We start from the raw sequence: 60948 nt of genomic DNA on the forward strand, positions 1-60948 counted from the left end.
ATAAGAAAAATAGAGGAATGAATAAAAGAGCAAACAAAATAAAAAGCGGGGGATACACAAATACATAAATAATGAGTAAAATAATAAGTGTAAAAGCAACAAATTTGATCAGAGCCTGTAGGAGCATGAAAATAACTATTGCTAAGAGTGGCAAAAAAGTAATGATAATAACAGTAGTAGTAATAATAATAATAATGGAAGTCAATGATCAATGGCATCAGGGAGTGATGAGCGGAAGGGACGGTAAAGGGGGTTAACAAGGGAGGGGGGCACTCAAGTAATACCTTGGTCACATTTGCTCTATCGCCGCCGTACGGCAAGTCGAAAACAGCCGTTTTATTAATTTTAATTCAAACCACCTATATGTAAGAGTAGGTACCACCACATAATAGATTCACGTCCGATCAAGATGACAAAAGATCCCTGGGCCGGGGGGCATGACTTCCAAGGATATGACAACCCACGCGCAACAGAGATAAAGGAGCAATGAGAAAATAAAACATAAAATTAATTCAGGATAAACTAGTAGAGCGAATGAAATGAGGCTATAACTGATATATAGATACACAACTGTGTTCATACTAAGAATAGTCCTTGAGAAGATGTTTCAGCTTTCGTCGAAAGACATATATTGAGGGTGATATAAACATGCTTGCGCATGTTTTAGATTTAGACCTAAAAATCTGTGCATTCTAAATACATTTTTTATCATGGAAATCAATAATGCAAGCTGAAAATATTTCATACTCTGATCTGAAAAAGGATCAATTAGCACTATTTCAAGCACTGTGTAGGAAAAATCTGAAGTGGATATGGACCGCACTTTAAATGATGCAAGAGCGAAGCTTATATTTTTATAATTATCATCAGAAACGGGACAATCTAAGGATATTTTGTCATCATACAAAAATTATGACTAACACTTATCTTCCTACTCCTCTTCCTTAGCGCGAGATAAGACTTGTTGATATTCTTTTCTGAAAAGGGGACAATTTGATTATTAAGAATTCATGAAAATTTTATTATCTTATTCATTCATCTAATAACCCTAATGAGAGTGCAAAATTTGTTGATATTAAAGGTCAAGTCCACCTCAGAACAATGTTGATTTGAATTAATAGAGAAAAATCAGACAAGCACAATGCTGAAAATTTCATCAAAATCGAATGTAAAATAAGAAAGTTATGACATTTCAAAGTTTCGCTTATTTTCAACAAAATAGTTATATGAACGAGCCAGTTACATCCAAATGAGAGAGTCGATGATATCACTCACTCACTATTTCTTTTGTTTTTTATTGTTTGAATTATACAATATTTCAATTTTTACGAATTTGACGATTAGGACCTCCTTGCCTGAAACACAAAATGTTAAAATAATGGAATTCCACGAGTTCAGGGAGGAATGAAACTTCATTTCACATGACAATGACGAGAAAATAAAAATATTTCATATTTCATATAATAAAATACAAAAGAAATAGTGAGTGAGTGATGTCATCAACTCTCTCATTTGGATGTAACTGGCTCGTTCATATAACTATTTTGTTGAAAATAAGCGAAACTTTAAAATGCCATAACTTTTTTATTTTACATCCGATTTTGATGAAATTTTCACTGTTATGCTTGTTGAATTTTTCTCTTTTTATTCAAATCAAGTTTTTGTTGGGGTGGACTTGTCCTTAAAGGCCTGAAAACTGGACATTTTAGCACTTTCGTAATTATGAATAGGATGCCTGGGTTAATATATTTTTAACAATTAATGTGAGCACAAATCTCAAGCTGAAATTTTTGATAAAACGTAAGGAAAATGGGATTTTAAGTAGTTTGTTATAGAATTAAAATAGAGTTATATTATACATTACCCAACAATCAAAATGTATGTATGATATCATTGCTTACTTTCTTTCTAATGAGGAAAGGATTGTTCATGCCTTGATATAACAACTTGATTTGGGAATTATTCCAATACTCACACTGCCTCAAATTCAACTAATAGGGCATTATATGCCTGTGACAAATTTTAGAATGTTGCTATCACATGGTTTCCTACCTTCTCAACACAATCCTCATACATTATGTCCTTAAAGAACTGCACCAGTTATTTATGAGTGAAAACAACATATTAAAATCAAGATTTATCATCAATGAGTCCATTCACAGTATCAATTATTTGATAAATGTAATTGTCTCTTTTATACAATTAGTTGATATATATTATATATATATATACATGTATATACATACATATATATATGTAAAATATATATATATATATATAGTGTTATTTTCACCCGGGGGGGGGGGGGGGGACTTCCACTGACGGGTGGATACCATGCGCGACCATGGGGTCTCGATAAGCACCCTAAACACGTATTTTCCCTATTTTGAAAATGCACCCCTTAACAAGTATTGGTGTGTGAAACCCTACCTTAACAAGTATTGGTAGCAAAACGATACCCTTGGCAAGTATTCCCTGAATTGAACCCCTAAACAAGTACAGCGATATTTTATTGTTATTTCACGGAAGTCGGTCGTTGGTTTTACCTTTACTACATCATTGGGTATGGGGTAAACTGCCCAACCTCCTACACCTCGCGCAAATCGGACTCAACACGTAGTGTTGACTATAAAGGAAAAAGTACATCCCTAATTTTAGTCTTTTTTATACCCTCGCAAATCTGACCCTAAACACGTAGCTTTCCTAGTGAAATAGATACCTTTTTTAATTATTTTAGTGTTTTTGACACCCTTTACGTATGTAACATGCTCTATTTTGAAAAAGACATCCTTTTTACGAGGTTTTTTGGTCGCGCATGGTATCCACTTGTCAATGTAAGTGCCCCCCCCCACCCCCCCGGGATTTTCACATACAGCATTTTCCGTGAATGGGTGGAGTCCCAAAATTTTTGCATGTGAATTTACGACCATTCAGCAATTCAAGAAAATAAGAAAAGCATTCCAAGTACATGTTCTGCATCTCTTGCACCCATATTTCACATCAAGAGGTGTTCAGGCCTACAGCATGATGTGCAGAACCTTTCATGTGGAGTAACTACATCACTTGACAAATGTGTGACTGTAGTTCAACTAAACTATTAAAGATTAAACTTGAGCGCATCTTTTCAATTCATAGTGCATTACAATATCTAAATTATATCACTACTTTTATGATTCTCATCATCTCATCAAACATGATAATTTAAAAATTCCAACACTCTTTCCTATCCTTTATTCCTCTTTCTCCATATATTCTCCCATTTCTTTGCTTACTCTTTACAATTCTATCATTCTATTCAAATGTTATCAGTCATACTTTGCATCATCGATCCTTTTCCACTGTAAACTATCAAATTCATATTCACATATGGATCTCGAAAAATATGTTTCACTTTCTAAGGCTCACTGGATAAGTAATTGCTTGAAAATGCACTTAAAGGAAAAGTCCACCCCAATGAAAAATTAGGGGTGGACTTGTCATCAAAATCGGATGTAAAATAAGAAAGTTATGACATTTCAAAGTTTGGCTTAATTTCACAAAACAGTTATGCACATCCTGGTCAATATGCAAATGAGATGACTGATGACATCACTCACTCACTATTTCTTTTGTATTTCATTATATGAAATATGATTTATTTTCTCCTCATTGTCCTTGAAACAAAATTTTCATTCCTTGCTGAACACGTGGAATTACCATTGCCTTAACATTTAATGGTTCAGTTAAGTTGGTCCTTATTATCAAATCTGTAAAAATTGAAATATTCTTTATTGTTTGAATTATACACTATTTCATTTTTACAAATTTGACAACACGGACCAACTTGACTAAACCATATAAAATTGAACAATGCTAATTCCATGTGTTCAGGGAGGATTCAATCGTTGTTTCACTTGGCAATGAGGAGAAAATTATAATATTTCATATTTCACTTAATAAAATACAAAAGAAATAGTGAGTGGATGACATCATCAGCCACCTCATTTGCATACTGACCAGGATGTGCATATAACTGTTTTGTGAAATTAAGTGAAACTTTAAAATGTCATAACTTTCTTATTTTACATCCGATTTTGATGAAATTTTCAGTGCTATGCTTGTTGGATTTTTCTGTTTTTATTCAAATCAAGTTTTGGTTGGGGTGGTCTTGTCCTTTAAATTATGTTTATTAATATCTGAATAAGACACCTAGATGTCAGTGAGGGCAATAGCAATTAATTATAAAAAATCCTGATACATTGAAGCAATGTAAAAAGAACTCACAATGTTCTTTAAAGGTTAGACGGTTTATTTGATATAATATCAAATTTATCTTTTGAAAATAAACAAGATGACGCCTGTCTAGATGTTCTGTATGAAATTCCGAGTTCACATGTCATTATCCACAGGATAGAGTCTCACTTACTTTCTTAAGTTTTATTTTTCATCCCAATTGTTTATATATACACTATGTAAAAGTGTCAGGGAGATTCCCTAAAATGTGTACAAGCCATTCACATTTGTTATCATGTTAATTATATTCATGTACATGCTCCCCTTCATTTGACTATTTCTGACTTTGGTAGACTACAAGGTCAAGTACACAATAATTGTAAACATCTAGACAAATGGAATGTAAATTACTTTCTGGAGTTTACTGGTTGGTATAGCATAATGGATTGCACCATTAGTTCAACATGAATAGCTCCATGCATTAAAACAGATCATGTGCATGTATAGTGATTGTCTTTGTAGAAAAATCATGAATATTTTTCTTTTACAAAGTTCATAATTTTGAAAATTCTACAAATAGTTCCTTTCTCTAAAAAATATTGGATTTCATTCTAATTTCTATTCAGCATTATTAATTGAAGCTGATGGTGCATAACATCCAGGAAGTAGGACTGTGATTCATTTAGGGCACTAAATTAATATAGAATACAATATCTAATCATGGTTAACCTTAATAACCATCAGAGACAAGCACTACATGTAGTTTTGCAAACTGTTCATTGCAGCATTTGATACTGGGTAAATTTCCTTTTCTTTGCTAGACCTACAAATTTTGCTCCTAGTAGTTACCAAACAGAATTAATAAACTATTTGAAATTGATATTCAAATACCAGGGTAGTAAACTATCCTGTACTAACACTTCAATCCAATTAGCAGCCTGTCAATATCCACTATCCTATTTCAAACAAAATTTATTGAATGACCATTCATAAATTATTATATCGTATAAAGCAAAATAAATAAAGCAAACAAGCAAAACACACACACACACACAAACACCCATAACCAATGCAGTAACGTAGTAAGAGAACTCAATGTTAAGTCAGTAATATTTGGCATAATACACAGTGCTTCTGCTAGGTCACTGGATGAGATTGTTGACAAGTCTCATGTATTCAACACACAAACATATATCTTTCATTACACACATAAGATTTAAAATCAACACAACATTACAACTATTCATTTTTAATATAAATCTATTAATTATGAGTACTATAAAGCCATTGAGATATATATTCTACAGATATATGTCATCAGACACCAACTCACTAAACATAGGTTGAGCAGGACAAAAACATATTTATTGTCTTGCCAAAAGATATATGTAAAGTTGGTTGAAAAACATTAATTTGAAACTGATGTCAAGTTGAAAGGCAGGTATTTATCTTCTACAATATGTGAGTCAGCAAGGAAACAGTATGTTCATATTCATATCCATTTTCCATTCCAGCTTTTACCCTGCATACCATCTCAATCTAAACCACCTGGTCATTGTTCATTTAATCCTATTGTTATGTTCCATGTATACACTCAATGTAGCTCTCACTGTACTGTATACATTGTATGTATCATGGTCAATATCACTCTCATACACATACCACATGTACCTCTGATATTCAATGATCTACTTTCTCTCCCACCTTTTTGAAGCTGATATTTCTCTTTATATCTTCCATGTGTATTATCATATTAGAGATGACTAGGAAGAATCACATATGGATAAAGTTAAAAAGGTTTCCATGTTTCAACATCAATCATAACCAAACACTTGAAGATAGGACAAATTTGTCAATTACAGCATACTTGTGCATTAGAACCAAATTTGAAAAAGAAATCTCATCTAGTCTCCTTTATTTATAAACACTCTCAAACAATATTTCTAAGTAGCATAAAATATGTTCTTTAATGTATTTAACACAATAAAATTAGACAAACACTTTTTTACTATTCCAAGTTTTCCAAACATGATGTGAGAATAAAGTAGAGGCAGCCATACCTTCAAGGTTGAAGCCTTCTCATTCAGATGAGAACAAAAGTTCTCCTCGTCACAAACTCCTATCAGCATCAGGTTAGTCAGGTTATATAGGGAGCATAAAGCTTCTACTAGGTGATGTGAAGAGGCTGATGATAGAGGCGCTTCATTACAAATCTGAAGAGTATGGACCTACATGTGTACAAACATTGATCATTAAACATACATGTACATATCAGATGGTATGATCATGCTGTAATGCTTCAAGTTAAACTGGTTCAATAATGTGTTAAGGCTAATGTTTGCATCACAACATAAAATTTTAGCAGCCATAATTGTTTAGGCTTCACAGCTTTTCTGTTGAGGTGTATTTTGTTAAGACTATACATTTTAATACCTATGAATCGTGAAAGAAGGAATTATTACAGATAATCTCTGTACCCTTATTCTACATTATAACATCACTTTCAACAATTTCTGAGATATCATGAAAATGATTCATTTAAAAGATGATATATGTGAAGACCATAATAATCCCAGATACTCTATGATATGTTTGTTACTCCATATTTGTATTCTATTTTCAGTAACCTTTTACCCTGCATACCATCTCAATCTAAACCACCTGGTCATTGTTCATTTCATCCTATTATTATGTTCCATGTATACACTCAATGTAGCTCTCACTGTACTGTATACATTGTATGTATCATGGTCAATATCACTCTCATACACATACCACATGTACCTCTGAGGCTGTTCTCACTACGTTCCTAAAACTAGTTTACTGGGAACCGGTTCAGAAAGCCAGTTTGGAAGATCGCTTTGCTAGCGTTCTCACTTGATCACACGAAAGTGGTTTTCAAAATCACTTCACGTATAGCGCTCTTGTTGCTATGGAAACGCTCTCAGTGGGGAGACACGTTTCGCGCGAAATTCGAAACCGCAGCATAGGCATTCTACACCTGTCGTGTGGAGTAGCGCGCTCAAAATGTGCGAAGATCGCTTCCCGAAGAACGGTTGTGTCCTCACTTACGCTAAAACCACTTTTCCGATGCGAAGCGATCTTGAAAACTACATCGCGAGGTGGTCTTCCAAACTGGTTTGGAAGAGCGCTTCCAAGAGCGCTTCGACCGTTCTCACTTAGCGTTAAACTAGTTTCCACTAAACTAGTTTAAGGAACTGAGTGAGAACAGCCTCTTACATCGCGAGGTGGTTTTCCAAACTGGTTTGGAAGATCGCTTCCAAGACCGCTTCGACCGTTCTCACTTAGCGTTAAACTAGTTTCCACTAAACTAGTTTAAGGAACTGAGTGAGAACAGCCTCTCTGATATTCAATGATCTACTTTCTCTCCCACCTTTTTGAAGCTGATATTTCTCTTTATATCTTCCATGTGTAGTATCATATTAGAGATGACTAGGAAGAATCACATATGGATAAAGTTAAAAAGGATTCCCGGGGGGGCCACTTCCATTGACGAGTGCATACAATGCGCGACCACGGGGTCTTGAAAAGCACCCTAAACACGTATTTTCCATATTTTAAAAATGCACCCCTTAACAAGTATTGGCATGTGAAACCCTACCCTTAACAAGTATTGGAAACAAATACATGTACTATTGGCAAGTATTCCCAGAACTGAGCCCCTAAACAAGTACAGTGATGTATTTTCCATATTCTGATAATGCACCCCTTAACAAGTATTGGAAACAAAACGATACTCTTATTCCCTGAAATGAACCCCTTAGTACAGAGATATTTTATTGTTATGTCACGCGTCCGTCGATGGTCGATTTTACCTTGTAAACACAATTATTTTGGTTTAGTAAGGCCCCGCCTTCCACACCTCTTGCAAATCGGACTCTAAACACGTAGTGTTGGGGCAAAAAGGACATCCTTTATAAAACATTTTGATTTTGTTTTATCATTCCCGCTTATTTGACCCTAAACACGTATATTTTTCCAAGCGAAATAGACACCCTTTTTTCAATATTTTTGTGTTTTTGACACCCTTATCACGTTACGCACGTAACGTGCCCTATCTTGAAAAAGACATCCTTTTTACATGTTTTTTTGGTCGCGCATGGTATCCACTCGTCAATGTAAGTTGCCCCCCCCCCCCCCCCCCCGGGAAAGGATTCCATGTTTCAACATCAACCATAACCAAATACTTGAAGACAATGAATTGATAATTACTGCATATCTGTGCATTGGAGCCAAATTTCCAAAACATTTACTCATCTAGTCTCCTTTATTAATAAACACTCCCAAACAATACATCTAAATAGTACCAAAAAATATGTTCTCTAACGTATTTAACACTATAAAATCAAATACTAGTAAACACTTCAGCCAATAAAGATCAATGCAAACTAATCACAATTTCTGAACATGAAAATCAAGAAATTTCATGTGGAAAAGTTGACATTTTATAATGAGTCACATTCATTATCAGAGTATTTTTTTTTAATTCTTCTAGTTTGCAATCTCAAATTCCTTGTAACATTTTTAGATACATAGAATATACAAATAGAGAAATGAAAATGACACTCTCAATTCCCATACATAAAGGAGAATGCAAGAATTTTAAAATAAAGAATGTAAGTTTCAAAAGACTTGCACAATCTCTAAACAGCCATGCTCAAAACAGTTAATCAAAACATTGGCTGTTACCAAGTTATTGCAAATTTATCTTCTCTAATCAGGAGAATTCAGTGTAAACTGTCCTTTGTTTAATCAGTTTTCAAAAAGATTTTTTGTGAATTTTTTGCATTTCCTTTAGACCTCATAACCCAAATTACGGAAAAATAATTTCTTCAGTAAGCAATTTCTTACACCTCAGCCAATACAGATAAATAGAAGCTAATCACAGTTTCTGAACATGGAAATCAAGATATTTTGTCTATAGGAATCGACATGCAAATTTATCATGAGTCATATTGAGTAACAGCTTGCAGAAAAGGAAGAAAATACTTTCTCCTATAGTTTGTGAACTCTCACATTACTTTTATCATTTTTACATACATGAATACAGATTCATCATCAATCCATGATATAACGCCATGTTACAGGAAAATAAAAATGACAAACTCTAAATTTCCCTCAGCAATAAAGAGAATGGAAATAAAAATTGCAAATAAAGTTTCAAATGAATTGCACAATATTGAAATAAAGCCATGCTCAAAACATTGAATAAGAACACTGAATATAACTAAGTTATTGCAAATTTATCTTCTCTTATCAGGATGGCGCTAAGACAGGTTCAGATAGAGATGCTGCCCTAGCCTTCATCCTTGGTCTGCATAACCTTGTTATTGGTGATAAAGCAGCATTCGCACTCAACGAAGGGGCAAATAGGAAGAACAACGTCCACCACGCTCCGTCTCGGCATCCTCCTGCTTTAAACTTTGAGAAGAGGTGCAGCAGAGAGAAGGTTACGGTATGGGTTGGTATTTGTGGAAACGGCGTAGTGTTAGGCCCAATCTTCTTCGATGCATCTCTTTCCTACCTCCGCATGATCAATGAGCAAGCTGTCCCACAGTTGGAGAACAATTTCCCAAGGCAAGAAAATGGAATGTTCCGCTATCTCTGGTGGGCTCAAGATGGAGCTCCAGCTCCTCGACTTGAAGCAGTGACAGATCGACTCAGGGAGCTCTTCCATTGATCAGCGAGTGATTGCAATGCACCAAGCAGTGGAATATCCCCAAAGATCACCTTACTTGACACCCTGCGTCTTTTTCCTTTGGGGATACTTAAAGGACAGAATCTTCGTCACACTACCCGGTACCCTTCAAGAACTACGGGAGAGAATTCAAGTTGAGGTGGACAGATTGAGGGCAAACCCTGAACAAGTGAGACAAGCCATGAATGGGATCCAGCGCAGGTGTCAGCTTTGTTTGGAGAGAGGAGGGGGACACATCGAGGGACTTGGAGCATAAGCAAAAAAAAATCTGCTTTCATCTCACTCACCTTTTCTTTCTCATTTCTTCAGCATTAGCTTGAAGAGTTCAGAGACTTATTCTTATTTGTTACACACATTTAAAGAAAGAATTGATCAAGAAGTGAAGAAAAATAAACAAAGTTTGAAAATGAATAATTGTTGATATGTGTCATCATTTTGTCTCCATCCTAAATAAGTGTAATTTTGAAACTGAAAGATGCGTGAGAGTGAACCACTTGAAATTTTGTAACACTTTTTCAGAACAATGGTGTTCAGTGATGCATGAGTGTGACGAGCTAAGAGTGCTATCATAAGAAAGGTAATGAGTTGATCTATCTGTTGATATAAACACCACTATTGCCAAGTTATATTTTTGAAATTATTATTGATCAAATTTGGGTTTCCTTTTTTTCGATACACCCTGTGTTTATCACACAGCTAACCTTACATTGGCAAATCCCTTCTAGGATTTGACAAAGTTTCATGCGGCGAACATTCCCCAACCACTTGAGGCACATATGACTAGAGAGCGAGAATAAGCTGGGGTGCCAGCATGCACGTACGCTGAAGGACGTTATATTTTTTACCCTCTCCTGCCATTTAATGCGCAGTATACGTCCGAGGCAGCTGACATGAAAGGTGTTTAGCCGCTTTTCTTGATCTGCGTACGTTTCCATTTAAGAGCTAGGCCATGGCTGAGACAGATTTTCCTATCCTGGTACTTATCTCCTTGTCTAGGAAAAGGGAACTAGAGACAGATAGGAATCCACCACAACCAGACGAGTGCGTGCTGTTGATAGAAATATCTGGAGGACAGTCAGTGTCTTGAGTCTTATACCCTTTTTACACAGGATTTTCTTAACCCCGGACTATCGCTAACCCCGTACTATCCTTAACCCCGTACTATTTTTTTTCCTTTTTACACATGCCAAATTGTTATTGCTAACCCCGGATAAGGAATGCTTGCTTTTTACACACGAAACTCGCTAACCCCGGACTAGTGGTTTTTGTCGATTATTTGTAGTACAAGTACTTCACTCGTACCATTTTACACACGCTACAATTTCCTTAACCCCGTACTATAGGTGGGGCCAAATTGCCATTTAGCCCCACCTATAGTACGGGGTTAAGCTTAGCCCACTTTCGTTTTACACTAGCGATCTTAACCCCGTACTATCGCTCTTAGCACCGCAATTGCTGGGATAACCCTGCTTTTTTGCAGGGCCAAATAATCCCGTACTAAAGGTGGGGTTAGCCCACTTTGCAAAAATGCTGTGTAAAAAGAAAGTGGGCTAAGCTTAACCCCGTACTATAGGTGGGGCTAAATTGCCATTTAGCCCCACCTATAGTACGGGGTTAAGGAAATTTTAGCCTGTGTAAAAAGGGTATTAGAGGCTGATTCAAACTCCTTAAATGCACAGGACAGGCGGCTGAATGGCTAGGTCTTGTTGACCTTCTCCCGCTTCTTTATGAAAGGCAGGGGCGATGTCGTTAGTCTACAAATGTAGACCCACATCTGCAGTGTGTGTACCTCAGCTGATTCAATGAGTCTGCATAGCAGACTAGGTCTACTGAGGCTGTAAAAGTGGAATGGCTCGCTTCGCTTGCCCTTTCAGGCTGGTTTGCTTCGCAAAACAGAAGATCCCACCTCACGAGCCATTCAGAGTCTGCATAGCAGACTAGTATCTATCCATGTATGTATAGCAAGCCCAGAAAGTGAAAGAGAATGGCCCTATTTGTTTACATTCCACAAGATAAGAAATGGTCAGAACAGCTGGACCCTAATCCCTCCATAGCCCCCACTTCCAAAAATCTGCTGTCAATTATGGTATCTACTGGCAACGGTGGGTTTCAGCAAGCTGCGCCTTATGTACACGTTTCGTATACATTCGTCAAAGAAGTTGTCTACCCACTTCTGCAGCCTCAGTAGACCTAGTCTGCTATGCAGACTCATTGAATCAGCTGAGGTACACACACTGCAGATGTGGGTCTACATTTGTAGACTACGATGTCGTTGTCGTACTACATCTCACGAATGAGAGCCATCCTGACCATTGTTTTGGCCCGTAGACGGTCGATGTTGAGGATTTACCCATTTGCTCTGGTACGGATGTAGACCTATGCCTTCTGTGCATTCGCCAAATGTACAGAAGCATGGAGAAGATGTTCCAGCGCTGGAGAAGATGTTCCAACGCTGGAGCAAACTGTGCTCATGGAATGATATGACCATGGATCAGTCTTGGAGAGCCTATCTTTTAAAAGAGGCTAAAAAGTGCACTCGTCCTGACCAAGTTTAAGGCTTTTGTCAGGACGAAAAGACAATTATAAAGGAAGGTAATAAGTTCACAAATTTTCTGAAATTACGGGTAAATCACTTTTTAATTAAAAGATAATACCTTGAAGTCCTTTCACTAGAAAAGTATGGCTGGACATAAGACCTGACTTGACCACTAAAAATGGAGAGATTAAAAGAAATGTATAATTCTTACTAAAATACCCTCCCATTAGCTTCTACACATAATAGTAATGCTCTTTTGGAAAGCGTGTACGCTTTTGGAAGAGTACTGGGTAGAGAGTGGCAAATTATGGATTGACGCCTTGCCAAAGGACGCTAGGCCATGGTGGGATTCATAAAACATGACCCTCTGATTACAAGGCGAGAGTAAGAACTGCTACACTACTGCCCATTAATGTCCATGCACAGTGTCTTTGTCCATCTTAACTATCTGTTGTAATCTATTTAATGTTTCTTTCTCTTTTTACCAAGAGCCTCATAAAAGCAGCTAGATTGGCCCTAGTTTTTATAAACATTATTTAGAGATTGGTGCTAATCGCATTAGTAACTACACTATACCTCATTTGATATGTCTGGTCCGAGCAAAGCTCCATCACAAACCATCAATGTGATTATATGCTACATTTGCTTTGTTTTAGCTTTCTTTTAGGAATAATAGATTGTTAAAGGAAACCAAAATCCAAGAAGAGAAGTAATCTTATTGGAAAGAGTAAAATGAGAGGAACAATTTAAAAAAAGTTTTATCAAAATCGGTTATGAAATAAGCAAGTTATGGGAGTTTGAAAACTCTTGTTGTACTTTCTATGGGCATCCTCAAATTGGCAAACGTGCTTCAAAATAGCTGATTTTGTGGATAACTCTCCATTTGTTTTGTACACAAATTTTCAGATTTTCCTCATTATCTTTCAAATTGCATCTTGCCTCCTTCTGAGCACAACATATGTCATGGGAAAATATAATCCACACCATATATGTCAAGGTCAGGAGGAGATAATGTGAAATATGTAAAATAATGGGGAAAATCTGAAAATATGTGTACAAAACAAATGGAGAGTTGTCCACAAAATCAGTCATTTTGAAGCACGTTTGCCAATTTGAGGATCCACATAGTAAGTACAACAAGACTTTTTAATCGTCCATAACTTGCTTATTTTATAACCGATTTTGATGAAACTTTTTTAAATTGTTCCTCTCATTTTACTCTTTCCAATAAGATTGCTTCTCTTCTGGGGTTTTGGTTTCCTTTAATATGCCTGGCATTATTACGCTGTTAAGGTTATTAGGGCATAAGGACTGATTTCTCATCCATTCTCTTTGCCCTCTCCCCTCTCTTTCTCCCTTTGTCTCTCTCTTTCTCTTCTTTATCTTTATTCCCCTCAACCTTTTTTCTCTTTTCTATCTTACTATGTTCAATACCCTTTCTTCCCATCAGTCATTGTTTCCTCAATCTCCCCATTGTGATCTCTCTTCAAGCTCCCATTTGCCCCTAAGTTTCTTCTTTAAGATATGAATACTCAATTCAAACCATTCTTGCTTTTTTCGTATACTTGTATTTGCATAATTCATATATTTTTGACATACCAATATGTTAGTACAATTGTAGGGAACTAGTTTGTACATTATTCAAGTTTATTCAAGTTCATTACCTTAAGCCAGAGTTCACAGAGTTCTTTAACCCCTCTCTCATTTTCAGGACATTGCTCTACTCCAAAATAACCCTAATTTACTCTCCCCTTTTCTTCAGTCTCCATCAGCATTCTTGCCTTTTATCCTCATTTATCTTTGTTATCCCCATCTCCTTTGTTATCCTCATCCATCCTTCATCCCTTGCACCCCACACTTGATCATTCCTTTTGTTACCAAATTCCTTTATCTCTTGGTCCTCTCAGCTATGTAATTACTCCCCTCCTCTCTCTTGGTTGACTGAATCATGAATATTCATGTTGTAAGACTCCTTTAATATGTTTGATTGGTTCGTATTCATGATGATGCGTTACTTCTGTTATTGTCATCTTCCAAGTTAATTTGAATATGTATTAAAATCTAGTACCTTGTGCAAAGAAAGCCTAGAGAGGAAATGAAGAATAAATTATGCCCTGCCAAGCTCAGGCAGTTGAGCACAGACCTTCAAACCAGTAACATCTACCTCTTCATCTGTTTCTTGTTCTGTGTTGGAAGAACCCGCGTATACTAGAGCTAATAAAATATAAAATACAGCTCATACAACTGGTGGCAGCGGTGCTCCAACTCAACAGACAAGTTTTGCAGACAGAATTATTCTTCGAGCAAGAAATTGTGAATCTCCCTTCTTCGAGGAAAGCTAGTAAAGCTAAGCAAAGCATCCTTCTTCTAGTGATTCGCCCTTCTTCTTGATCAGCTTGGTAAGCCTTAGATATAATTCTCCCTTCATCTACTTCAGTGAGCAATTTATCAAACCTAGGCTGATAGTCTGCATAACACCCTCCTTCAAAATTGGTATGTCGATATTAGCTGATACATGTTATAGTCCGTTTATGTGCTCATTGATACAGCAAATTTTAAATTGCATGTCTACAGGTTTATGCCAGCCTGTTTCATTTTGCAGTTTACTATACATTACTGCATATAGAAGGTAGCTACACCCTACTTCATTTTGCAGTTAGTTGTATGACAGTTACATAAGCTATCTGCTTAAATTTGTCAGCTGTATCTGCACTATTTGAATCAGCTTACCCCACCTTTTTTCAACATGGTTGCTGTGTACTAGACAATTCTCCCTACATCTTAAGATATTTATAGCCACATTAACCTACCACTGTTTTGAATATTATAATTAATTTATAGGAGTCAAAACATTGTGCTCATTTGCAATGAGTACGTTTAGAATGGATTTACCCGAGATTTTCTCTGGTGAAGAGGGTAAAGACTTTCACCAGTGGATAAAACGTTTTGAACTGGCAACTGAATTTATCCCTAATGCTTCTGATCAAAGGCACATACTATTGCCAGCACGATTATCTGGACCAGCTTTCATCATCTGGGAAGGTCTCCCTGAATCGGAAAAGAAAGACTTTGCCAAAATCAGAGACAAACTATCCCAAGTCTTTGGTAAAACTCAGTATATGCAGTCCTTCAGATCATGTATTACTGCAAGAAAGCGACTACCAAATGAGCCACTTGAAGTCAACGCATCAGCCATCATTACAATGGTAGGAGAAGCTTTCCCCAAATACGATGCTGAAGCGAAAGATGGTGAAGCATTTAGGAGATTTCTCGCTGGAGTTGACCCAAAGCTACAAGTCAAGATTCACGAGATGGGTGGAACCACACTATCTGATGCACTGAACATTGCCCTTAGAGTAGAAAGAGCAAGCGAGCAACTTTCTCCGACAACAAACGCCACCATAGCATCAACAGAAGTAACGCCTAAGCAAGATATCGTCTATCTCCAAGTCCTAAAGCGATTAGATGAACTGGAAAGAAAATTTGAGAAACTGAACTTTTCACAAGATCACAGCAAGCCAAGTGATGAAGCAAGCCAAGTGATGAGCAGACTAAACACACTCAGAGATTTTCCAGTCCCAGAGACAACCACCCTGCCTCACCAAACCATCGCTTAAGATACTCCCAACACTACACAAACAGGCCATCCGATAGACAGAGTATGAGCCGGTATAGATCACCAAGCCCTATGCCAAGGTTTACATCAAAGGATGACTACAGACAGAATCACCATCCTACATCGAGTCCCCAAGCTAGATATTTCCGTCAGCACAGACAGGATCAACGATCTCGATCGCCAAGTCCACGACCAGAATATCTCCGCAGATCCCCAAGTCCTCATACCCACCCCTACCAACATCAACGCCAAACCAATGAACATTTTCCGAGTAGATATTCTCAAGGGTATGGCAATGCAAGCGACAGATATGACAACCGCCGATACTCCCAAAGAAGATATGACAGACAACCCAAAGAGAATGTTCGCCCTAGTCGTCATGTCCAATTTGCAGACTCAACTGAAGGCCGGAAAACTTCTACTAGTTGATGATGAGGGCCAGTCATCAGCTGCTACGTCAACGGCCCAAACCAACAGAAGTCATGATCCATCAAGTGAGCAAATACCACCCTACATCCCAATCATCTTAGAAAATACCTATGTATTAGCTTATGTAGACTGTGGTTCCTACACTTCGCTCATTAACAGTGACTTTTGGGAATCTATCCCAAAACATCATAGGAGTCCTCTCAACAAGTCAGCCATGACAGCTACGTCAGTAAAGAAAAACCCCTTAGACATTTTGGGTACTGTTGAGGCATCCTTACATCTAGGGAACACCACAACACAGCACACCTTTGTTGTCGCCAGAAACATTTCACACCAGGTCATGATTGGATGGGACATCTTTTGATAGTATGACGCCTCAATCTCCACGACAACCTTCAGCATGCCAGGAGTGAACATACCTCTTGTGAACAAGCACCAATACCAAACCCCGTTGAAGTGTAACGTGTGTCTAGTGGGAAAAGCAGTTATCCCTCCTTCATGCGAGACACATGTAAATGGAAGACTGGTATCGACACAAGCCGATGTCATCCCCACCAACTATGATGGTATCTTTGAACCTGAATTTCAATCACATCTACAAGTTGCAAGTGCTAGAAGTCTCTCTAGACCTCAGGACGGTATCATCCTCATTCGACTCATCAACCCATCACAAGATGCTGTTGAGATACCAGCCGACACCAATCTTGGCCAGTTTTACTCTATGACGGGTGAAATTCAAGAAGAGTACGAGATGGTAGATAGTCTTGTTGCAAGCACAAAAACAAGCACACAAAAACCCAAACAATAACTTAAAGTTGCATCCATGCTCCCTACTTCAGATATGACTCCAAGTCAAAGAGAGAAAGCAGAGCAACTACTCTCCAAATATGATGAAGTTTTCAGTTCGTCATCTGACGATATTGGCCAGACTGACTCATCCTACCATCACATCAACACAACGACCGAGGTACCAATCCAGAAACGAGCATACCGGACCTCACCAGCCATGCGATTGGAAATCCAGTCACAAGTGGATGATCTACTGCGCAGAGGAATAATCGAAGAAAGTCATAGCCCCTGGGCAAGCCCCATAGTAATGGTTAAGAAGAAAGACAATACGTTCAGATTCTGTGTAGATTATCGTGCCTTAAACGCAGTGACTGTAAAAGACTCACACCCAATCCCAAGGCAAGATGATTCCATTGATGCACTATCATCCTTAACCTACTTCTCTGTCATGGACGTATCTAGTGGTTACTGGCAGATTCCACTCAATCCTGATGATAAGGAAAAGACAGCATTCACAACAGGTACAGGGCTGTATCATTTCAATGTTATGCCCTTCGGTCTAGTCAATGCCCCGATGACGTTCCAACGCCTGATGGAAGCAGTACTCCACGGTCTCCACTGGTCTACTTGCTTAATCTACTTAGATGATTGCATTGTACTGGGAAAGACATTTGACGAACACTTACTCAATCTCCATGAAGTACTCCAACGCTTCAGAGAAGCTGGACTTAAACTCAAGCCATCTAAGTGTCAGTTCTTTTGTAAGGAAGTTACATACCTGGGTTACGTCATCAATGCTAATGGTGTACTTCCTGACCCCAACAACATCAACAAAGTAGCATCTTGGCCAAGACCAAAGAACCCTACCAATGTCAGATCCTTCCTTGGAATAGCCTCCTTCTATCGGCGATTCATCAAAGATTTCTCAAAGATCGCCTCTCCACTGACCAAGCTCACCCACAAAGGAACAAAGTTCACCTGGACAGAAGAGTGTGAAGACTCCTTCGATACACTGAGAAGAGCTCTCACCAATCCGCCTCTACTGGCATACCCAGATTTCTCAACCAACTTCATTCTATCCACAGACGCCTCTCTCACTGCCATAGGTGCCATACTCTCCCAGGCTCAGAATGGAAAAGAATGAGTAGTCGCCTACTTCAGTCAAATGCTTAATAACACCCAACAGAAATGGTCAACTTACGACCGAGAGTTATGGGCTATTGTTGCATCCGTCCGCCATTTTCAACACTACCTGCGAGGACAAGAGTTCACTATCTTCACAGATCACCAACCAATCCTTGGCTACAACAGAGTACCAATTCAAGACGATGTTTCAGGTCGTCGAGCCAGATGGATAGTCGAACTCAGTGCACACACTTTCCAAATCAAACACCGGAAAGGCCGTCAAAATAGCCATGCAGATGCCTTATCCCGACAACCATCATCCTCCGAGCAGAGCGTTAACCTGGTAGATGTACTAGAAGACAGCCCAAGACCAACTGAAGTTACCAACCAAGCAGAGCATACATGTAACATGGTACAGACTCGTTCAGCCTCTCGTCAAGCCATGAGTAAAGAAAACCGGACCATTGACAAACCTATGCCTGCACCACCTAAAGTACCAACTGAAGCTGAATCTACCGACACCCCCAAAAACTTCAGTCTTTCAGGACAAGATAATGAGCTACGCCTACATCAACAACAAGACAAAGATATACAGGCAGTAGTTAGATATTTGACTGATGGTTACCAACCCACAACCAGAGAAATACGCAGAGAAACTCCCGGTATGAGACGGTACTTATGGAACTATCATCGCCTGACCATCGTCAATGGCATCCTCTATCGCCGGATACAAAATAATCTTGGTGAAGCTACATTCCAAGCAGTAGTATCGCACTCCATGGTCCCAACGGTTCTCAACCAACTACATGGTGATCCAGCTGCCGGACATTTTGGTACCCGAAGAACACTTCAAAGGACCAAATCCACTTGTTATTGGCCATTTATGCACAGAGATATTGTGAACTATTGCCAAACTTGTGCAGCATGTGAGTCGATGCGATTGCCAAATCCCAAGTACCGAGCACCTCTTCACAATATCACCACAGAGCGTCCTCTCCAGAAAGTATTTGCCGACATTGCAGAGCTCCCAACTTCCAGAAAAGGCTTCCGATATATACTGGTAGTTGTTGATCATTTCAGCAAGTACACAAATATCTACCCAATGAAAGACCAGACGGCACCAACAATAGCTAAACATATCTTCGAGGACTACATCAAAGAACATGGTGTACCAGAGATCCTCCACACAGATCAAGGAAGACAATTTGAGTCAAGACTTATGCAAAACCTATGCAAAAAACTTGGCATCAAAAAGACACGATCATCTCCATATCATCCCCAAGGAGCGGGTCTAGTTGAAAGAGCCAACAGAGTAATCAAGGAACAGTTAGCCAAATACCTTGCTGACAATGGTGGAGAATGGGATGCCCATATATCCCAAGTCCAACTTGCATACAACAGCAGCATCCATTCAAGTACGGGTTTGTCACCGTATTACATCATACATGGTAGAGAAGCAAGGATACCACTGAATGTAACCTTTCCTATTCCTCCTCCGTCATACTCATCACCACAAGAGTATGTGACCAATCTGCAGAGCCGATTGAAGAAAGCATTCACTCATGCTCAACAACAAACATCTCAAGCTCAACAAAGGCAGAAAGATGACTACGATCGTAAACTACGACTGACCAAGTACAGTACTGGAGATCTAGTATGGCTACACGATCCAGTTAATTCCAGAAACAAGCTTGAACCAAACTGGAAAGGCCCCTTCGAAATAATCTCTTCCTCACATGATGGACTAAATTACAAGATATCTGATATTCATGATGAGACGAAGACAAAAGTTGTACACCACAACAGATTGAAAATGTTTCGTTCCAGAAGTTCACTCCAAAGACCACGGTCTTCTACCCAACCGATAACAAGTGAGACTCCATCTCTTCGACCAAATCCAAACCACAGGAATCATTCCGTATAGAATGGTCACTCTCAGAGGAAGAAGCAACATCCCCACATCGTGTGTCTGACCAATCTCTCTTACGTCAGATTCCAGAAAAACCTGACCAACAGCAAAGACCAGGCACATCCTCTCTTCATTCTAACCATGATAAAAACTTCCTTCTTCAGAGGCAAGGTGAATTTGACCTACCATCAAGGTCAAACGAGCCAAGCCGCTTGCAGAGATCAGAGAAGGTCCATCAACAACCAGACCAATCCATACCACATCGAGGGGAAGACAACTTTGACCAACCTTCATGGTCAAATGAGTCTAACCAGCAGCAGAGACCAGTCCAATCCCTACCACGTCAAGGAGAAGATGATTTTGGCCAACCTTCATGGTCAAATGAGTCGGACCAGCAGCAAAGCGAAACTCAATCCACTCAATCCCAGAGGCCGATGCCAGACAACTTTGAGCAACCCTCAAGCTCAAAACATGATGATCCACGACGAGGAACAGAAGAGATTACTCCACAACCGAGACCCACATCATCTGGACCCCAAGCATCGTCCAGAAGAACATCACGCCAGACGGTACCAAACCAAACCAAGGCACACCACATTCCTCCTCCGCCTTTTCGAGCATCATCCCAAATGAGAGTAGATCGACCCGCAACTTCTGAAGTTTCGCAACAGTCGATGGTCTACAAAACGCGTTCAGGACGTAGCGTTTATAAACCTAAGAGATTAGATGCATCCCAAAAAATGACAAAAGTTTGAATATATCATAATCATTGACATGTAGAATTTATGATAAATGTCAACAAATTCAAGAATCAAGACAATGCACAGCTCCGTCTAGGAAATGAATTTATATCTCATTGACAGAGCAGAGAAATATGAATTGATATAAACTCTTGTTGACGACAACAGAGAAATTATGAACTTATTTATAGCAGATGATATTCGATGAAGAAAATCTAGCGACATGGACGTTTTAAGACAAAAATTGAAATTGGAAGCAGGAGAAGTGAAATAGAAATGATTTAAAAAACTGATCTTCATGAACTCAATATGGACACTTACCTGCAGCCAATTGATATGAACTGATAGTCAACGTCTTCATGAGTGATATGGACACTATTATACATATGTTTGTGATACATTACATGTTTATTGAGATTTAACATTTAATATTGATATGTATTTGTTGTAACGTTACTTTCGTGTGAATTAATAATTGATATTTACATTTGATGCACACAAAAAAATCAAATTGGATAATCTTTATTTTGACAAAGAGATTTGATATTTTTTTGTATTGATATGAAAGATGTAATTCCAAAAAGACAAATGCATTTAAAGCCCATGTGTATAGGCTGCTAGAGTACTAAACCGCACGAGGTGATATTTAATTTTCATTTGACGACATGTGAACAATTATGTGATTGCGATATTTCAAATTATATACATATATATTTTAACAGTTTCATTCACATACAAAACTTTGTTTATTTTGATAAAATTGGAACTTGTTAAAGGAGAACTGTCATATGTTTGAGTATATGTTATATAAAATTCTCATGGACTTTGCCTTAATGTTAAAATACAAAATTGAAAAAAAAAAAAAAAAAAAATTTATAATTGATTTAATATTGAAATCCTGTTTTATCATGAAAATCATTTTCCTTTGATAATTTATTTGCCTACTTATTTTGTGTAATGTTTTCAAAATATGACATTTAATGGAAATGATTAAATATATATCATACATGTATGCACATATCTGAGACAGGATTTTAATATTCTTAGAAAAAAGGAAGAAATTGATTGCATGATTATTTTTACTGAAATTTGAAGAAAAAAAAGAAAAAGAATACTATTACGGACAAGTTTGTCATGTAAAAATGTATTTTTGGTTTATGAAACGTCAATGAGAGAAATATACAAACAGGAATAGTTCGAATAGGTCCAGGTATAGAACGAGGATCTTATTTAATTTTATCTTGATAGGATCTAAATTTATCATGAAATGATTTCTTGTGTCCTTCATGACTTGAAGATTCTGATGGAATATTGTCATATGAATGATTTACAGATTTAAAAATCATTTTCTATGTACTTTTATTTCATAGTTTATAAATGACCATGTTTACTTAAAATTTGTTTTTGAGATCCTAAAATGAGGACATTTTATTTGGAGAAAGGAATATTATGTAGGGAACTAGTTTGTACATTATTCAAGTTTATTCAAGTTCATTACCTTAAGCCAGAGTTCACAGAGTTCTTTAACCCCTCTCTCATTTTCAGGACATTGCTCTACTCCAAAAAACCCTAATTTACTCTCCCCTTTTCTTCAGTCTCCATCAGCATTCTTGCCTTTTATCCTCATTTATCTTTGTTATCCCCATCTCCTTTGTTATCCTCATCCATCCTTCATCCCTTGCACCCCACACTTGATCATTCCTTTTGTTACCAAATTCCTTTATCTCTTGGTCCTCTCAGCTATGTAATTACTCCCCTCCTCTCTCTTGGTTGACTGAATCATGAATATTCATGTTGTAAGACTCCTTTAATATGTTTGATTGGTTCGTATTCATGATGATGCGTTACTTCTGTTATTGTCATCTTCCAAGTTAATTTGAATATGTATTAAAATCTAGTACCTTGTGCAAAGAAAGCCTAGAGAGGAAATGAAGAATAAATTATGCCCTGCCAAGCTCAGGCAGTTGAGCACAGACCTTCAAACCAGTAACATCTACCTCTTCATCTGTTTCTTGTTCTGTGTTGGAAGAACCCGCGTATACTAGAGCTAATAAAATATAAAATACAGCTCCTACACAATTATGAATTCATGTAAAAAAAAAAAATCGTAACAAAATTAGTTAAACCACATGTTAGCATCTCCTCCTCCCCTTTAAATACTTTATTATGAATTTCGTTATAAATTGAATTGACTTGTTATAATCCATGTGGATATTATCGATTGCTTTATGTTTGTTTATGTACATGTATATTCATTCTACGTTGCCCTGTATACTGTTCGTCTAAAACAAATAACTTGGGCTTATTGTAATTGGTTCCCTTTTTATCAATAAAAGGTGATTTATTAAAAAAATAAAAACAATTGTCGTGTTTTTTCCAGACTGGTTGTTTAATAATTAATTTGCCTTACATGTATCTAGGAATGTCACTGTACAAGACTGGCATAATAAATCACTATAATGTAGGCAACTTAAATTGCAATCATATAAAGTCATCAGCATTATATCATGATTACAATTTCAGTGTTACATAATCTAGAATTATAAAATACTATTAGTATTGTTTTTAGCACCTTCATTTTCATATCACTAATCATCTTCTTCCTTCTTATAAATTCTAACATCAACATGACCATCTTATTCTTTAAGATGAATTTCTACTTACTCTGGCTGTCCTTCCTTGTCTGGCAAGAGTTTCATAGAAGGAAGGGTGAAACCCTCCAATCAGTCTAACATCCCTTAGTAATGGTGCTGAGCATACCATCACTGCAACCTCATTTGATATTCCTGGTCCGTAGTATCCAGTAACATGCATTGCGATCTGGAAGTAGAGCCATACATGTAATTTACAATTACATTAATTTGATTGCATTACTTGGTATTAGATTGCCCCATTGAATAGTTTAAAATTTTGTATTCTGCAAGAGTATAAATGTAATTAGTATAGTGGTATCTACAATTTGTGTGTGTCGTTAAGGAAGCCTATTTCAGTATGTCTATCCTGTATTCATCTCAATTGAAAAATTAATTTCAAAGACTTTTACTCAAATATAAACATGATCTGTTACATATGAATGACAAATTAACACATAGTTAGAATCAAGTTGATAGTAGGACTATTAGAGATGATAAACTCAGCAGGAAATGCTGTCATGTCTCTCCCTTGTTTCAAAGACTTGATTGTCATTGGTGTCAGAATTATTGTTTTCATTCAAAAAGAAAAATCATACATCATTTTCAATATCAATTTTAAGTTTTAAACAAGCGTAACGCCTCTGGCAGTCTTGCCTGCATTACGCAATTGATAGAGCAGCACTGCTGACTTTGAAAACAGCAAATGAATAATTCCCAGAAGAAAACACTAATATGATAAACTATTATGTCCATTGACTCAAAATGACCTTTGACCATGATCATGTGACCAAAGACATGTGCAAAACGATCATTCATACTTGATTACCAGATGTTTCATGAGCTAAATCCATAAATTTTTTAAGTTATGATGCCAATTCAACACATACTCCAAACACGGCAAGAGGTCATTAACCTTTAAATGACGTTTAATCTTGGCCATGTTCCTGAAATGCCCACAGGGTATTCAGGGATACATTGCTGCTCTTATGTCCAAGTTTCATGAACTAGATCCAAAAACTTTTAACATTCCTCCAAAAAAAAACCAACATGGCCAAAGTATGTTGACCCTATGTGACTTTTGACCTTAATCATGTGACCTGAAACTCAGACAAGATCTTCAGGTTTATACTACATGTATTACCCTTATGTCTAAGTTTTATGAACTAGGTCCATATACTATTAATAGGTTCATTATTGCGGATTGAAATAATTGCTAGAGGGTATTCATTTGTCTCGCAATCTACTATGGTCAACAAGGAAATTCGTGATCACTCTCGCAAAAAGTGTTCACTAGCTTACAAATTCACGAGCTTTCGAGTGCCGCTGCAACTCTTTATCAAGTGACGAAAATTAACTGATAACGTACTCTATTTATACTAATCTCCAAGACCGTACGCACGAACGCGAGAACAATAGGTGGGCATTGATCCGTTGCGTCGGTGTGCGGTGCGGCCGGTAATCCGTATATGCAAATAAGCCGGGGGTATATGCAAATACGCCGTGGGTCGGCAATATGCAAATTAGTTTGCTCGCTAGTTTCCCGTGGACGGGGGTTGACTAGCTGAGCGGTCCCTCGTTCGGGGCCGGGAACGATCGGGTCGGCAAGCACTGCCAGGTAAGGGGGTATTGTGCTGTCGGATGGTTCGCATCCGGAAATCGGGGATGTCGATCCCGCTGTCTCTGTTGAAGTTGTTAGGACAAAGACGTATACTAATTGCCCTTACCTGGCAGTGCACGCCGACCCGATCGTTCCCGGCCCCGAACGAGGGACCGCTCAGCTAGTCAACCCCCGTCCACGGGAAACTAGCGAGCAAACTAATTTGCATATTGCCGACCCCTGGCTTATTTGCATAGTCAGGTCTGTTTCATTCTAACTAAGGCCAGATTATGAGCCAAGGACGATGTTTGGAAGGGCAAAAACAGTACTTTACAGTAACAATTCATTTTAAGTTTGATAAGGGGATATGCACAATGATAGAGACAACAAGTCAGGTCTGTTTCATGCTCAATTCTAACTATATCGCATTCTTGACGTCATTCCTATTTATTAACTTAATGAGCTAAAAATAATTCACCGGACCTTTTTGAATTAAAAAAGAAGAACATTTCCACAAGTAATGCAAAGTATGATACACTCGTGGTTTGCCCTTCACTGTTCAGCTTATTGTACTTGCATGTATCCATCATTCATATTTTCTATCAAGTCGATGCACTGATCCCCTATCAAAAATGAAAAAAAAATCATTTTTGGTTGTTTTATACCCTTCTGATCATGATCATGTTAAATAATGAGTCCTGATAGATCACAGAAATATCCCTGCTCAGATCCTGGATGGTAAAATGAGTGTTTTCATGCTAATGCAGAAATACAGCAGTCTTGAAAACTTGGAATGGGCTGAAATGCACCACTGTTTACAGGGTGTGTAACAAACTGCTGAAGCGAGACCAATGAAATTTTCATAGAAGTTAGGTTATGAAATAAACTTTCTACTCCTCTACAATTGATGGAGAATACTACCACATTTTAAAATTAATTTAGCCCTTTGTCAGAGTGACATTTTTGGGGAGATGCGCTGTATAGTTATATTTTTCCTATTTTTGTCTTGCCTGCATAGCAGAGGGAGACTATAGCCATATACAGTACATGTAGGCGCCGCTTTTCCGACGGCGGCGTCGTCAACATTGAAATATTAACCAAGGTTAAGTATTTGAAATATCATCATAACTTAGAAAGTATATGGACCTAGTTCATGAAACTTCCACATAAGGGTAATCAAGTATTTATGAATATATTGCCTAAGTTTCTGGTCACCTGACCAAGGTCAAAGGTCATTTAGGGAATCAACATCAAAATCTTATCCAAGGTTAAGTTTTTGATATGTTGTCATAACTTTGAAAGTATATGGACCTAGTTCATAAAACTTAGACATACATGTAAGGGTAATACATGTAGTATAAACCTGAAGATCCTGTCTGAGTTTCAGGTCACATGATTAAGGTCAAAAGTCACATAGGGTCAACATACTTTGGCCATGTTGGTTTTTTTTTGAGGAATTGTCATCATAATGTTAAAAGTTTTTGGATCTAGTTCATGAAACTTGGACATAAGAGCAGCAATGTATCCCTTGAAAGTAGTCCTGAAAAGGACTGTAAACCAGGAAAGATTGATGAGTTGAGAACAGCTTGAGTAGTAGAGCTAATGAGGAGATGCTGGCTTGAGTCGGCGAGTAGAGATGATGAGTAGTAGAGAGACTCAACGTTTCAGACAGGTTGACTGTCCGTCTTCACTCCTATTGAACTCACCCGGTATAATAATTATCATAATATGCATGCATAAGATGGACAATGTTTCAGTACAATTCAAGATTCCAACATCTTCATACATGTATGTCCTACTGATATTTTACTCAGTAAATGAAAAACAAACTGAAAGATGGATGTTTGAATGGTTTAAGGTTTTTGTCTTAATGTATAAATCCGTGTCAAGACTATTAAGATCTGTCTGATGAGTTTCAGCTATACTCCTGAAGGTGTGCTAATGTATTGAAAAAAAAGTAGATACATGGATATCACGGTGCTTTTCCTTTCTAAACTTAAATACTGCATAAAATCCAACTTACCGCCTTTGAATATATCCCAGAGGATGCATAACCAGCTATAGTGTGTGTGTCTTCAACACGGATGGACAGAGATGATACTGAATTCCGAAGCATGGCGTTGGTATCTTCATCTTGATCCTCAAAGGTTACATCAACCAAGAAGTTCATCTCCTTCTCCAGTGAACGATTGCTTTTGATTTGGGTGTACTGTTGTAACAAACATTTTGTGGTATACTTAGCAATATTTTTGTCCTGAGACACAGTGAAGTACAGGAGATACCTAAACTCTTCCTTCCTAGGGATCACTACTTCCTCAATCAGCCTGTTAAATTCAGTGCGATCTGAATCAAAGAGAGAAGCAAGATAGACTGCCGCCATGTACTCCTGGAATAGTTTATGTGGAAATAAGAATGTTGACTGCAGGAACGGTCTGCTCTTATCGTGAATTGAGAGCTTATTCTTCCGTGACAACACCCCTACTTTGTAGGCTTTTTCCACAGAGTCTGAGTACTGTTCAAGATCTTCTTCATTGAAAATAAGGTTATTTGATTGTAGTCCAGTAAAAGCAACCTTGGCAATTGGTTCCAAGAGTTTCTCAATTTCAGAGCGATAGGTATTGAATAATGGGCTACTTAAATCTTGGATCTCTTTCTGGACATAATGCACCTTTAGGAATTCAAACACTTCACAGAATATTTCAGAAAATGTTTGGAAAGCCTTCAACTCTTCTTTCTTGTTGTTATCAAGTTCTATCCACATGTGACAGAGCATAGATATGTAGATAGGATATGGTGCCATATTCTCTGATATGATATCATTGTTTTCAAACAATTGGATGAATTCATCTGCTGTAGCCTTAGTGTCATTGAAGTAATTGCGAATGTAAATCTTTGCATTCTCTCTGCTAAAGCCTTTCACATGGATAAATGTGTATCGATTTCTTAAAATGCTGCTCCCCCTTATTTGATTGGCCTTCCATGGACGGCTTGTCACCATTACAGGGCAAGTACAAAGTTCATCTGAGCGAAGAATATCTTCAACTGTGATATCACCTCTCTCCAAAGAACTTACATTGGGTTGGGTGTTAGTACTTTGGTGCATAGATGCACTTGCTGGACTTGTTTCTGATCCTACTGTGGTTTGATCAGCAGATCTTGATGTACCTGAAGGAAAATGCTGCTTTACCCGTGGTTGTTTGCTCTCCTCTAATCTTGATTTGTTTCTGTTTGTGCCTTGATCAAAACATTGCTCTCTCTTATTGCTCATTTGGGATTCTGATTTCCCATCAGTTTGATCATTAGACTCTGACTGAGCACCTTCTGAACATTCCTTGGTTTCAGAGTGCTGTACAACCTTGCCACTAAACTCATCTAATCCATCACAGGCAATGAATACCTTTTCTGGATTTGAACGGATGTACTCGGTGATCTGACAGGCTTTTGCTGGGTTGTCCTTTGAGAGATATGACTTAACAATCTGACCAATTGTGTATCGCTTGGCTTCACGCAGAGGGATAATGAGTACCCACACAAACTTTGACAGATCTGGACTATCGTTTATCCAGTCCCATGCAATCTTAGCCAAGAATGTGGTCTTTCCGGCCCCTGCCTCTCCTTGGACCATAATCCGTTTGGGGAAGATGCCATTGACTTTGAGATTAAAGAGATTTTTGTACTCAAGAATAATCCTTTCCTTTCGTTTTTCTTCTTCCAAGATAGGGCTTGTGTACATATCTTTGAATGGCACAACAGAATCAGGATCTAGTGGATCAGCTCTTATCATACAGAAATCAGTCCTGTACTTGAATTGGAGCTCATCTTTACATCTCTTAATCAGGTCAGGGGTAAGTGGTTTGGTCTCTGATACTGGAATTGTCACAGGTGCACCTAGGAAAAAAATATCACATCCTTAAACTTCAAAGTCACATGAAACAATTATAGACATATTTCTGTAAGCACAAGCTTCTTTTGTCCTAAATGAATTTCAATCTCTTAAACTTTTCAATAGAAAATGTACACTGTATGCTTCAAAGCATAAATTGAAGTTCATGGAAATTCAGCGACAATCATCACCCTTTTTTAATTTGGTGCTGATATCGCAAAACAACACATTAACATGAGCCTGTAAACAATACATGTAATTCAGTTTCTTGTCAAAATCACGAAGTGACCTCAGGAAATTTTAAGCAGTGTTTTCTCTTTAGCATTTTCATACCTATTTTTATTGAGATTTGACCCAAAACAAGACTGTGCCTCCCGAAAGTATTATTTGAATGGCTGTGGCCCTAAATATAGGCAATACAAGAGCGTGTCTGAGTGCATTTAAGTAATTAATTTACTATTTTTTTACAAATTTGGGTGATTTTTTAGTTAATGTGCCTTATGCATACTTTTGTATACAAGTAATTCAATAAAATCAATGCCATATTTGATCTTTTGAGGAAAATTGTACACTTTTTATCAACTTATGTCATTTATTGGGCCAACAAGTCGTGTGACCTCGAAACTGAAACAGCTCATTGTTGTAGAGCATAGTTGTAAATGAGAGCCCGTCAAATGTGATCCATAACAACTCAAGCTTCACCCCGGTAAAATCGGAGCCCATCCCACCCCCCCCCACCCCCTTAGCATAAAAAGTGTAGCTGTGAGAGATCACCAGAGGTCCATTTCACTGATAGACATGTACAAGTACATGTATACATTATGTATTTCTTTGTTTTTTGGCTTTTGGTTTTCTTGTGTGTGTGTTTTTTTTTAAATCGTAGGTGTCACTATTTCAGTCATAAATTTAAAAAAAAATTCATGGTCAATTTATGTTTATTTGTATAATGAATGCATTTTCAATCGGGCGCGGTCCCATGGGTCAAAAATCTGCTTTCTGGGCAGCACCAATTCAATTTAGGAAAGATTTTGATGAGGTATCAAAATGTTCAAGCAAACTGAAACATCACCATTTATAGCCTACATGTTCCTCTATAAAGAAGCAAGTATTATTGTCAATATTTGATTAATTAAATAAATAAATGTGAACCCGGTCAAGAAGGTCAATGAAATAGTGCCACTAGTTGAAAGGTACTTATTATTTTGTTTTAGGAATAACTAATTTAACTGATTTATTGAAGGCAGCAATCTTAGCTTCCTTCTTACCCTTACCTGTTGACTCTGTCAATAGATTTCCAGTAATCAGTTTCTGAGACAGACACACTAGACCACTCTTTTGTAAAGCCTCTGCAAGATGAGCCCTGATGTTTGTGTCTGGAAGCTGTTTATCCCTCCATGTTGTGAAAGCTGTCATCAAAGCATCGCAGTTATCTCGGGTACGCTCCTTGATGTTATCAAGGGTTACAATGGGGATATTGAGGTTAATGCCAACTTTCTTGTAGTAACTTGGTCCGATCTCTGTTGACAACATCGAAAGTTCTCTCTCACTGATGGTACTGTAGAAGAAATGAGAAATATCAAGTGCTAATATTATTGTGATGCATTATTGAGTACCAATTATCAAAATCAAATCACATCTTCCCTATACTATAAATTTGGAGGTACGCAATTACTGTACATCATGCAAAGCCTTGTCTTATTTACAAATCTTAAATGTAATGTACAAACCCAGTAGAATACACATGTACATGTATTATATTCTACCTAAACTAAAATACTGTACAATCATCTCGAGTATTCAAGTGTGACGTCAGTTGCCATGGTGTCATGGCGGGCTGGTTCTGATCAAAGTCACACCTAGCGATCATCTGTATTTGTAAATGACTTTGGCTCATCTGAAAAATAGGTTGCAAGCGATCATTTTGATAGCAGCCATTTTCTCCTATGAGAAACACACGCTTTCATTTGGCGGGTTCATTTGTTTAGAACCAGGCCGCCATGATACCATGGCAACTGACCTCATCACTTTGGTACTCTTAGTATAGTCTTGTTTATAACAATGTAAGAGTATGATATATCATGATCTAGATTTCTTATTTTGATGTTTGTCCAAATTTTCTTGCATACGAAGAAACACAGATTTTTAAAGCTCTGGTCACATCCCCCATGTGTACACCAAGTCAAGTATTGATTTTTTTACATACTGTGGTAATGCTGACATGTCTGCTGCTCCTGTTGAAGTCGATGCTCTTGAAGTTGTTGCAGTTGTTTGTGTGACATCTTTATCATATAAAATAAAGAAATACAAGACATAAAGATGGTAATTTATTTATCAAATAATGACAAAAGAAAAGCTTACATGTATTCTCAATTCCATGACTTAACTTAAATGGGAAGACCACCCCATACAAAAGTTGAAAAAGGGAAAAAGGACTGAGCAACACTGAGGAAATTTTATTGAAATCGTATGTAAAATAAGAAATATGAAATTTGAAAATTTGATTTGATTTCAAGTGCCATTTACTTAATTCTTTTGTCATCCAATCAAGCAGATCCTTTATTGTCAAATCAAGAAAATTTGAAAACTTCTAATTCATGAAAGTTTAGAGTGAGTAACATCAACTCTCTTCATAACAGTATCGTAACAGTGAGTTTTTAACCCTATCCAGGCCGCGAAATTATTTTCCCCACCGCAGTTCTGGAACAAAACATGAATAGTCATGACGTGCATCTTTGAAATAATGTTATGTAGTATGTATTTAACTTCCTGTTATCCTTTCAGTCATTCACCCTCACTTGTTTACAAACTCCCCCAATGTCATCTAAGAATCCCCAAACCCCCAAGACCATTTAACTCCTAATCCTTGACCATAAAAAGACCAACCCTCAGTGACGTCAGCTAACTTCACGGAAGAAGTATGACTCACACTCCCAGCCCCATCACTTGCACAAAGCATCACCACACCCCTTATACCAGAGAAAGTTTGATAGACAGTTACCTGTAGACCAATCAGATTGAGTTTAGATCACTCCCACCTTAAATTGTTACACCCCCAAAACTAATGATATAAATAAGACTTCTTAATTATTAGAATATACAAGAGAGAATACCAACGATAGAATACGAGACCCACACTAATCCTGACTGACTGACTTCAAGACTTAGATGTCCATCCAGTATTAATTTCACTTCACTTCAAATCTCAATCTGATACTTCTAAATTATATTATATTCATCGTCTCCTAATATGTCCGAATCTTCATGTACTTCGAACTGTAAACGGTAGCTGAAGTTTGATGATTAAATATCTAGTGATTTGAACTGTATAACTTTCTTCAAGTTTCTTCATTACGCTTCCCTCTATAATCACCGATCCCATCCCAACACAACAATAAGAGTACGCATGCGCGTGGACTCTATGTATATATCTAGATCCAATTCTTAAACACTTATCAAACTAGCTGCCATTAATGACAAGACGAAATGCAAGTCTACGGCTAGCCTAGGCTAGCTCATTAATATACCTCAAATCTGGACCTGTCTAATGCCTAATACTAGTACTAGTAGCCGACTAATGCCATGGTTAACTTCGAACTGGTTAATGCCAAACTTTACGTTTAATTGGGTTAGACCAATTAAAATACTTTTGATTCTTTGGATGTATACTTTAATAGCAATTTGAATGAAATAAAATACTATACAATTTTGTAGATTATGTCCAAGACAACCTGCGTGTCAATTTTCGGAGCAATTATCTTTCAGATCTCAAGGGGGGGGGAGCCTGGGAGGCCACGCCCCCCCCCCCCCTATGAACTCCCAAAATATCCTGGCCTAGATACGGTTAATAAATTATTTGTTAAAAATCAGCACAATTTCAAAGATCATTAGGGAGGCAGCGTAATGTAGCTCAGTCAGTTAGAGCGCATGTTTCGGATAAGATCGTAGATTCTCAAGGGGGGGCCCCTAGGAGGTCTCTAGTTCTCAACATTACGCATGTTTGAATATCTTCTATACATTCAAGTCAACTTTTTTGTGGAGGACTTGAACATTATAAATCCTACCGCATAATTTTAATATACTACTGGAAATCCTTTTAAATGTACTATATACTCAAAAAGGCATTTTATTCACATGTGTAAGCCAACTCATTCTCATACTAATAGGGACAGTGATTTTCCGCGATCGCGGAAAACGGACGGAATTCACGGAAAGGGCCTTTTGAAACGGAAAGTGGCATTTCAAACGGAAAATCACGGAAAACGTATTTCCACTCAAAATACACAGAATAGCAACATAAATTACTCCACAATCACAACAAAATGAGAATGTTAAATGGCCACAAAATCCCAGAAAACATGATCTCTCTTCGCTACAATCATGACAATTCACACATCGTGACTGCACTCGACATCAGCACACCCGATTGTACCCCGGCCCGCGCCCGTATACCCGGCCAGCCGGCCGGCCGGGTTACGTTGGGCTTCGCACTTATCGTTCCAACTACACGGTCGTTTGTTGCTGCCCTCTACGTTTGAATATGTAACAGCACGATATCGTGGTCTTCAAATCCAAGATGGCGGATTGGCAAAAGCCGTTGACTGATGATAACGATGTCAAAAACCCCCCAAACTATCAATGAAATATCATTTCACTGTGAAATAATGCTAATAATATGAAAGGTGAGGATGTATGCATGCTAAATGTCTTTGTAAAAATATTATATACACCCGCATAGATCCGATTAGAAAGGATTCTATCGTGTTGTTGTTACAATAGCAGATACAATTTTGACCAGCGCGAGTACTGTTCGTGTGATTTTGCTATTAAATGTGGAAACGGAATTGTCACTTTTCCGTGTGTACAAAGTCTATGGGGAAACGGAATTTCCGTTTTCTGACATGCTGAAACGGAATTTGAGATTTTCTGAAACGGAAAAGGCAATTTTTTGAAACGGAAAATCACTGTCCCTATACTAATCCCAGACAGGTAAATAGTTTTCATTTTATAGAACAAATGTAATTTACCAATGTATCATGTTGTCTATTGGATATCATTATCTTACCTGTTGTTTTCTGGATTAGATTCCCAGCTAGAAGTTCTTTGGACAATCCCCCTAAGTCACTCTTTTCTAATCCTTCTGCAAGAAGAGCTCTGATGTCTTCATCTGGATGCTGTCCATCTCTCCACCGTGTGAACATTGTCATCAATGCATCCTTGTAATCCAATGAATGTTGGACAATGATATGATCAAGTTCAGCAGATGAGATTCCCAAATGTATCCCTAAATCTGAATAGTACCTCGGTGGGATGAGCTGGGCCAATCTCAAAAATTCTTCTTCGGTGACGGAACTGAAAAAAAAATATGTTACAAGAGACGAATGACAGACAGACAACATGCAGACTCCATTCGTATCCCTTTATAGTTTTACCTTCACCTCTAGTCGATGAGACAAAAAAAAAAAAAACGGCCCATTAAATCCACACTCCATGTTTGTCACCAGAACAATACATTCATGTAAATATAGTCAACAATAAAAACAATTACTGGCGTTCACTACGACATAATAATAATGGTATATTTACCCAGGGTAGCCACTTCAGTTCTGAAAACTGTTCTCCCAGCGGCCACTTATTATTACCCGGCTGAGCTAGGCTACCTATTATTACCCGGCTGAGCTAGGCTACCTATTTAGGTGCACACAGCTTTTTGAGGAATTAATTCCTGCATGTACCCATTTACCTCACCTGGGTCGAGTGCTGAAGGAAATTACGCCATGGCTGGGATTTGAACCCATGACCCTCTGTTTCAAAGTCTGAAGACTAATCCACTGGGCCGTGATGCTCCAAGTAAGAGAAATAATGTATTTTTTAAGACTATGATAATAAAACTGTACTTTCCTTTGCCAGAATATGGCATTTACAATGCTAGTACCACATGTAGACCTTAATGTTCATAAGGTTCCATGACGTTGTCTCTGGTGAAAATTGTTCAGGGTTTGGGATTCATTTTGGGATTCATAAAGAGTTTTTTTTTTTCTTTCTCTTCAATTTGAATCTTTTTGGGTTTTGATTTGAAAGTAGGTCCAGAGTTCGGTCGGTCCCTGACCACGGTCCATCTGGTATGTTAAACCTGGATCCATGCAGTATGGAATTAATGGGTATTATTATAATATTAAATTATAGTGTAAGAATATGGTGATGTGCCTTCTTCTTACGCTCTAACTCTCTGCGTTCTTTTTTACCTCAACTCATACTTACCTTCTATCTTTCTTTTCCATTTCCATTCTCATTCAATAGGTCTACCCACACAAATTCTGGAAGAAATAAGAGGAGAGTGTATTAAAATACTTGTGCTGTTATGTATATTACACAAGACCGAGCAGTAGACCTACAGACACATTTTTGCTAACACGAATTACATACTAACTTAAAAATAATCAACACTACTGTAGATATTTCCTTAAATCATTAAGAATTCAGAAGAATTTTTTAATGAGTAATTTAAATTGATTCAAGGTAGATGTGTTTTTTATTATTCTGTTCAGAGAATTCCAGAATTTGGCTCAGGACTGTGAAAAATATAGTTTTGCTCGAAATTACTATTGTGATAGTCATTTGACTGTCTGGTATTATATGAATGCAAGGTATTATTTCTCATAAATTTCTTTTGTAGGACATTAGGTACACTATTTCTATCTAGCTGATAAATGAATTGGAATAACTGTAAACGGTCGAAATCAATGACTTTAAGGATACGTTTCTGACGAAACAGAATCCATATATCTAAAGGGCACATTACATATTATCATTAGTACTTTTTTCGGAAGTAGAAATACTTTGTTGAGTCTCGTTTGATAGGCATTTCCCCATGCAAGAATCTGATAATTAAGATAAGGTAAAATTAATGCACAATACAACATGGATATAGCGCCTGTGCTGGAAGAACCTTTTTAAGTTTCTTGATGACACCAATATTTCTTGCAACAGTTTTACAAACATTGTTGATATGAAAAAGATTTAAAAACAATTTGAATGTTTTGATCTGGATTTGTCATTAAAACTAATGAACTTTTAACTTAAAAATTCTTCATACATGCAGTAAGCCACCAACAAGATTCTGAATCCCGTAATTGCCATCTAGATCTATCTCCTCAGGGCCAGGGGGGTATTCAAAAGTGAAAAAACTGTCCCTATACACGGACAATCTTAGTTTCTCAAGACATGACTTGTCCTGGTTTATGGCTTGTTTTCTGGAACAATCACCATTTTTGGAACAGCGCTTCTATCTGTTACTTAGTAACGTTACTCCTGATAAATACGATTTGAGAAAAATTGGTAACGTGGCCGTTGACCCTCAGCCTCGTGGGAAGACCCCCTAAGGGGCAACTCACAAATTGGTTTATCGACTGCATCGCCGTCGATAGAATAGTCGATCCAAATCGATGTAAGCTTTATAGATTAGGCGATATAAAGTCGATGCCGTATTCTTGAGAGTATCGACTCAGTATCGCCCTAAATACATTTTGTGAATGAGGAGAGTTGAATGCAGTGATTGATTTGTTTTGTGGATAAGGTATAGAATTAATCACCGCTATGGTTATGTTTACTCAAAGGATATGGACAGTATTGTAAAAAAAAAATGAATTCAAAGGGGCTTGAACGTGTGTAGTTATACATGTATATACAATCAGTGTATTCGGGTTGTGCATGCATCCAAGTACTGTAGCATATTAATTTTTGTGTGCAAAGCAGAATATGCTATAGTAAAGCATTAATTCAGATATGAAAATTAGTTTTAGAAAACACACTGAAACTTTTAGGGATAAATTATGTTGATTTGAATTTAATTCAAATCGTGATTTAAATCACCATGTTTTTTATTAGTAAAACATTTATTTAAATTACTTCCAATGAAACATGCATGTACAAATGATTGCCAACGTTTTTATTTGTTAATTTTTTTCTATTCAAAATGATATCATCAAAAAAGGGATAAAACTTCATACCTACAAAGAACAATTAATAATAAATCAAGTCATTAAAAGATTAATCTTGCAAAACCAAATATGTACAGGTTTCCTATTAGCAGGTTACATGTACATCTAGACCCCTATACTCCATTTTTATAAGTGGACGTAAACAATTTTCCCTGTGATTTTTTTCTTTGCCAGTAGAAGAACAAAGTTCTTGTCTAAAATCAGATTGTGTTATGAGGATAGTTTATAAGAAAATATAAGAGAAAGTAAAGGGTTATTGGCAATTCTATTTAGACTGTTAGATCATTTACATAAACTTGTTTGGCTGTTTCAAATGGAAGATGAATATTTTGTCATTAGATCTTACATTTAATTGTTATTCCTTCCTGTTATAATACAACTGATGCTTTCAACAAAGAAAAGAATTATCAATGCAGTTAAAAGTCTCAATAATTTAATTGTTGTCTAAAATACCTCTTATAAAATTATTTTAATTCACTGTTGGCTCACTTCATTCTCAATTGCAGTGCTACCAATAAAACATATGAAATTTTGCATCTGCATAATATATGGAGAGAGCTCTCTAAATAAAATTTTCAAACTGAAAACAGAAATATAGTAAAAATAGGTCATTAAGTAGCAATCAGTATCAGTCATAAGCTGTGTCAGATTGAAAAAAAAAACTATGCCACAGCTTTTATCCTTTGAGTAGAAAGTGATCAAACTCTGTGCATGTACGTTTGTGCTTTTTGAAATATGTATCACACATCTTTTTTGTGGAAATAAACTGTTAAATTGAAAAACAAAATCAGAACAATTCTACACCCTAAATTATGTTGATTGTATGTTGCTCTCCAATTACAAACAATTTGTTCATCTATCCATATGGCATTGACAATGGCACTTCAGAACAAAAATTATGTACATATTTAAAGGGGAATCCAACCCATATAAAAACTTGTTTTTATAAGGAAAAGAAAAATCAGACAAGCTGATAGGTGAAAGTTTGATTGATTGATTGATTGATTGATTGATTTTTATTCGTCAAGAATATCACAGGAGGTTACAATGAAATTGAGGAAATACCTTGACAGGATAGCCCATGAAAGCCGAAAGGCTTATTTCCAATGGGGTCCTATAGTTAGTATAAAACATTAACATATTGTAACAAAAAATATAAACTACGACAAGTACTGGAATATTGGGGGAAAAAAAATAAAATACATACAAACATATCCATCAGTCATATAATTTGCAAACATCTGAAGCAAACAATAATCTTCCTAATATGTAAAACAAGATTATATTTTAACATACCCTAATGTATACATTATCTACAATACTAGAAACCAACTGTACAAAATGTGTTATGTTTGAACAATATTGGACAAACAACAAGAAAGTTATGAATTTTTAAAAGTTGTAAATATTGGTAATCACTATACCCATGGAGACTTCAAATTGGCCGCATATGGGATGTGATAGTGATGTAAGGCAAGGACTACTCTTCCATGTACTCCAATACATAATATGGCTAAAATGTCATTTTTCCCAAAAGTTTTAATATCAAATTATATTTTTCTTTCATGAGGACATAAAACAATATACTACTTGGGTTATATTTAGATTACTGCCCCAGGGGAATGGGTACTTAGGAGAAAACCACAAATCCCTGATAATAAAGTACATGGCCTATGGGAAAGTTGTCCTTGCCCCTTGTCATAATTTACTTACCCAGTTGCCAATTTGAAATCTACAAAGTACTAGTGATCTCAATTTTAAAGCAGCTATAACTTTCTTGTTGGTTGTCCGATTTCTTTCAAACTTTCACCATTCTGTTTAATTTATTTTTCTCCTTCCCAACACAACATTTTATGGCCAAGGCTGGATTCCCCTTTAAGAGTAATAAAACAAAAGAAACCCTATTTTTTTAAGACTGAATCCCAACAGAGGATGGGTTTGTACCAAGGCTTGTTCAGAAATGATAGTTCTAAACGATAATTGTGCTTCATTTGGTAAGGTTTTGGAAAGGTTCAATACTACATGACATGTATGCATGCTCTTGGCAAAGGACACTAAATCATTTCAACAACCATACGTGTAGTGCCCTTTGCCAAAAGTGAGCATTTATTTTTATATATTTCCTAGTAAATGTGCTGAAATGAGTGCATTAATACACAAAATCTGCATTGTCACGGGTAACCCAGAGTTTAACATTTTATTTTTTGGTACATGTACGTCATGTATTAAGTTTAAATACATACACTGTATCAATTTTGTAGCTGTAGAAGGTTTCAGCAAAACTGTTAACAACAACCAAATACATATTCAGGTTCATTGTAAAAGAAATCATTCAAATCAACTTGCAACTTTTTTTTCCCAATTGGTCACAGCTTTGCAAGTCATTGTTTTGAAACAGTCAAAGGGTTCCAACTATGGCTTGAAGAACATAAGATGTTTTTACAAACAATAAATAAATGCATTTTTCTTTAACATATGATCTTCAGTCTTTGGCTTGAAAATAGATTTTTAAAAATGTTATGTTTTGAGAAGGTAAGTCTCGGAGTCATTGCATTCTAAAAAAACCTGATCCTCATTACATGTTAGGAGCTCTCTACACCACATGTTGCAGACACAGCAGAAAATATCAGATCTTTATGACTTTAATATTTTCTAAAATGAATAGATATATAAGAATCATTTTAGTAGTAAAATGTATGATTTTAGAATTGATGTCAATGTAGAGGGTTATAATTTTGGTGTTTGTTCTTTGTTTTACTACATTTTTTTGAAATATATGATGAAATAAATAGAAATAATTTAAATCAAGTAGATCCGATTTAATGATACATAAGAAGAGGTACATTAATACAGAAGAAGACTTTCACATGATAATAATTTGAATGGTTGGATGTTCGCGCTTGCAAGAGATAAGGCCTATATATAGTTATTATTCTCTTGGCCTCTTTCAAGATAATTTACCCATTTTGTCTAATGCAATATGAATGAACTAATCTGCTCTATTTATTTCTTTTATTCTACACAGCACAGGAATAAAAACATAGCTCTAGCCAGAGTGGTATAAACAGATGAGATTTACCTCTCTTTTATTTATTTTTTTTCTTTTTGCGTAATCATTGATTTTCAAATCACACAGTTATTTTAAAGGTCAAGTCCAGCTCAGAAAAATGATGATTTAAATCAATAGAGAAAAATCAGACGAGCACAATGCTGAAAATTTCATCAAAATCGGATGTAAAATAAGAAAGTTATGACATTTCAAAGTTTTGCTTATTTTTAACAAAATAGTTATATGAACGAGCCAGTTACATCCAAATGAGAGAGTCGATGATGCACTCACTCACTATTTCTTTTGTTTTTTGTTTGAATTATACAATATTTCAATTTTTACGAATTTGACGATTAGGACCTCCTTGCCTGAAGCACAAAATGTTGAAATAATGGAATTCCACGTGTTCAGGGAGGAATCAAACTTCATTTCACATGACAATGACAAGAAAATCAAAATATTTCATATAATAAAATACAAAAGAAATAGTGAGTGATGTCATCAGTTCCCCCATTTGCATACCGACCGAGATGTGCATATAACTGTTTTGTGAAATGAAGCGAAACTTTAAAATGTCATAACTTTCTTATTTTACATCCGATTTTGATGAAATTTTCAGTGTTATGCTTGTTGAATTTTTCTCTTTTTATTCAATTCAAGTTTTTGTTGGGGTGGACTTGTCCTTTAATTAACTTTGACTATTTAAAGTTATTTTGATATGGTGATTCTGATTTTAACAACATGTTTTCTATTTTCTTTTTTTTTTAAGTAACACACTGTTGCATAGTGTATAGGCCTATGTGTGGTGTTTGTCATGCAGCAAAAAGCAATATCATTTACAGATCTATTGTCAAAAGAGCTAAATTAATTACCATCTACACTCGCCGACAATAAAAAAATAAATACAGGTATACAGGGAAAATGAAGGGTACTGTAGCATAGACTGACCAGAACTCATTGATACCCAAAAGTGGTAATTTGGATAACAGAATCTACCTCCTCTGACGTATTGTTAGAACTATGATGAGTATAATAAGTATATCTCAAGTTTGCCAGTCGAAATATGAAGAGTGATTGTATGCATGCATTAAGACTGTACTTAGTCAATAGTGATTCTAACAATAAAAACTAGGCAGGACTTTCTTTTTACTCATCTATTCATTCATCTACTAGACTGCAAACAGGAATAAATTGGGGTTAAATACAGAACACAAAAAGCACAGAAAAGAAGTTTATTAGCTATTCATTATTATTCCAATGCATTGCAAAATGGTCAATACCCAAAACCACATGCATAGACTGGAAATAATATATTACATGTACTTTTATTTTGATGTTATCTATTTCACTTCATGCGGATTCATGTGTGAGTGCTAAAATTTTTCATACTCATTTTAATAAAACAGTTGCTTATTGAATTCATTCTTTATATTTTGGTTTCTGCGGCAGTGAATTATATTCATGTAGTTGAACATATAAAATGCAAATATTGTTTTGCATTGACTCAAACAAATGAATGATGATGAATTTATATACATGTATACTCATCCTCTGATTTTGAATATACAGGGTAGCAGTACTACTACTACTCACTCACCGGAGAAGATTACATAATGCGCTATTTGCTTTTAGGATTAGAGAAAATATGCCTGAGGTCAAGGGGGCTCTGGGTAAACAAAGTCTTTGTTGAGGTATCGTCCCTCATCGACTTTCAGATTTGTAAAAATCTGAAAACATCGACTTTCAATACTTGTGAGCCTAAAAATAAGCTTATCGCCTTGGATAGTTTGTATCGTCCGAATTTGTGAGTCACCCCTAAAACAAATGTTGGCAATTACTACATAGCAATTAATGGAAAAAGAACATGTCGATCATCTCACCTGCATCATGACATGCATCTGTACTACTGTAGTATTATCTGATCATTCTTCCCAGTCCCAGTCGTAGGCCAACAACCGACGGTGATTCGTGAACTTGACGAAAGATGTCCAATTCAGAACTCGATTACTCCAGTCATGCCAGTAGCAGTAGATCTTGTTGTTTAAGTTAACGACTGATTCTGAACACTTGATCAACATCTCAGCATTTGAATGTCTCCATGATGATGAAAACAATGACCACCAATGAACTGTCAAAGTTCGGAATAGATGAGGAAGAAGAGTTTGTAGAGCAAGAGTACGCGGCCAATTACCAAAATGGCGGAGAGCGACGCGATGTCGTCACTATCTGCGCTGCGTCTCGGGGAATCCCCGAAAAAACTGTTTCCTAATCGCCATACAGATGGCGCTATTTAAAATCTATCAAGGCCCTATATCGGGCCTTGAAATCTATGGAAGATCAAATCCCATTTTTTTCGGGCATGTTGTAAGTTAGTTAGTTAACTTTTTATCCGGGGGAGGGGGCACTTCCATTCACCAGTGGATACCATGCATGAACATTTGGTTTTAAAAAGCACCCTTAAACATATATTTTCCATGTTCTGAAAATGCACCCCTTAACAAGTATTGGCGTGTGAAACCCTACCCTTGTAACAAGTATTAAAAAAATTATAATAAAAATAAACGGTACCCTTGACAAGCATTCCTTTACGGGTATGGTCCGGGCTGAAAACTTCACCAAAATCAGATAACAAACAACAAAATTATTGAATTTTAGATTTTATCAATATTTTGTGAAAACATTTATATACACACCGCCATGAATATTCATGAGGATGGCTGATGATGTCATATCCCCACTATCTTATTTTATTACATGGAATCTGTTTCATTTTTTCATACATGAAGAGTTTAGTTGCAAAAGGGGTTAGGTCCACTTTGGACCATTCCGATAATGCAATATTGATGTGCTATAAAGTACTACCCTATCATTTGAACATGGAACTGGGTATAAAGAAATATACCTGTCTTCATTTTTTTCCTATATATTTTTTTTTCAAATTATCATTGTGAACCTAGCCCCTTTTGCAAGCAAACTTAAATGAATCCAATCTCTTTTGATTAAAAAAGTGATTTTTCTTTGCCACTTTCATTCACGTTTTCGTTTGAATTTCAAATTTTTTTTGGTATCATCAGAGCGACTAAAAATTTAGAGGTTTAGAGAAAGAAAGCAATAATATTTATGAAAATGGACCTAACCCCATTTTGAAAAATGAGTTCTTCAGAAGAGTTTGGTTGCAAAAGGGATTAGGTCCATTCAAAGAAAATCATTTTTTTTTAGTTTTCCCATATTGCAATATTCTTATGCGAAACTGAAATTTCATGGTACCCTACCATGAGAACATAAAATTTGGTATAAAACAAATCTTCATGTCTTCATATTGTTACGATATTCTTTTCCAAAAGAAATCTGTGTGGACCTATAACCCCTTTTGAAAAAAGTGATCTTTCTTTGCCATTTTAGTTTACTTCTTAATGGGAATTTCAACTTTTCTTTGGTATCATCCTATAGAGATACTAAAAATCTATATATATAAATTCAGACATAAGAATCCAATTTGATGTCAACTTGACCTAACCCCTTTTGCAAGTGAGCTCTTCACATGTGTAAATGATGGGTCTCAATTATGATGAAATAAGATGTGGATATTAATAACTAATGCACTTAATCAGTTGTCAATCCAATTGTTTTAGTTCTTGCCATAAAAAAATAAATTAACCTAATTTCATATAATAAAGTACAAAAGAACAAGTGGGAATATGACATCATCAGCCCACCTAATGAATATTCATGAAGACATGCCCAAAACTGTTTCACCGGACTAATGCAAATCTTTAAAATTCAATAACTTCGTTATTTGTCATCCGATTTTGATCAAGTTTTCAGCATTTTGCCTAGTGAATTTTACTCTATTTATTGAGATATAAATATTTCCAGTCTAGACCACCCTTTTAATTTGACCCCCTTAACAAATAAATATTTTAATTGTTCTATCATGGACGTCGGCAATCGGCTTTACCTTTTTATATCAGTACCGCCCTTCTAACACACCTCGCTCAAATCGGACCCTAAATACGTAGTTCAGTACAGCAAAAAATATCCTGTATATACCATTTCAGTGAATGTATTTATACCCTCGAAAATTGGACCGTAAACACGTAGCTTTGCTAGTAAAAATGTACACACTTTTTCCAGTATTTTAGCTTTTCTACACCCTTATTACGTTATGTAACGTGCCCAATCTTGAAAAAGATTCCCTTTTTACGTGTTTTATTGTCGCGCATGGTATCGAGTCGTCAATTTTAAGTGCCCCCCCCCCCCTCCTCTGGGCCTTTTATTGATGATTCCTATAACCATCTTGCTCATTACGAGGTGTACCACAGTTTAATAAGAGTCAAGACAAGTAGAACTTAAAAAATTAAGGTTTGGGAGAGTATAGCATCAAGAAAGAGAACAAGATAGAAAGAAAAAGAGAAATGACAGAGGCTGGGAGATTGAGAGGATAAGAGAATGTGATGAATCGTGGATTGGAGAGGTGGGAAAGTGAGATTGCTTGAATGAATTAATAGGATGAAGAAACAGGAAGAAATACACAAAGTGTAAGAAGATGAGATAAAATGGATGCTTCACAAAGAAAGAATACAGTAGAGTTGATACATCAGAGAAGAATGATAGAGAGAAAACAAAGAAAAGATTGAGGGAGGAAAATAAACAATAATGAAACTAAAATTAGTTGCATTTAGTATCGTGAATTACTGTCAATTTAACAATATTAATCATATAATGTCTAGCAGAGTAACAACGAGAAGCACGTATGGAAGCAGGGGCGGAGCCAGCTTCCGCCAATAGGGGGGGGGGGGGGTTCACCCATATTTTCCCCGATCAGCTGCTCAAAGTTGATTTTTATTTGTTTCTTTGAAGGGGTTGTCTCAGTGGCGTAATGAGCCAAAAATTTTGAGGGGGCTCGATCAAAGGCTCGATCGACGTACTGCAGAAAATTAATAAGTTGCGAGCGAGTGAAGCAAGCTAGCGAAAATGTTGACATTTTTATTACCAAAATTAAAGTTTGTGATAGATTTTTACATAACACTTGGAAAATTAGCCCATTATTTCTTTCTTATCCCCTTCCTTTTCTCTTTCTTTTCTCTTGATCATGAAAACCAATTTTTGGGACGCCTACGTCCTAACAGTCATTTCTTAGCTAAACAACATAAAAGTGTAATAATCTCATTAGCCGTATATAGTGCGAGCGCGAGCTAAACATATTGGGAGTTTTATGTATTTTGTCCTGAAAATTGAACATTCTTGGCAATGTTTGTAACTCTAAACAAGATGCGTATGTAACTATACTGCGAGTGCGAGTATGGGTTCTGGCTTGATCGAAAATGGGCAAGTTAAGGACGTTTTCCATTTAGCGATTAAGATGATGCATATTTTAACTATCAAATAATGCGAGCGCTAAGCACGAGCTGAAAAATTTTGACATTCCGACCTCAAAAAATTTACATTCTAAGCACATTTTTGTAATCATTAACAGTCTAGGTAAGTAACCATGATTGATTGATTGATTGTTTTGCTCTCATCCAAGCGCCTTGAGCATTAAATCAAAATGGAAAAGACGCTATGTAATTCATATGTAATATCATTATTTATTATTTATATATCGGACATGTCAGAGAGAGAGAAAAGAAAATTGATTGATTGATTGAATACCTTGACAGGATAAGGTATAGAATTAATCACCGCTATGGTTATGTTTACTCAAAGGATATGGACAGTATTGTAAAAAAAAAATGAATTCAAAGGGGCTTGAACGTGTGTAGTTATACATGTATATACAATCAGTGTATTCGGGTTGTGCATGCATCCAAGTACTGTAGCATATTAATTTTTGTGTGCAAAGCAGAATATGCTATAGTAAAGCATTAATTCAGATATGAAAATTAGTTTTAGAAAACACACTGAAACTTTTAGGGATAAATTATGTTGATTTGAATTTAATTCAAATCGTGATTTAAATCACCATGTTTTTTATTAGTAAAACATTTATTTAAATTACTTCCAATGAAACATGCATGTACAAATGATTGCCAACGTTTTTATTTGTTAATTTTTTTCTATTCAAAATGATATCATCAAAAAAGGGATAAAACTTCATACCTACAAAGAACAATTAATAATAAATCAAGTCATTAAAAGATTAATCTTGCAAAACCAAATATGTACAGGTTTCCTATTAGCAGGTTACATGTACATCTAGACCCCTATACTCCATTTTTATAAGTGGACGTAAACAATTTTCCCTGTGATTTTTTTCTTTGCCAGTAGAAGAACAAAGTTCTTGTCTAAAATCAGATTGTGTTATGAGGATAGTTTATAAGAAAATATAAGAGAAAGTAAAGGGTTATTGGCAATTCTATTTAGACTGTTAGATCATTTACATAAACTTGTTTGGCTGTTTCAAATGGAAGATGAATATTTTGTCATTAGATCTTACATTTAATTGTTATTCCTTCCTGTTATAATACAACTGATGCTTTCAACAAAGAAAAGAATTATCAATGCAGTTAAAAGTCTCAATAATTTAATTGTTGTCTAAAATACCTCTTATAAAATTATTTTAATTCACTGTTGGCTCACTTCATTCTCAATTGCAGTGCTACCAATAAAACATATGAAATTTTGCATCTGCATAATATATGGAGAGAGCTCTCTAAATAAAATTTTCAAACTGAAAACAGAAATATAGTAAAAATAGGTCATTAAGTAGCAATCAGTATCAGTCATAAGCTGTGTCAGATTGAAAAAAAAAACTATGCCACAGCTTTTATCCTTTGAGTAGAAAGTGATCAAACTCTGTGCATGTACGTTTGTGCTTTTTGAAATATGTATCACACATCTTTTTTGTGGAAATAAACTGTTAAATTGAAAAACAAAATCAGAACAATTCTACACCCTAAATTATGTTGATTGTATGTTGCTCTCCAATTACAAACAATTTGTTCATCTATCCATATGGCATTGACAATGGCACTTCAGAACAAAAATTATGTACATATTTAAAGGGGAATCCAACCCATATAAAAACTTGTTTTTATAAGGAAAAGAAAAATCAGACAAGCTGATAGGTGAAAGTTTGATTGATTGATTGATTGATTGATTGATTTTTATTCGTCAAGAATATCACAGGAGGTTACAATGAAATTGAGGAAATACCTTGACAGGATAGCCCATGAAAGCCGAAAGGCTTATTTCCAATGGGGTCCTATAGTTAGTATAAAACATTAACATATTGTAACAAAAAATATAAACTACGACAAGTACTGGAATATTGGGGGAAAAAAATAAAATACATACAAACATATCCATCAGTCATATAATTTGCAAACATCTGAAGCAAACAATAATCTTCCTAATATGTAAAACAAGATTATATTTTAACATACCCTAATGTATACATTATCTACAATACTAGAAACCAACTGTACAAAATGTGTTATGTTTGAACAATATTGGACAAACAACAAGAAAGTTATGAATTTTTAAAAGTTGTAAATATTGGTAATCACTATACCCATGGAGACTTCAAATTGGCCGCATATGGGATGTGATAGTGATGTAAGGCAAGGACTACTCTTCCATGTACTCCAATACATAATATGGCTAAAATGTCATTTTTCCCAAAAGTTTTAATATCAAATTATATTTTTCTTTCATGAGGACATAAAACAATATACTACTTGGGTTATATTTAGATTACTGCCCCAGGGGAATGGGTACTTAGGAGAAAACCACAAATCCCTGATAATAAAGTACATGGCCTATGGGAAAGTTGTCCTTGCCCCTTGTCATAATTTACTTACCCAGTTGCCAATTTGAAATCTACAAAGTACTAGTGATCTCAATTTTAAAGCAGCTATAACTTTCTTGTTGGTTGTCCGATTTCTTTCAAACTTTCACCATTCTGTTTAATTTATTTTTCTCCTTCCCAACACAACATTTTATGGCCAAGGCTGGATTCCCCTTTAAGAGTAATAAAACAAAAGAAACCCTATTTTTTTAAGACTGAATCCCAACAGAGGATGGGTTTGTACCAAGGCTTGTTCAGAAATGATAGTTCTAAACGATAATTGTGCTTCATTTGGTAAGGTTTTGGAAAGGTTCAATACTACATGACATGTATGCATGCTCTTGGCAAAGGACACTAAATCATTTCAACAACCATACGTGTAGTGCCCTTTGCCAAAAGTGAGCATTTATTTTTATATATTTCCTAGTAAATGTGCTGAAATGAGTGCATTAATACACAAAATCTGCATTGTCACGGGTAACCCAGAGTTTAACATTTTATTTTTTGGTACATGTACGTCATGTATTAAGTTTAAATACATACACTGTATCAATTTTGTAGCTGTAGAAGGTTTCAGCAAAACTGTTAACAACAACCAAATACATATTCAGGTTCATTGTAAAAGAAATCATTCAAATCAACTTGCAACTTTTTTTTCCCAATTGGTCACAGCTTTGCAAGTCATTGTTTTGAAACAGTCAAAGGGTTCCAACTATGGCTTGAAGAACATAAGATGTTTTTACAAACAATAAATAAATGCATTTTTCTTTAACATATGATCTTCAGTCTTTGGCTTGAAAATAGATTTTTAAAAATGTTATGTTTTGAGAAGGTAAGTCTCGGAGTCATTGCATTCTAAAAAAACCTGATCCTCATTACATGTTAGGAGCTCTCTACACCACATGTTGCAGACACAGCAGAAAATATCAGATCTTTATGACTTTAATATTTTCTAAAATGAATAGATATATAAGAATCATTTTAGTAGTAAAATGTATGATTTTAGAATTGATGTCAATGTAGAGGGTTATAATTTTGGTGTTTGTTCTTTGTTTTACTACATTTTTTTGAAATATATGATGAAATAAATAGAAATAATTTAAATCAAGTAGATCCGATTTAATGATACATAAGAAGAGGTACATTAATACAGAAGAAGACTTTCACATGATAATAATTTGAATGGTTGGATGTTCGCGCTTGCAAGAGATAAGGCCTATATATAGTTATTATTCTCTTGGCCTCTTTCAAGATAATTTACCCATTTTGTCTAATGCAATATGAATGAACTAATCTGCTCTATTTATTTCTTTTATTCTACACAGCACAGGAATAAAAACATAGCTCTAGCCAGAGTGGTATAAACAGATGAGATTTACCTCTCTTTTATTTATTTTTTTTCTTTTTGCGTAATCATTGATTTTCAAATCACACAGTTATTTTAAAGGTCAAGTCCAGCTCAGAAAAATGATGATTTAAATCAATAGAGAAAAATCAGACGAGCACAATGCTGAAAATTTCATCAAAATCGGATGTAAAATAAGAAAGTTATGACATTTCAAAGTTTTGCTTATTTTTAACAAAATAGTTATATGAACGAGCCAGTTACATCCAAATGAGAGAGTCGATGATGCACTCACTCACTATTTCTTTTGTTTTTTGTTTGAATTATACAATATTTCAATTTTTACGAATTTGACGATTAGGACCTCCTTGCCTGAAGCACAAAATGTTGAAATAATGGAATTCCACGTGTTCAGGGAGGAATCAAACTTCATTTCACATGACAATGACAAGAAAATCAAAATATTTCATATAATAAAATACAAAAGAAATAGTGAGTGATGTCATCAGTTCCCCCATTTGCATACCGACCGAGATGTGCATATAACTGTTTTGTGAAATGAAGCGAAACTTTAAAATGTCATAACTTTCTTATTTTACATCCGATTTTGATGAAATTTTCAGTGTTATGCTTGTTGAATTTTTCTCTTTTTATTCAATTCAAGTTTTTGTTGGGGTGGACTTGTCCTTTAATTAACTTTGACTATTTAAAGTTATTTTGATATGGTGATTCTGATTTTAACAACATGTTTTCTATTTTCTTTTTTTTTTAAGTAACACACTGTTGCATAGTGTATAGGCCTATGTGTGGTGTTTGTCATGCAGCAAAAAGCAATATCATTTACAGATCTATTGTCAAAAGAGCTAAATTAATTACCATCTACACTCGCCGACAATAAAAAAATAAATACAGGTATACAGGGAAAATGAAGGGTACTGTAGCATAGACTGACCAGAACTCATTGATACCCAAAAGTGGTAATTTGGATAACAGAATCTACCTCCTCTGACGTATTGTTAGAACTATGATGAGTATAATAAGTATATCTCAAGTTTGCCAGTCGAAATATGAAGAGTGATTGTATGCATGCATTAAGACTGTACTTAGTCAATAGTGATTCTAACAATAAAAACTAGGCAGGACTTTCTTTTTACTCATCTATTCATTCATCTACTAGACTGCAAACAGGAATAAATTGGGGTTAAATACAGAACACAAAAAGCACAGAAAAGAAGTTTATTAGCTATTCATTATTATTCCAATGCATTGCAAAATGGTCAATACCCAAAACCACATGCATAGACTGGAAATAATATATTACATGTACTTTTATTTTGATGTTATCTATTTCACTTCATGCGGATTCATGTGTGAGTGCTAAAATTTTTCATACTCATTTTAATAAAACAGTTGCTTATTGAATTCATTCTTTATATTTTGGTTTCTGCGGCAGTGAATTATATTCATGTAGTTGAACATATAAAATGCAAATATTGTTTTGCATTGACTCAAACAAATGAATGATGATGAATTTATATACATGTATACTCATCCTCTGATTTTGAATATACAGGGTAGCAGTACTACTACTACTCACTCACCGGAGAAGATTACATAATGCGCTATTTGCTTTTAGGATTAGAGAAAATATGCCTGAGGTCAAGGGGGCTCTGGGTAAACAAAGTCTTTGTTGAGGTATCGTCCCTCATCGACTTTCAGATTTGTAAAAATCTGAAAACATCGACTTTCAATACTTGTGAGCCTAAAAATAAGCTTATCGCCTTGGATAGTTTGTATCGTCCGAATTTGTGAGTCACCCCTAAAACAAATGTTGGCAATTACTACATAGCAATTAATGGAAAAAGAACATGTCGATCATCTCACCTGCATCATGACATGCATCTGTACTACTGTAGTATTATCTGATCATTCTTCCCAGTCCCAGTCGTAGGCCAACAACCGACGGTGATTCGTGAACTTGACGAAAGATGTCCAATTCAGAACTCGATTACTCCAGTCATGCCAGTAGCAGTAGATCTTGTTGTTTAAGTTAACGACTGATTCTGAACACTTGATCAACATCTCAGCATTTGAATGTCTCCATGATGATGAAAACAATGACCACCAATGAACTGTCAAAGTTCGGAATAGATGAGGAAGAAGAGTTTGTAGAGCAAGAGTACGCGGCCAATTACCAAAATGGCGGAGAGCGACGCGATGTCGTCACTATCTGCGCTGCGTCTCGGGGAATCCCCGAAAAAACTGTTTCCTAATCGCCATACAGATGGCGCTATTTAAAATCTATCAAGGCCCTATATCGGGCCTTGAAATCTATGGAAGATCAAATCCCATTTTTTTCGGGCATGTTGTAAGTTAGTTAGTTAACTTTTTATCCGGGGGAGGGGGCACTTCCATTCACCAGTGGATACCATGCATGAACATTTGGTTTTAAAAAGCACCCTTAAACATATATTTTCCATGTTCTGAAAATGCACCCCTTAACAAGTATTGGCGTGTGAAACCCTACCCTTGTAACAAGTATTAAAAAAATTATAATAAAAATAAACGGTACCCTTGACAAGCATTCCTTTACGGGTATGGTCCGGGCTGAAAACTTCACCAAAATCAGATAACAAACAACAAAATTATTGAATTTTAGATTTTATCAATATTTTGTGAAAACATTTATATACACACCGCCATGAATATTCATGAGGATGGCTGATGATGTCATATCCCCACTATCTTATTTTATTACATGGAATCTGTTTCATTTTTTCATACATGAAGAGTTTAGTTGCAAAAGGGGTTAGGTCCACTTTGGACCATTCCGATAATGCAATATTGATGTGCTATAAAGTACTACCCTATCATTTGAACATGGAACTGGGTATAAAGAAATATACCTGTCTTCATTTTTTTCCTATATATTTTTTTTTCAAATTATCATTGTGAACCTAGCCCCTTTTGCAAGCAAACTTAAATGAATCCAATCTCTTTTGATTAAAAAAGTGATTTTTCTTTGCCACTTTCATTCACGTTTTCGTTTGAATTTCAAATTTTTTTTGGTATCATCAGAGCGACTAAAAATTTAGAGGTTTAGAGAAAGAAAGCAATAATATTTATGAAAATGGACCTAACCCCATTTTGAAAAATGAGTTCTTCAGAAGAGTTTGGTTGCAAAAGGGATTAGGTCCATTCAAAGAAAATCATTTTTTTTTAGTTTTCCCATATTGCAATATTCTTATGCGAAACTGAAATTTCATGGTACCCTACCATGAGAACATAAAATTTGGTATAAAACAAATCTTCATGTCTTCATATTGTTACGATATTCTTTTCCAAAAGAAATCTGTGTGGACCTATAACCCCTTTTGAAAAAAGTGATCTTTCTTTGCCATTTTAGTTTACTTCTTAATGGGAATTTCAACTTTTCTTTGGTATCATCCTATAGAGATACTAAAAATCTATATATATAAATTCAGACATAAGAATCCAATTTGATGTCAACTTGACCTAACCCCTTTTGCAAGTGAGCTCTTCACATGTGTAAATGATGGGTCTCAATTATGATGAAATAAGATGTGGATATTAATAACTAATGCACTTAATCAGTTGTCAATCCAATTGTTTTAGTTCTTGCCATAAAAAAATAAATTAACCTAATTTCATATAATAAAGTACAAAAGAACAAGTGGGAATATGACATCATCAGCCCACCTAATGAATATTCATGAAGACATGCCCAAAACTGTTTCACCGGACTAATGCAAATCTTTAAAATTCAATAACTTCGTTATTTGTCATCCGATTTTGATCAAGTTTTCAGCATTTTGCCTAGTGAATTTTACTCTATTTATTGAGATATAAATATTTCCAGTCTAGACCACCCTTTTAATTTGACCCCCTTAACAAATAAATATTTTAATTGTTCTATCATGGACGTCGGCAATCGGCTTTACCTTTTTATATCAGTACCGCCCTTCTAACACACCTCGCTCAAATCGGACCCTAAATACGTAGTTCAGTACAGCAAAAAATATCCTGTATATACCATTTCAGTGAATGTATTTATACCCTCGAAAATTGGACCGTAAACACGTAGCTTTGCTAGTAAAAATGTACACACTTTTTCCAGTATTTTAGCTTTTCTACACCCTTATTACGTTATGTAACGTGCCCAATCTTGAAAAAGATTCCCTTTTTACGTGTTTTATTGTCGCGCATGGTATCGAGTCGTCAATTTTAAGTGCCCCCCCCCCCCTCCTCTGGGCCTTTTATTGATGATTCCTATAACCATCTTGCTCATTACGAGGTGTACCACAGTTTAATAAGAGTCAAGACAAGTAGAACTTAAAAAATTAAGGTTTGGGAGAGTATAGCATCAAGAAAGAGAACAAGATAGAAAGAAAAAGAGAAATGACAGAGGCTGGGAGATTGAGAGGATAAGAGAATGTGATGAATCGTGGATTGGAGAGGTGGGAAAGTGAGATTGCTTGAATGAATTAATAGGATGAAGAAACAGGAAGAAATACACAAAGTGTAAGAAGATGAGATAAAATGGATGCTTCACAAAGAAAGAATACAGTAGAGTTGATACATCAGAGAAGAATGATAGAGAGAAAACAAAGAAAAGATTGAGGGAGGAAAATAAACAATAATGAAACTAAAATTAGTTGCATTTAGTATCGTGAATTACTGTCAATTTAACAATATTAATCATATAATGTCTAGCAGAGTAACAACGAGAAGCACGTATGGAAGCAGGGGCGGAGCCAGCTTCCGCCAATAGGGGGGGGGGGGGGTTCACCCATATTTTCCCCGATCAGCTGCTCAAAGTTGATTTTTATTTGTTTCTTTGAAGGGGTTGTCTCAGTGGCGTAATGAGCCAAAAATTTTGAGGGGGCTCGATCAAAGGCTCGATCGACGTACTGCAGAAAATTAATAAGTTGCGAGCGAGTGAAGCAAGCTAGCGAAAATGTTGACATTTTTATTACCAAAATTAAAGTTTGTGATAGATTTTTACATAACACTTGGAAAATTAGCCCATTATTTCTTTCTTATCCCCTTCCTTTTCTCTTTCTTTTCTCTTGATCATGAAAACCAATTTTTGGGACGCCTACGTCCTAACAGTCATTTCTTAGCTAAACAACATAAAAGTGTAATAATCTCATTAGCCGTATATAGTGCGAGCGCGAGCTAAACATATTGGGAGTTTTATGTATTTTGTCCTGAAAATTGAACATTCTTGGCAATGTTTGTAACTCTAAACAAGATGCGTATGTAACTATACTGCGAGTGCGAGTATGGGTTCTGGCTTGATCGAAAATGGGCAAGTTAAGGACGTTTTCCATTTAGCGATTAAGATGATGCATATTTTAACTATCAAATAATGCGAGCGCTAAGCACGAGCTGAAAAATTTTGACATTCCGACCTCAAAAAATTTACATTCTAAGCACATTTTTGTAATCATTAACAGTCTAGGTAAGTAACCATGATTGATTGATTGATTGTTTTGCTCTCATCCAAGCGCCTTGAGCATTAAATCAAAATGGAAAAGACGCTATGTAATTCATATGTAATATCATTATTTATTATTTATATATCGGACATGTCAGAGAGAGAGAAAAGAAAATTGATTGATTGATTGAATACCTTGACAGGATAAGGTATAGAATTAATCACCGCTATGGTTATGTTTACTCAAAGGATATGGACAGTATTGTAAAAAAAAAATGAATTCAAAGGGGCTTGAACGTGTGTAGTTATACATGTATATACAATCAGTGTATTCGGGTTGTGCATGCATCCAAGTACTGTAGCATATTAATTTTTGTGTGCAAAGCAGAATATGCTATAGTAAAGCATTAATTCAGATATGAAAATTAGTTTTAGAAAACACACTGAAACTTTTAGGGATAAATTATGTTGATTTGAATTTAATTCAAATCGTGATTTAAATCACCATGTTTTTTATTAGTAAAACATTTATTTAAATTACTTCCAATGAAACATGCATGTACAAATGATTGCCAACGTTTTTATTTGTTAATTTTTTTCTATTCAAAATGATATCATCAAAAAAGGGATAAAACTTCATACCTACAAAGAACAATTAATAATAAATCAAGTCATTAAAAGATTAATCTTGCAAAACCAAATATGTACAGGTTTCCTATTAGCAGGTTACATGTACATCTAGACCCCTATACTCCATTTTTATAAGTGGACGTAAACAATTTTCCCTGTGATTTTTTTCTTTGCCAGTAGAAGAACAAAGTTCTTGTCTAAAATCAGATTGTGTTATGAGGATAGTTTATAAGAAAATATAAGAGAAAGTAAAGGGTTATTGGCAATTCTATTTAGACTGTTAGATCATTTACATAAACTTGTTTGGCTGTTTCAAATGGAAGATGAATATTTTGTCATTAGATCTTACATTTAATTGTTATTCCTTCCTGTTATAATACAACTGATGCTTTCAACAAAGAAAAGAATTATCAATGCAGTTAAAAGTCTCAATAATTTAATTGTTGTCTAAAATACCTCTTATAAAATTATTTTAATTCACTGTTGGCTCACTTCATTCTCAATTGCAGTGCTACCAATAAAACATATGAAATTTTGCATCTGCATAATATATGGAGAGAGCTCTCTAAATAAAATTTTCAAACTGAAAACAGAAATATAGTAAAAATAGGTCATTAAGTAGCAATCAGTATCAGTCATAAGCTGTGTCAGATTGAAAAAAAAAACTATGCCACAGCTTTTATCCTTTGAGTAGAAAGTGATCAAACTCTGTGCATGTACGTTTGTGCTTTTTGAAATATGTATCACACATCTTTTTTGTGGAAATAAACTGTTAAATTGAAAAACAAAATCAGAACAATTCTACACCCTAAATTATGTTGATTGTATGTTGCTCTCCAATTACAAACAATTTGTTCATCTATCCATATGGCATTGACAATGGCACTTCAGAACAAAAATTATGTACATATTTAAAGGGGAATCCAACCCATATAAAAACTTGTTTTTATAAGGAAAAGAAAAATCAGACAAGCTGATAGGTGAAAGTTTGATTGATTGATTGATTGATTGATTGATTTTTATTCGTCAAGAATATCACAGGAGGTTACAATGAAATTGAGGAAATACCTTGACAGGATAGCCCATGAAAGCCGAAAGGCTTATTTCCAATGGGGTCCTATAGTTAGTATAAAACATTAACATATTGTAACAAAAAATATAAACTACGACAAGTACTGGAATATTGGGGGAAAAAAATAAAATACATACAAACATATCCATCAGTCATATAATTTGCAAACATCTGAAGCAAACAATAATCTTCCTAATATGTAAAACAAGATTATATTTTAACATACCCTAATGTATACATTATCTACAATACTAGAAACCAACTGTACAAAATGTGTTATGTTTGAACAATATTGGACAAACAACAAGAAAGTTATGAATTTTTAAAAGTTGTAAATATTGGTAATCACTATACCCATGGAGACTTCAAATTGGCCGCATATGGGATGTGATAGTGATGTAAGGCAAGGACTACTCTTCCATGTACTCCAATACATAATATGGCTAAAATGTCATTTTTCCCAAAAGTTTTAATATCAAATTATATTTTTCTTTCATGAGGACATAAAACAATATACTACTTGGGTTATATTTAGATTACTGCCCCAGGGGAATGGGTACTTAGGAGAAAACCACAAATCCCTGATAATAAAGTACATGGCCTATGGGAAAGTTGTCCTTGCCCCTTGTCATAATTTACTTACCCAGTTGCCAATTTGAAATCTACAAAGTACTAGTGATCTCAATTTTAAAGCAGCTATAACTTTCTTGTTGGTTGTCCGATTTCTTTCAAACTTTCACCATTCTGTTTAATTTATTTTTCTCCTTCCCAACACAACATTTTATGGCCAAGGCTGGATTCCCCTTTAAGAGTAATAAAACAAAAGAAACCCTATTTTTTTAAGACTGAATCCCAACAGAGGATGGGTTTGTACCAAGGCTTGTTCAGAAATGATAGTTCTAAACGATAATTGTGCTTCATTTGGTAAGGTTTTGGAAAGGTTCAATACTACATGACATGTATGCATGCTCTTGGCAAAGGACACTAAATCATTTCAACAACCATACGTGTAGTGCCCTTTGCCAAAAGTGAGCATTTATTTTTATATATTTCCTAGTAAATGTGCTGAAATGAGTGCATTAATACACAAAATCTGCATTGTCACGGGTAACCCAGAGTTTAACATTTTATTTTTTGGTACATGTACGTCATGTATTAAGTTTAAATACATACACTGTATCAATTTTGTAGCTGTAGAAGGTTTCAGCAAAACTGTTAACAACAACCAAATACATATTCAGGTTCATTGTAAAAGAAATCATTCAAATCAACTTGCAACTTTTTTTTCCCAATTGGTCACAGCTTTGCAAGTCATTGTTTTGAAACAGTCAAAGGGTTCCAACTATGGCTTGAAGAACATAAGATGTTTTTACAAACAATAAATAAATGCATTTTTCTTTAACATATGATCTTCAGTCTTTGGCTTGAAAATAGATTTTTAAAAATGTTATGTTTTGAGAAGGTAAGTCTCGGAGTCATTGCATTCTAAAAAAACCTGATCCTCATTACATGTTAGGAGCTCTCTACACCACATGTTGCAGACACAGCAGAAAATATCAGATCTTTATGACTTTAATATTTTCTAAAATGAATAGATATATAAGAATCATTTTAGTAGTAAAATGTATGATTTTAGAATTGATGTCAATGTAGAGGGTTATAATTTTGGTGTTTGTTCTTTGTTTTACTACATTTTTTTGAAATATATGATGAAATAAATAGAAATAATTTAAATCAAGTAGATCCGATTTAATGATACATAAGAAGAGGTACATTAATACAGAAGAAGACTTTCACATGATAATAATTTGAATGGTTGGATGTTCGCGCTTGCAAGAGATAAGGCCTATATATAGTTATTATTCTCTTGGCCTCTTTCAAGATAATTTACCCATTTTGTCTAATGCAATATGAATGAACTAATCTGCTCTATTTATTTCTTTTATTCTACACAGCACAGGAATAAAAACATAGCTCTAGCCAGAGTGGTATAAACAGATGAGATTTACCTCTCTTTTATTTATTTTTTTTCTTTTTGCGTAATCATTGATTTTCAAATCACACAGTTATTTTAAAGGTCAAGTCCAGCTCAGAAAAATGATGATTTAAATCAATAGAGAAAAATCAGACGAGCACAATGCTGAAAATTTCATCAAAATCGGATGTAAAATAAGAAAGTTATGACATTTCAAAGTTTTGCTTATTTTTAACAAAATAGTTATATGAACGAGCCAGTTACATCCAAATGAGAGAGTCGATGATGCACTCACTCACTATTTCTTTTGTTTTTTGTTTGAATTATACAATATTTCAATTTTTACGAATTTGACGATTAGGACCTCCTTGCCTGAAGCACAAAATGTTGAAATAATGGAATTCCACGTGTTCAGGGAGGAATCAAACTTCATTTCACATGACAATGACAAGAAAATCAAAATATTTCATATAATAAAATACAAAAGAAATAGTGAGTGATGTCATCAGTTCCCCCATTTGCATACCGACCGAGATGTGCATATAACTGTTTTGTGAAATGAAGCGAAACTTTAAAATGTCATAACTTTCTTATTTTACATCCGATTTTGATGAAATTTTCAGTGTTATGCTTGTTGAATTTTTCTCTTTTTATTCAATTCAAGTTTTTGTTGGGGTGGACTTGTCCTTTAATTAACTTTGACTATTTAAAGTTATTTTGATATGGTGATTCTGATTTTAACAACATGTTTTCTATTTTCTTTTTTTTTTAAGTAACACACTGTTGCATAGTGTATAGGCCTATGTGTGGTGTTTGTCATGCAGCAAAAAGCAATATCATTTACAGATCTATTGTCAAAAGAGCTAAATTAATTACCATCTACACTCGCCGACAATAAAAAAATAAATACAGGTATACAGGGAAAATGAAGGGTACTGTAGCATAGACTGACCAGAACTCATTGATACCCAAAAGTGGTAATTTGGATAACAGAATCTACCTCCTCTGACGTATTGTTAGAACTATGATGAGTATAATAAGTATATCTCAAGTTTGCCAGTCGAAATATGAAGAGTGATTGTATGCATGCATTAAGACTGTACTTAGTCAATAGTGATTCTAACAATAAAAACTAGGCAGGACTTTCTTTTTACTCATCTATTCATTCATCTACTAGACTGCAAACAGGAATAAATTGGGGTTAAATACAGAACACAAAAAGCACAGAAAAGAAGTTTATTAGCTATTCATTATTATTCCAATGCATTGCAAAATGGTCAATACCCAAAACCACATGCATAGACTGGAAATAATATATTACATGTACTTTTATTTTGATGTTATCTATTTCACTTCATGCGGATTCATGTGTGAGTGCTAAAATTTTTCATACTCATTTTAATAAAACAGTTGCTTATTGAATTCATTCTTTATATTTTGGTTTCTGCGGCAGTGAATTATATTCATGTAGTTGAACATATAAAATGCAAATATTGTTTTGCATTGACTCAAACAAATGAATGATGATGAATTTATATACATGTATACTCATCCTCTGATTTTGAATATACAGGGTAGCAGTACTACTACTACTCACTCACCGGAGAAGATTACATAATGCGCTATTTGCTTTTAGGATTAGAGAAAATATGCCTGAGGTCAAGGGGGCTCTGGGTAAACAAAGTCTTTGTTGAGGTATCGTCCCTCATCGACTTTCAGATTTGTAAAAATCTGAAAACATCGACTTTCAATACTTGTGAGCCTAAAAATAAGCTTATCGCCTTGGATAGTTTGTATCGTCCGAATTTGTGAGTCACCCCTAAAACAAATGTTGGCAATTACTACATAGCAATTAATGGAAAAAGAACATGTCGATCATCTCACCTGCATCATGACATGCATCTGTACTACTGTAGTATTATCTGATCATTCTTCCCAGTCCCAGTCGTAGGCCAACAACCGACGGTGATTCGTGAACTTGACGAAAGATGTCCAATTCAGAACTCGATTACTCCAGTCATGCCAGTAGCAGTAGATCTTGTTGTTTAAGTTAACGACTGATTCTGAACACTTGATCAACATCTCAGCATTTGAATGTCTCCATGATGATGAAAACAATGACCACCAATGAACTGTCAAAGTTCGGAATAGATGAGGAAGAAGAGTTTGTAGAGCAAGAGTACGCGGCCAATTACCAAAATGGCGGAGAGCGACGCGATGTCGTCACTATCTGCGCTGCGTCTCGGGGAATCCCCGAAAAAACTGTTTCCTAATCGCCATACAGATGGCGCTATTTAAAATCTATCAAGGCCCTATATCGGGCCTTGAAATCTATGGAAGATCAAATCCCATTTTTTTCGGGCATGTTGTAAGTTAGTTAGTTAACTTTTTATCCGGGGGAGGGGGCACTTCCATTCACCAGTGGATACCATGCATGAACAT

The 60948-nt window shown here is 35.6% G+C and overlaps 1 protein-coding gene across 2 annotated transcripts; it reads right to left on the reverse strand.

Annotated features, from left to right (window-relative positions):
- Window positions 1–22027: 22027 nt before the first annotated feature.
- On the reverse strand, window positions 22028–60728 carry LOC135158040 (uncharacterized). 2 transcript variants are annotated; one of them, XM_064115306.1, is made up of 9 exons: window positions 60391–60728; window positions 51253–51500; window positions 42115–42362; window positions 35447–35502; window positions 34251–34537; window positions 31392–31467; window positions 30460–30743; window positions 27329–29193; window positions 22028–23895 (listed from the first exon to the last, which is right to left on the reverse strand). In XM_064115306.1, the coding sequence occupies exons 4-9, from the start codon at window positions 35476–35478 to the stop codon at window positions 23719–23721; spliced, it is 2721 nt and encodes a 906-aa protein (XP_063971376.1). In that variant the 5' UTR covers window positions 35479–35502; window positions 42115–42362; window positions 51253–51500; window positions 60391–60728; the 3' UTR covers window positions 22028–23718. The 2 variants fall into 2 exon arrangements, with proteins under 2 accessions (XP_063971376.1, XP_063971375.1); XM_064115305.1 differs by lacking the exon at window positions 60391–60728 and having other exon boundaries at window positions 51253–51612.
- Window positions 60729–60948: the final 220 nt, after the last annotated feature.

This window comes from Lytechinus pictus, unplaced genomic scaffold, assembly GCF_037042905.1.
Source record: "Lytechinus pictus isolate F3 Inbred unplaced genomic scaffold, Lp3.0 scaffold_26, whole genome shotgun sequence".
NCBI classification, from domain to species: Eukaryota; Metazoa; Echinodermata; class Echinoidea; order Temnopleuroida; family Toxopneustidae; genus Lytechinus; species Lytechinus pictus.

Bases quoted from the DNA above. Each gene is read 5' to 3' on its own strand.
- LOC135158040 (XM_064115306.1), bottom strand. From the start codon at position 35,478: ATGAGAATGGAAATGGAAAAGAAAGATAGAAG. The intron at 29,194-30,459 runs GTAAGGGTAAGA...TTTTTTTCCTAG, and splicing joins TCTATTGACAGAGTCAACAG to GTGCACCTGTGACAATTCCA. The intron at 23,896-27,328 runs GTAAGTTGGATT...CTCTACTTCCAG, and splicing joins CTGGGATATATTCAAAGGCG to ATCGCAATGCATGTTACTGG.